The sequence below is a fragment of the Talpa occidentalis genome, unplaced genomic scaffold, assembly GCF_014898055.3.
Source record: "Talpa occidentalis isolate TD23 unplaced genomic scaffold, MPIMG_talOcc4v2.1 talOcc4.8, whole genome shotgun sequence".
NCBI classification, from domain to species: Eukaryota; Metazoa; Chordata; class Mammalia; order Eulipotyphla; family Talpidae; genus Talpa; species Talpa occidentalis.
In genome coordinates, this window is record NW_023605194.1 from 117234584 (window position 1) to 117306672 (window position 72089).

Sequence of the window (72089 nt, forward strand, 5' to 3'; positions counted from 1 at the left end):
TTTTATTACTTGAGAATCTGGGGTGTTCTCAGCGCCTGAGGCTATTGTGTTGGTGTGTGGTTGACTTGGTGGAGCACACTGACTTGCAGTTGCTCCCAGGACGCTGTGTTGCTTTGATCTGCTCTGCCCAGTCATACCCCTCTGCCTTCTTGCCTTTGCAGACCCTATTAATGCACCTTACGTTGCTGTTTCATGACTGCATCCATTGTGACTAGTCTATGTCTATTTCAGGTGCAAACCATCACAGCTGATTTGTTCTCCATCAGCGCCAGTGTTTGTGTTTGAAGCACTGTTTGACATTCTCTAGTGAAAATGTAGAAGTCAACATCTTCAAACCTGGTTTACCAACTCTTTTAAAATTTATACTTTCGGTAACATTTGTCCATGATTCACGGATTTGCAGTAGAGTTTTGAGACCTCCGTCCTTCAACCATTGCTTTGATTGTCTATAGAGAAAGATACACCAGAGCATGTCACTCTCACACACACAAGATCTTCCATATCCGTCTGCTTCTTAGATGTCTGCTTTAACCTCCCACATTTCGGCTATTTTCATTTTGTTCTGTTCCTCACTGCGTGTACATATCCTATAACTTCATAACAGCAAGTTCTTTGATAGCCAGTAGATCATTGATAGAACACTAATTCTCTTAACTATGTAAATAACACTTTTAAATAATGCTGTATCTTATGTCCCCATGCATGCTCTTGATAATGCTGCTCAAATTTCAGTACAAAAGTGTTCTATGGTTTTGCGCCAGTGCATGAAAGTGTGTGCCATTGCTACAGTTCATTGTATTTGCCACAGGGACAGTAACGCAAGAAGTCTGAGTCACTGAATCTGTCCTCGAAGAACTCCAGTCCATCTCCAAGCCCAGGACATCTCCAGCGCCTTGCCTAGGAGGCCAGCATGCTGTGCGCTCCTCCAGTGGGGAGCTGCTGGGACCTGGGGTGGAGCTGAGCAGCCAGACAACCTGAACCACTTGCTGCTGTAGCTACAGCTTTCACCCTGTGTGCTGGCTAATCACCTCACTCTCTCCTCCCTCTTCTAACTTCCCTTGTAAGGCAACCATATTTTATTTTCTCTGTCATGAGTTCTTAAACCCTCTGGTGAGGACTTACACCCCTTCACTCTACTTCCTCTGGGGTTGCCTGTAACATGCTGACAGGATATTAAACATGGATCTCATTGCATTTATCAAAATGTCAATTTTAGGAATCTACTTCATCATTCCTTAAATTATTACAATCATTTCTTTCCAAAGACATATTTGTATCTGATGACAGCCCAAATGCCCAAAAATAGATGACTGGATCAAGAAGATGTGGTCCATATACACCATGGAATATTACTCAGCATTCAAAAAAGATAAACACATGCCATTTGCAGCAACATGGATGGCGCTGGAAGGGATCATGCTCAGCGAAACAAGCCAGAAGGAAAAAGAAAAATACCGGATGGTCTCACTCATAGCAGGAATCTAGAAAACTTAAATAAGGGACCAGGAAAATGAATAACTATAAGAAAGTGAAAATCAAAATCAACAAAAATCTATGAACCAGAGACACTTTTGGGGGGGTGGGTGGAGGGAGGGGAGGGATTGGGGTCAAAATGGGGGGGTTGAAATTGTATGGGGAATATAAAAATAAAATTTATTATAAAAAAAATAACTGGAAGAGTTTACAGTACTGTAAATTGAAGACACTTGATAAATGTGTATCATCTTACCAAAAATAAAGTGACAGACATCCATCGTTGTTTTACATATATGACAACATGCCTTTTGTAGTCAGACTATTGTTTATTTTGTCACTTGCCAAAATATTTGTGCTTCTCAATATGTAAATTTAACATCTCACCAAAAATAATTAGAATCTGGTATACGGTTGTGCACTAAAAGATAAAAAAACACTTTCAAATGAGTTTTCAAAGGTGATAATTGCAATGTTGAGGGAGGATGATGGAGCATCACACTGTGAGCTCTTAAGGTGCTGTGTGTAAAGACGCCAGTGCCCGAGTTTTCCAGGGCGGGGGCCAAGGTATTCTTTTCCCTTTTAACGTAATCCCTGGACAGAAGCCAGCTGGTATTGACGCTCGGAGGGACACATTCTGTCATTGCTGAAGGCTTTCCTGAGCTCTGTAAATCCTAGTGTTTCACCTGATGTCAGATCTCAGATGCAAAGTGTTTTATTGACCACAGACTGGTTTAAAGAGCAGAAATGATTATTTATTCGTTATGTGTGTAGCCTGGAAAAAAGTACAGACCACAACAACTTTATCATAAATTACCACCGTTGATGCTTTGGATATCCAGAGAAACGAGGAGACTGTTTTTAAGAAATGTGAAGTTTCCAAGTTGCAGGCTTTTTTTCATCCCTAACAATTTCTGTTCACAATTTCTTGTCATCTAAGCTTAAATTTATTATGGTCAAGTTTAAATTCAATTTGTAGAATTAAGATCAAGTGAATATATGGCTGAAGAAATCAAAGACCAGCTGCAGAGAGTTTTATTGCATTGTTAAACTTAAGGATTTTCCTTTCTGTAAAATACTACTTCTTAGTAATTATTTGTATTATTAAATATCTCTCTATACCAACAGATCACAAATGTTTAGGAAACAATAAATATATTTGTCTTGTTTATGGTTTCATGCCTGAAACCCGCCAAATGCCTAATACAGAACAAGACTCAATAGATATTTTTTGCCTGGGCCAGGCCAGCACTGAGTCTTCAATGCATCTCCTTCTAAAATAACTATTCAATTTTTGAATTAACATCAGAACATGTCAATTATACAAAAATACAGAGGACAATTAAAAATGGTGTTAAACTATTTTTAGAAAACCTAAATAAGGGACCAGGAAAAAGAATAACTATAAGAAAGAAAAAATCAAAATCAACAACAACTACGAACCAGAGACACACTATGGGGTGGGGAGCGGAGAAAGGAGGTATTGAGGTCAAAATAAGGGGGTTGCAATTGTATGGGGAATATAAAAATTAAATTAAAAAATAAAAGTACATATATTTAAAAAAATAAAATATATGAGCAAGATAAAATGAGGCATTGAGCAATGGTCAGAGCAGGAAACTTATTTCAAGTATCTCGCTTCCTATAGATTAAATAACTTTGGACCTAATTTCCAGGGAATTTGTCATCTCTCACTAATAACATGTTAAACAAGTGAGAAAATCATTATGGTTCGCAAATCATTTATCAATACCACATATCTATAGTTAAGATTGTTTTTAATTAGCTTTTCAAGGTTTAGTGATCTGTTAGAGGTGGTTCAACATTTTATTTTTATAATATTGTTATTTTCTTGCTGAACAAGTGCTAATCTTGTTTTTGTGTATAGAGTGCCATCTATATTCTTAGATTATTTTCACAGTTGCTTACAGCACAAATAAAAGAAATTGTTCAAAATATCAATTTTTAATAGAATATTTTTGTGTGTCACTTACTGATTTATCAATAATGGCAAAATCTGTTCTGTGGAAATATATCCTAACATTAAATGTATAACTAATATTAAAATATGCCAAAAATATTAGGAAAAATCTCCCAGCATTTTCATTTTAGAATACTTCTGTTATTTTACTAGGGACTACAAATGCACTGCCTCTTATAAATTATGTGTTCCCATAAAATTGTTTCTCAAATATAATTGTTTTGGAAATTTTATTGTTTTTCTTCTCTGTTCATCGCAGGTTTTACTCACTCTATTCAGTTAGTTGGATGTTATTTTATTTTAGTCTCTTAATTGTTAAACAAAATAAAATTTGTCAACAGGTAAATTCACTGACATTGACATTTTTTAAGATCAATTACTTTTAAACATAGAAAGCATCCATTATTTATAAAACTCAGTAAATATTTGTTCAATATTACATAGATTTTATATAGAAATATCTCATTGTTGAGTTTAAAAATGATATTGATTGATGCATTTATTCATTAAAAATTGTGAACCTTTAATATGAAAGATGTTGGACTAAGTTGCACCACCAGGGAGGCCCCAAGTCACGTCTTTTTTATTCACTCACCTTTCATGGACAGGTTGCTTGCAGTTCTTTGCTATTGCAAATAGTGCTGCCATAAACATGGGGGTGCCTATTGCCCTTGAGTGAGTGTTTTTTAAGTAAATATCCTCAAATGGGAGAGCTGGGTCATATGGAATTTCTATTCTTACTTTTTTGAGGATTCTCCATACTGCTTTCCATATGGCTACACCATTTAAATCCCTCCCAAGAGCTCAAAAGTTGCCTTCTCTCCACAGCCTCTGCAACACTTGTTTCTCATCTTTTGGGTAATTCTCGTAGGTGCGAGGTGACAGCTCAACATCGTTTTGATTTGCATTTCCCCAATAGTATGAGGTGGTGAGCACCTTTTCATGGCCTGTTGGCCGTTTGTATGTCTTTGAGAAAGTGTCTATTTAGATCCTCGGTGCATTTTTTCTTGGGTTGTTGAGTTTCATGACTTCTTTCTATATTTTGGATATTAACTTCTATCGGACGTGTGATGCACAGGTTCAATGCCAACCTCGCCACGATGTGCACAGAAAAATGCAAACTAAAGTCAAGTGAGGCTTTCCCAGCAAGAAGTTTTATGCAGCTTTGGCATATCTCATTGGCTATTGTTCTATTTCAGCGAGTTTTCTTTCTCACTTTGTAGGGAAGCTTTTTCTTCCACATGGATTCGGTCCCATGGCATGAACTTAGGAAAAATCAATCGAGCAAAGTTCCTGGAAATCTATCATCTCACAGATATGTCTTTCACAAATATGCAAATTTTATTGATTACCAGATTTATAGCCTTCTGTTAGCTTGTAAGTGAGTCCAGAGGGAAATATTTCAAAGAAATATCTTTTAGAGTTTCTCATTAGTTTTTTTTTTAATCAGGCATTAGACCTTAATTAATTTAATGGTTAATGTGTTCTATACTTAGTGCATCTTTCACTTATTCATATGCACAGACATCCAGGGAAGATGGCAGACTTGTTCTTGTCACATTATTCCACCTGCGTAGACTGATGGGCAGGTAACTCAACTATCTGAAAAAGTACGTGCCACATAAAATGCATTAGGAATATTACATACTCCTAAATATTTAAGGCCATATGCAAGCATATGTATGTGATAAACATTTTGAAATTTACATTCATGCATGTATACATATATTCAACATACTTACATATATCCATATTCATGTTCATTTTAATGTTGATATATCCTTAGAAGTCAGCTTTACTTCCTAAAGCTTTTCCTTACTCACCCTCAGGTGAGGTATATTCTTTGAAATGAAATGCAATAAGCAAATATTGTAAGGTTGCTCGTCTGCGCACCAGCCCTTTGCTTGTTGTTGGTAATTATCACTCAGTCTTGTTCAGGTCCCATGAAGACATGCCTCTTTTTAACTCTACAAATATAAAATAAACAGTACTGGGCAAAATATGTTAATTTCAAAAAGGGTTTATGAATGTTTGTAAAGCATTTCATTAAGCAGGTGAAAACAGTGTGGGCTAGATTCTACACTGGAATCCTAAATCTTCCATGAATCAAATGCTTTGACCTTTGTTACTTTGCACTCAGTTTCCACATTTATAACTAAAAGTATTGAATAGTTTCTAAATCCAGTACATTTCTAATATGCTGGCTTCTTTATGCAGCAGGTTTAAAGCTAACGAGCACTTATACGGGTCTCTACCCACTAACAGAGGCTGGGGGATTTGGTGCGTTATTGTCCTTCAGGTGACCTGGTTCCTAGGAGTTTCAAAAGATTTTCCTGGGTTAAAAAATCTTGCAAGAGGGTTTTAAAAAGATTTACATTTCAAAGGATCAGAGTTTTCCAAGCAAATGTTCTAAGAAAAGGCAGGTCAGGGGCCTGAAGTTCAGAAGAGGCTGGTCTTGAATTTAGTAAAAATAAAGAAACTTTAGATGCTATTGGTCAAAATCCATGAGTTCGGTCAAATGGGCTTAGCAATAAGCTTAAATTTCTGTAACTTTTCTCCAAATTTGCCATGTTTATATGGCAGCTTAATAATATGTTTGTTGATAAAATCATGTTTAACTTAGAACAGGAAAAAAAGTGAGTGGCCAACTCCTTGGTGACACACACTGACTTGTTTTTCTGCCAGGAGAGTAATGAATAGCCTCTTAATGCCTGTTTTGTTACTCAATGACCCCTTGTCATTGCAAAAATATAACGAATCCTGGGGTAGTAGCTATTGAACAGTGATTAAAGTGACATGTTCTTCTAGCATCTTCTGGAATTATCAAGTTCATGGGGACTAATTAATTATATTCAGAACTGTCACCAAGACAAACTGAGTTTAGAAACACTAATCTATTGTGCCTAAAATTCAGAATTCACCCAATGAATTTTAATAAATTGTCTTAATTTATAATTTAGTTATAGAAAATTAGTGGACAGGAAGCTTCCAATTATAACAACTCTTCGAAGTAAACATTATTCATGATCATTTATTATTTTGCTATTTTGAAGCTTTGGAAATTTTAAAAGGTAGATACGTTTTAGGCTAATCATATTGCTTAACATTTTTAAACTTTTAATATGCTGACCTAAGTGTCATCTAACAGCATGTTGTTAAAATATAAATTTATATGCTGTGATCCCTAAACATACCTCGACTGGTATATCGTAATGTGAGTTAAGGTCACTAACTTCATGAATGATCTTATAGTTACTAGAAAAATAATTGACAGGGTCATGAGAGCATTCTCCCTTGGAATCTCTGAGGTGCTCCTCAATAACATCTCAAAATGTGCAGATGCTATAAGGTCAAATCTCAGCATTCCCCTTTATTCATTAATAAATCACAATCATTTCAGGTAAGAGAGACAAAAAATCTTAAAGATTTATTGCCCCAATAAAATATAGATCTGTAGATAGAGGCAGAGATGGGCAGGGAGATAATTTTAAAGAGAAATAAGCTATGGAAGCATCATACTGATATTGAAACATATTAATCCCATGCGCACACATGTAGTGTATTAAAATACATTCTAATTCATGAAGAGTAGTCTTCTTAGCCCTCAAACCTCTTTTATATGAGAACTACTATTCAATCCCTTTTGCCGCAAAACCGTCATTTTTGCATATTTTCGGTTTGGGGGGAGGGAAGGACAGAGTCACAGAGGTGGCAGCTCCCCACGCAGCCAAACACTCCTTCCAACTCAGTCCAGGCAGCCTCGCCCAGATGCTCTCCCCACGCGCATAACATACGTCCATGCACAGGGTTCCCCTCAAGTGTCACCATTGCTTTGTTCATGAGAGGCACCGCGTGAGACACACAGCTTCCAGGTGTCCTCAGCAGTACGTCTGGGTGACAGGATACTCCTCCATTTATCTATTTTTATTTTGCCTTTTCGGAGGTAGCACTGGTTTACAACACTGGATGTGCTTTCTGGGCACAGGTCCACACCTCTTCAGATGTGCGTCATCACAGGGCACCCCCTGCAAGGAACCTGTGGATCTGCTCCCTGCTTTGCTCCAACACCCCCCCCCCCAGGGTCTCAGTCTGCAGTCCGGATTCCAGGGTTATTTTGATTTTGTCTGCCCCTTTGCATCGTTTCTTTATATTGCACAAATGAGTAAAATCATCCTGTGCTTGTCTTTCCCCTTGTGACTGATTCCACTCAGCAGCATCCCCTCCGGTGCCATCCGTGCTGTCACCCGTGTGACATTTCACAGGTTCATTCAAATTGATGCTTTTCATATTCATTGGGTAGATGCTAAAGGATGGGGTCATTGGATCAGTGATGGATCTATTTATTAGCATTTTGAGAACTCTCCATACCGTGCTCCACGGTCTGGACCAGTCTGCAGCCCCAGCAGCAGCGGAAGAGTGTTCCTTCTTCTGCACCTCCTGACAGCCCTGTGCTTTCTGCCCTTTGCTACGGACCCTCTCAAGGTGGACGCTCACTGTCACCTTGCTTAGCATGTCCCTGGTAATAGTGATGATGGCACTTGTCTCATGAGCCTGTTGGCCATCTCTCTCTATGTCTTTCTGACACGTGTCCATTCTGATTGTGTCCATTTTTTGATTGGCTTGTTAGTTTTGTGTTGTTGAGTTGGGGGAGTTTTTTGTACACCTTGGATGTCAATCTCTTGTCAGATCTAGGAGGTGTAAATATTTTCTCCCGCTCAGTAGGATGCCTTTTTATTTGAATGCCACCTGCACTGTGCAGAAGTCTCGGAGATTGATGTGGCTCCACTCATTCATTTCCACTCCTGTTTCTCTTGCTTTTAGAGTTGAGTCCCAAAGACACCCCTGAGACCATGCCGTGTACGTTGAAGAGACTTGAGAATTTCTAAAATATATAAATATCTCACGATACATATGGCAAAGAAAATGCAGATTTCAGACTATTTTTTATTTTACTTTTAAACCTATCAACAAGGGTGTTTTTATATAGATCTCAACAGCTGCTTCATCATTCCTTTCCAAACTACTTGTGTACACTAGAATCCATTTTGATGTAATGACACACATTTTCTAATAATATTGTCTCCTTGGAAAAGATGGAGTAGTGGCAGAATGTTTTACATAATTACCTTGTTGTTTACTCCTTTGAATGTCAATGATTTGTTTTCACAAGGAAGATATTTCTTTGCCAATGTGAACTTCACGAAGCAATGTAAAATCACATTGACACTTTTTTCTATGAAGAAAGAGCACTCATGTGAACAACTCAGTCATCTCACCTCAAATCTAAAATGGGTTTTACGACATACATACTAAATAATTTCAGTTTTGTCCTTCAATGACATGTTAATTAGAATGGGATCAATTTGACAGTATCAGTATATTTCTTAATTTTCAAATTGAAAGTCAGAGAAACATCTCCCCATGAACATTCTAATCTCTTCTTCAATCATCAAAATTAATGAAGTTACCACATTCATACTACCTAATATGTCTTATATATAACAGTACTGAAAATATTTTAGAAGTGCTTTTTTTTCAATTTATTTATAAGAATGCTTGATCATCTAATGCTATTTATTTGTTTAAAAACCCATGGGAATTTTTGATGGACTATTAACTATTTTATTAGAAGAATGGCTACCCCTGTATTTAGCCCTGTCCCTGCAGTAGCACATATTCATCAAATAAATGTTGCATTCCAAGATGAATGAGTGGGATATTGAGTTATAGGCTGGTGTACAATTAAGCAAGATTTAATTGAAAAAATGACTTTCCATACTTAACAAAGTTCCAAGGTTTCCTCTTCCTTCCTAGTTCACTTTCAATTTTACCTAAAGATCTTTCCTATCTTTTCCCTTTTTCCTTGGTATTTATAACAGCAAAAATACATATTTATCCACTATAATTTCTTCTCTGTAGATGAATTATTCCAGTAGGAACCAAACAACCCTGCGCACTGAGGAGGGACGATGGGCTGCAGTGTGAGAGTCAGGACTTGCGGCTGCGGGAGGCGAGGGGTGGGGGTGAGGTGCCAGCATTTACACGCTAAGGCGGGGGCCTGGGGCTTCTAGAAGCTTGGAGAGGACGTGAGTCCTTTGGATGCTGCTACTCTTGTAGTTGATGTTTTCTTTTTTCTTTTTTTTTCAGAGAGAAACTTTTGGAATTTACACAGAGTCTATGAAACTGTGACAAGGTAAACAATCGTGGTTACTCCAAACTTCTTATAATTGTGACTTACAGTTTTCTAGCGTGTTAAGTAAGGAAGGCATTAAAAAAATCAACTAAAGTGAAAGCTGACTGAAGTTATGGTGGCAGACTCTGATGAGAGGGAGCCCAGAAACCGCCCGCTTCTCCTGTACAGCTGGTATTTTATGATGTGGACTTACATTTGCTTGAAGGTTGTGTGTCGCTTAAAATTCACTATGAGCGTATGGGCCATGCATTCTGAACTGTTATTAAATAAATCTCAGATGTCCTACATCTGGAGAAAATCTCTCCAGAATATTTAGATCCAACCTATTTGCACAAAGAACTTCCTACATCCTGAGTGTTTTATGGTCACATCACACTCAGCTACAGTATTAGACTCCATGGCAAGCAGGTGTCTACTTGACTTTGGATTGTTTCCTTGTAAATCGACTGTTCCTGGCATGGTTTCACAGCACAGAGCACATAGTACATGCACAATAAACACTTCTAAAGACTAAGCCTCTCTGTCTATGTGTCAGCGCTCTAACGTGGCCTGTGCCCAATGTTTTTTCTAAAAGCCAGCGTGGAGCCCACAGAGATCAGTGCTCACCTGCATGAGCACATGCGGCATGGGTGCAGATGCCTGCTCACCTGCATGAGCACATGTGGCGTGGGCGCAGATGCCCGCTCACCTGCATGAGCACATGTGGAGGGGACGAGGGCGCGAGGGGCAGGTGAGAAGGACATTCTTCCTCGGCTGAGGAACAATTGACTCTTTGCACCTGCCCTTGGGGGATTTTCCCTTTTTCTTTTGCCATTTGTTGGAACTAAACAAAAGCCCTATTTTGGACCAAACCATTTGTCCCAAAACTCGAGTCTTATAGTTTGAGAGGTGTTAATAGGAATTGTGCAAAAATTTAAAAATAAACTGGGGTTTGTGTGCCCACATGATGACGAGATCGGGAAGCGCTGGGTGGCTGACCAGTCGAGCTCCTGGCTGGGGTGTCCTGTGATGTGCGAGGACTGAAGCTGCTGGGGCGGGGGCGAGGGGCAGCCTGAGCTGAGCCCTGACCACTACCCACCGCCCAAGGGAGGGATGAGGCCCGGGTCTGCTCACCCCCCCAGCCAGCCGGGGTTGGGCGGGGGCAGGTTGAAGGAGAAAATGAAGAGCAAGTCATAGACCGTGCAAAGCAACCAGCTCTAAGGCACTAGGTTTTGTGCTACTTTGTTGTACTTAACAGATAACTGAAAGTTTGATTCACTTACTGAACCTCAAAACAGCCCTAGAGAGTAGGATTGTGTTTATCGCCAGTTACTCTTGAGAGTAAAAAGGCTTGATGAAGTTGCAACTTGCCACAGATCCTAAAAATATTAAGTGGTGAAACCTGGATTCAAATCCACTAAGTCTTTCTCTGTAGCCCTCTCTAAACCCCTGTTTTAATGTGAGAAATTATTTTACTTATGTTTTGTAACTCTCATTCGAAAATCCTATTAATTATAATCAGTATCACTGGCAAAAATCAGATGGCATTGCTAATGAATATTCAAAAATTTGTTTCTGTTCCCTCAAACTCATCAAATTTAAACTTGGTTGCATTCTTAAATATAAATTCATTATAATTACAGATGGATAGTCTCCCAAAAAGTTAACAGGTACTTTTGATTGTGTAATAATGGAAAAACACATCTCAATGGACAGATGAAAATTTGGTGAAATTTTTTTACATTATTCAGTAACCAAGCCAGGCCTACATTAATACGAAAACATCTGGGACATGGATCAATAACCTTGGGCAGATCAATAACCATTTGGGGCATCAGGGCAATAACCAGGACCAGAAATTACTGGCATACCTATCCTCCAAGTCTTCTCTGAACATTTCAAATGGCGTAACACTCCATTTACCCCTGAGAAGACTCAGTTCACTTTCTTTTCATTCGTTCAGCTCATGTGTACTCATCACGTAATCATGCGACAATAGGAAGTTCAGCTTTTTCTTTTATCTGTACTGAAATGGAGACACACACTATAAACATTCAGCAGTTGCTTTAATCTGCTTTGTGTTATGACCATTTTTTAGTATGTTTTGGCAACGGGGCTGTAAAGACATTTGTGCAAGGATGGAGTCTTCCGGGTCTATTACTGCACAAACGCCAAGTCTGCATGTGACCCACACGACAGGCCTGTGTGAAGTGACAGTGCGCTGCCATGGGGCGGGGCTCATGGAAAGAACGGAAGCCCTTCCTGATGAACTTGTCCACAGATGAGTCTCAACCCAAGCTGGGAGGGCAGGGATGTATTGTATTATATCCAATGGTCACATTCATTGTTTATTTAAATCTGTCTTAAAGGTGATTTAGTTTTACTAAAAACAAATCCTCCCGATATGTTTCTGAGCATGTTGAGCTTTAACGATGCTAAGACCAGCCGTGCAGTTAACAGCTATACAACAGGACTCTGCTTTCCAGTGCTGTAAACAGAAGCTGAGTCCAGATTGCTGGTTAAGGTACGCACGGCAGTAGCATGCAGCAGCGGAAGCCATCCCCCAGCACACACGTAATGAGGTAAAGACATCTGCAACATCATTCTAGGGCTCTGAATGTGAAGATGTAAAGTCTTTGTAATGATGCAGATGGAGTGAGCACCATCCCCATGGACGCCAGGACTGGAATAGATCAGCCCCAGTCATTCTAGACCACTGAGAGATAAATTGTGTTTGCTTAAACAACAACCAAAAATAACATCCACAAGGTTAATGGCAAATCTTAATGGCAAATGAATATCACAATCTCAAAATGAAACAAATATTTCTTATAGCGTGGATGATAGAGTGATCATTGAGGGACATCAAAATAATTTAAAATACTATTTTGATGGAGAACTTTGTAAAAATAGGAATTGCAAGAGAAACATCCCAGCCCCCGTGTTGTGGGTGTTCAGTGTGTGTGGCAGATGAGTAGGAGTGTTCCCCAAGCTTCCCCAGCTCGCAAGAATGGGGTCATTTCAATGCAACATACCAACTTTCGCAATAAATGTCCACTCCTAAGAATTACAAGATCGTTTACCAATTGGCATGCGTGGCAGGAAAAAAATATGTATGTGTTATAAACAAAAGTGAAAGTTACAAAGTAGATCTAGAATATTCTGACCACAGAAAGGAAATGGTCATTATTTGAGGTGCTGGAGGCGTCAGCTAATGCTATGACGCTTTCCCGATGTATAAATCTATCACACTGATGCGCTGGGCCTCTTAAACTTACACAAATTTAATACCGATTGCATCTCAAGAAAGCTGAAATATAAATATTGCTCTACCTCACCAAAGCATTCTTTACCCCGACGGTTCTAATCAAGGCGTTTCTGCGCTGGGGGCATCATAGCAGTAGAGAGTGCGTGGCCACAGCGGGCCTGGTGTCTGCCTCGGGGCTGAAGGGTTGACTCTGGATGGCAGTTAAAAGTTTTCTATGTTGCAGCTCTGTTCAGGGGCCAGGAGGGTGAGGAAAAATGTCTGAAGGCCCACAAACGGATGAGTCCAGCTTTGCAGGGAGGAGGGCAAGCTGAGAGGCAGTGGTCTAAGAGCAGCTCCTTACAAGGAGCTCCTGGGGTCACAGGTGCTCCGTGCAGCCATGATGGAGCCAGTATCCTGTGCGGGGTCCCCCTGGCTTGAAGGGGACCTTTTTGTGCCAGTTCCCATCAGGTTATCAGATGCAGGACACAGAGGAAGAGTGAAGTGGAGACTTGAGTGTTGTGCAGCGCAGACATTTCGTAACAGTATGCAGAAAGCCCATGGCAAGAATGTTATCTATTTAATTATTTCTAATAGATTCATGAAGAGGATTAGTCTGTGGTCTTAAGTTGGAAATAATTGAGTCAAACATAAAAGCTTGCAAAGGTGCTGGTCATGTTTCATTTCTTACCAAGGGCTTGGAGTGCATGGGTGGATGCTTGAGTATTCTTTGTAACTGACAGATGTGTGTTTCATCCATTTCTAAGATGTTCATTTCCACATTCCCTCATCTCTGATATTGCAATATATCTGTCAATCAATACTATGCTGTGCTATGGATCGAGTATTTGTATCCTTTGTAGTGTTTATGTGATTATTGGTATATAAGATAATGATATATCTACAATGTATGGCCTCTTAGATTTGATGAAATATTGCTTGTGTTGTCAAGTTGGATATATGAAATATTTTATATGAAAATAGACTTTAAGAAGAGTCAGCAGTAAGATAGGAAGACAGAAAACTAGGACATTTCCAAGGATATTTGCCATAAAGAGGAATTGAATGGTGGCAAAGTAAAGGAATGTGCCCCCAGCCAAAAACTCTCCAGCCAGTGGGATTCATTCAGCTCTTGTTAAGAAATATAATAGAACTAACTTCCAAATTTCATGTATGTAATAAAATTACAAAATAACATTTGCTTGCACTCCAAATGTTAAACATATGCAGATAGAAATGGATATATTTGACAAAACTATACGTTGTTTCTGATTTTATTATCTTAGAACAATAAAAAATGAGCCTTAAAAATTAAAACACTTAGGTTTGTGGGTATACATCTACAAAGTCAAAAGATGCTCAAAGTGTTAGGTTATGTTCAAATAATTACAAATTTTATTTGAAAAAAGACTAATTCAGTTCACTTTTACTTAAACAAAACAGAAGTATAATCACAGCTTCATGCTGTCAGTGATGCTGAAGCTTATAAAAAAAATTTATTGACATTATATTAGTCACAAGATTTTATCTTATTGTATTCATTGCCACCTCCTTTACTTCTAGCAGGTTTAAGAATAATTTTGTATACTGACTACTCCACTAAAATTTATTTTCTGTGAAATGTTCATTTATATTTTTGCATTTTGATTTATTGTGCTTGTTTTACTTGTCTTGGTCTTATGAATTACTAGCATCTCTGTGCATATTTTTATATCACACTTTGGCAATATTTTCTCCAAGCCTGTCGCATATATTTTGATTTTGTTGATTCTGTGTAGTCTGTTGCATACATTTTTAAACAAAATTCTGCTTTGCAAAGTGAGTTAACTATATTATTGTAACTGATCTCCCCAATACTGTCATACATATATATATATATATATCTCATATATCACATATATGTAATAGATTATACCTTTGTCTCAATCCTCCTATTCCTAACACTTAGCAATAGCATCATGGCTACTGATGTGGTTCGGATGGGAGAACCTCTTCTGAAACCCCAGCTCTCCTGGAGCAACACTGCTCCTCTTGGCTGGAAACTAATCTCTCTGTGCATTGCATAAATTCCTGGTCAACACTAAATATGTTGATCAAAGGAATGTAGTAGAATAATTTGCATACAATAAATTCTTTGTGTCTCTCAGTCACTATGTTATCAAAAATTTATTTATCTTTGGTATTTAATCCTTTTCCCCAATATCAAAAACATAAATTTAAATACTAACTGATAGTATTGCTGGAAAGCAGAGAAAATCATGCTGTATCTCTCTGGGTTCTTCTAGACTGGCAAATAATCAAACCAGCATCAGAGAGATTGAGAAGGGAAAAACGTCAAGGAGAAGTTTAATAATAGCACGTACGCCTCCTGTATACATGGAGACTGGGTCTGGCTGGATAACTCACCTCTGTGGCTTCAGATGCACTTTAAATAGCTTAGTGGAGATACAAAACTTGCAGGGGGTGGAGAAAGGGAAGGATTATTGAGGAGGTTATCAAGGAAGGTAAAATAGATACAGATTAAGGTAGATCTTTTGCTCATGTTAAGTGTTCTTATTACAAAAGACAAAAATCCATAGTAATAAATGAAGAGGTTGAGATTTAGGGAGCGATGAAGGTGTTTGTGGCATAGGCTGTGGTATTGGCTGTATCGATGTGAGATGTTCTCCATAGCCATTAAATTGCATTTCATTGAGCCATTAAATTGTATTAAATTGTATTTAAGCATGCACAGCTCTCTGTATCTCCATCCCGCCCAACCCAGTTGATAGCCCTTCTCTAATATATGAAGACAGGTTTGAAGAGGAATCGTGCTGAGGGATGGGGATATCAGTGAGCGCCTGAACTCACAATTGTGCCTCTTTAAATCAAACCAGAACTGTCACTTTGCCTTTTGTCTGTTTGTCCTTGTGGAAGCCTAGACCCTTGTCTAGCCAATATGTATTTTCTACAAACACAGGACAAAAATTAGCACAAATATCTAGATAGACTTGTCAACTTTTATTCCACATAAGTTAGTTGCAATAGAAGACTTGCTACACTAAATGGTTCTGCTTTTGCTGTTGGGCACATGTGATGTAGCATTAAATGTAGGCAAGACTGGTGCAGAGTAACTTTGTTATACTAGATAGAGTGTTTATTACAGTAATAATGCTGGGTTTTTTTTTTTTACAATAATGCTTTTTTTATTACACACTATATATTCTGATTTATCTTTCACTTCTTGAAGAATAACAACTTATGTTAACAAATAGTTTCACCCCAAATAAATTTTTATTCCATAGCAATGATGACCACTTCTTTATTTCAGTGGAATTTTATTTATAAATGTATTTGAAAGAAAATCATTCATTCCACACTTAAGGTCAGAAAGTCTATCTGTATTAGCAGTGTCTTCAGCACGCATCCTCTTGTTGAACTCAATACTATAAAGACAATGATAAGTTCTATTCATGGTAATGAAAGTTTAAAATAACTAAAACCAGACAGAGGGAACTTTCAGTTTTTAATTCATATGCCAGAGTCTGGGAAGTCATCAGGCTGTCCTCATAAGCAAGAAAACTGAACAAACTGAAAAATAAGCAATTCTTAGATCCAAGAGAGAGCGGGGAGAACAAGGTAAAGTTCTTCTCTCATCTGGAGAGACCGGGGTGGCTGCAGAAGCCCCCTGGGAAACCTCAGTGGAAGCCAGTGTTAGTGATTGAAGACTGGAGCTGGGATTGACAAACTGCCAGAGCTCATCCCCTTAGGAATAGGATGTAGGGTCACGGAGCATTCTGAAATGATCTCAAATGAGATATTGTAAATTCTCTCTGCAAAATGTCTGACAAATTACTCCTCACTAGAATAGCATCAGAGTTCTTTTTCTCTGATATCCTCGCAAACACACAAAATTGTAACACCCTTGAAATATATGCCATCTGACAGGTCTGAGATGGTGTCGTCTTTTAATTTGAATTTTCTTATTACAAGGTTGAACACCTTTTCGTATGCTTTATTTACTGTTGGATTTGTTTTCTAATTGATAATCACACTTCTGAGCATGACCTCCTTTTGTTCTTTCAGTTTATTTCATTAATTCAGAGGTCCTCTATATAGCCCAGGTATCAATCCTATTAAATATGTGTACATTCAAAATGCATTCTTTTATATTTTTATCTTGTGTATTTATGGCATAGGAAAAATTTTACTTTAGTGAAAGCTTATAAGTAATATAAAGAAATATTTGTAATTCCTGCTAGGATGTATACTTTGTCATGTTCTGCTTTAAGACTTAGCCTCAAAATTTCCAAACTAAGCAGTGTTGCTTCTTTCTTTTTCAACCCCTATCCCACTCTCTTGAAGAATAAAGATTTTCTTTCCTGAAAGTTAAAAAATGACTCATAACCTCTGGATCAAGATAAAGTGGTCAACTCTGAATTACTCTACCTTAAACAGATACACAGAGTGATGGAAATAAGAAAGAAAAGAAAACTAGATTAACCCTCAATACAAGATAGTTATATTTGCGGACTAGAAAAATAATAGAAAAGCAAAATACAGGGCAGAGTGAAAACTGAAGCCTGTTGGGATGCAAGAGTAGGACTGGGCTTTGGAGGTTGGGAGATTGGTCCTCAGAGAAAGACGCGGGTCCACTTCACACCCCAAGCTGAAGCCAACACTGGGGAAAACTCTTCTCTTTTGAGGGTTCTGACCGTGAAATAATTTTTAAAATTCAGATACTGTATGTACCCACTTCTTGAGTTAAGGGTAAAAGAACATAGCAGCCTTCTAAAGTCACCTCCTGGAGGGCTTCTCCATGCCTAAGAGTATTGTTAGCAAGGGCCAGCTGGTGAATGGTTCTGTGAATGGAGTGTTGTCTCCTGGGCTCCTGGGACATCTGATCAGCGCACAGCCCTGGAATATTCATTACTAAAGCTCCGCCTGGTTTCCTGGTCCTCAGAGGATGCTCTTCAAAAAATCCCCATCCCCATGTTTGACGGCCATTTTGAGGCTTTGAGACATTCTCCGTTCCCGCCGAGGGGCTGATTTCTTTGTCCTTCCCGGGCCTCCTTGGGACCGGCTTGCTGAAGGCCCTGCTCCAGTCACATAATGGTCCTTGTTTTTGAACAGTTCACAATTCTCCATTTATTTTTTAACTAAATGTGGCCGATTACACATATAGAAATAGTAACCTATTTTAAGGTAGACATCAGAATTGTGTATCAGAAACTTGACATATTCCCCTTCTGGGATAACCATTGAGGGTTCGATTTCGAACATGGGGGGACCATTAAGAGGAATATGCAAAGAATGTACAAATCATGTCAGCCCTTTCTTAAGAATTTTAAAGAAATCACAATTTGTGTGACATGTTTCAAAAGTAGATAAAAAGTTAAAATATAATTTTAACATCTTTATAAATGCCATTCAGTTGAATTATATAGTGATATGGTTCTCTAAAATGTAATAACTCCTAAGTCGAATACATTATTAAATTTGAATATATGCAGAACCTAAAGTATTTAAACCTTCTATTGTGAGTAATTTATTTATTTTGCTTTTCTATTTTGATGTTTCTTTCCTCCTTCCTGTTCTAAAGAAGCTCTGAAGATAAATTTGATTCATAACAGGTTATTGGAGTAAACAGAAATATCATTTACACATTTCAGCAGCCAAGCATTAAAAGCGCACAATACCATAATAATAAATTGCTTGTATTAAATTGCCTTTAAAAACTCAAATACATATTACAAGAAAGTATCTTTTCAGAGTTGTAATAATTCCGTGTTCATTGGAAGATAGGCCTGTCATTACTTTCTACTATTTCTGTATCGTTTTAAATATTTCAGCCTTTTATTCACGGCACTCCAAGGAACGTGAAAACAGAAAACCCAAGTGCTGCCATAAATCATACAATAAAAATTTAGAAAAATGACGAAGAATAAGTAAACTCCTTTACTTGCATTCAAGTTTCCATGTCCAGGCTACTCCTTCTGAGATGATCTCTTCCTTAAATCCATTTTGATAAAAATTTTTTTTTTCTGAAGATGTAGCTAGGAACGCGAGCGCGTCTCCTCTCACGATGGGCGAGAATTGGCGGCCGAGGAGCCCCGGCTCCTGCGCTTGGTCCCCCCCCCGCGGGCTCCTGGGTGGAGACGCCCGCACCTGTCCCCCCCCCGCGGGCTCCTGGGGTGGAGACACCCGCACCTGTCCCCCCCCCGCGGGCTCCTGGGGTGGAGACACCCGCACCTGTCCCCCCCGCGGGCTCCTGGGGTGGAGACGCCCGCACCTGTCCCCCCCCCCGCGGGCTCCTGGGGTGGAGACGCCCGCACCTGTCCCCCCCCCGCGGCTCCTGGGTGGAGACGCCCGCACCTGTCCCCCCCCCGCGGCTCCTGGGTGGAGACGCCCGCACCTGTCCCCCCCCCGCGGGCTCCTGGGGTGGAGACGCCCGCACCTGTCCCCCCCCCGCGGCTCCTGGGTGGAGACGCCCGCACCTGTCCCCCCCCCCCGCGGCTCCTGGGGTGGAGACGCCCGCACCTGTCCCCCCCGCGGGCTCCTGGGGTGGAGACGCCCGCACCTGTCCCCCCCCGCGGCTCCTGGGTGGAGACGCCCGCACCTGTCCCCCCCCCCGCGGGCTCCTGGGGTGGAGACGCCCGCACCTGTCCTCCCCCCCCGCGGGCTCCTGGGGTGGAGACGCCCGCACCTGTCCCCCCCCCGCGGCTCCTGGGTGGAGACGCCCGCACCTGTCCCCCCCCCGCGGGCTCCTGGGGTGGAGACGCCCGCACCTGTCCTCCCCCCCCGCGGGCTCCTGGGGTGGAGACGCCCGCACCTGTCCCCCCCCCGCGGCTCCTGGGTGGAGACGCCCGCACCTGTCCCCCCCGCGGGCTCCTGGGGTGGAGACGCCCGCACCTGTCCCCCCCCCCCCGCGGCTCCTGGGTGGAGACGCCCGCACCTGTCCCCCCCCCGCGGCTCCTGGGTGGAGACGCCCGCACCTGTCCCCCCCCCGCGGGCTCCTGGGTGGAGACGCCCGCACCTGTCCCCCCCCCCCGCGGCTCCTGGGTGGAGACGCCCGCACCTGTCCCCCCCCCCGCGGCTCCTGGGTGGAGACGCCCGCACCTGTCCCCCCCCCGCGGGCTCCTGGGTGGAGACGCCCGCACATGGCCGCCCGGTCCTCCCCGCGCACCCCCGCAGGCGGCTCCGGGGCCCTGGGCTGCGCCCGGGCTGGCGGCGCAGGGGGGCGCTGGGTGGCGGCCGCGGGAACACCGTCTGCTCGTCTCTGTGCCCCCAGCCCTGGCCCCGGGGTGCGGGCGCGCCCCCCAGCGCCGAGCGCCCTGAACGAACGCGGGGCTCCTGGGCCCTCGCGGCGCCCAGACCCGCCGGCCTTGCCTCCCCGAGACGCGCTGGCCGGGCGGCCTCGGGCCCGTCCCGTCTTCCGGCCCATCGGGCAGCAGCGTGGGGCGCCCTGGGGTGGCCCCTGCGCGGGCTGGGGCGAGGACTCAGCCCCAGCCCCCGGGGGCCCGAGCCGGCGAGGCGGGCTACTGCGTGCGCGTCCGTCCGTCCGTCCGTCCGTCTGTCGTGCCCGCTGGGCGCTCGGACTGGTCCCTCAGGTGAGTCGCCGCCGCCGCTTGTGCAAGGACTCGGGGCCACGTGCCTTGGCTGCTGCGCTGTCCAGGGTGACCCCCTGCTGGCCTTACTGACCCCCATGATGAGCAAGGGAGCCCTTCGCAGCCTCCGCCTCACCTGGGCCAGGTGAGCGCCGCCGCCCCGCGGGCCCGTGGCCTCAGCAGAAGCGACGCGGCGGGACGGGGCGCGCGTCCCTGCGGGCCGGCCGGGGCCGCGGGGTCCTCGGAGCAGGAGCCCGCGGGGTGTCGGGCCCTGGGCACCCGCAGAGGACACGCAGGACAGACGCGGGGCGAGGGCGCAAGACCAGGGCTGGGGCGCGGCCAGCCCCCTCAGCTGCGGTGTCGGGGGGGAGGCTCTTTATTGGGAGTTCGATGAGGCCGTTGCACAGGCGTGTGTCTGTCTGTCCTGGCCCTCTGCGGCGTCCGTCTCTGCAGGAGAACCGAAGCCGGGGTCACCGCCAGACACCCCGGCCGCGCTCACGCCGCTGACACGGATGGAAACGCTCCTGCAGCGTCGTCATCCCACCAGTGAACCCGCGCATTTATGGGGCCGCGACCAGCAGAGACGCTCACGGGGCCGCCACGCCGGGCCACGACGGGCCTGGGGAGGGCCCGCGGCTGCAGAGGGCCCGAGGCCGTGAGCGGCGGCCCCCGGGGCCCGGCCAGCCCGGCGGCTTCTGCACCTTCGCCTTCAGCTTCGAGTCAGACCTGGATTTTCTTGTTCCTCGGCGGCCCCCGTTTCCCCACGGGCTGCCGGGACCCTGTGCAGAGCGGCGGGGGCGCCTCCTTTTCCTTGCAGAATCCCCGGGGCTGGCTCGGGCGGAGCCTCGGAGCCCCAGGAACGACAGCCTGGCTGGACTGTCCCCTCGAGGCCAGCGCCCCTGACACTCTGGGCAGCAGCCAGCCCCCGGGGCGCCCCTGCAGGAGCTGGGGTTCTGCAGGGGGTGCCCGGCCCACAGGTAGACTCAGGACCCCACCGGCCCCCAGGACAACCCGTCTGCCCTCTGCGGAGACCTGGGCCTGGCCACGACATCTCCCCCTTGGCCCCCTGGCCCCAAGCCTGTGAAACCCGATCCCCTTCCTTGTCAGGAGCATTTTGGTTGTCAACCTGGCGTGTGCAGGCCAGGCCGGGCCCCTGCACCCACTTCTCTGCCCCCAGCACTGCTGCTTCCCTTGCTCTTCGCGGCTCTGGCCCTGCCCTGCCCGGGCCCTGGCCCGCCAGGGGGGCGACAAGGGGCTGGTGCCTCGTGCGGGGCGGGCTCACGGGCACTGCTGTGCATCCTCGGCCTGCCAGCCGCCCCTGGTTCCCATCGCCACCTCGGAGGCCCCCGGTTTAGTGAGGGGGACAGCGCGGTCCCCTCCGAGTGGCCCGGTTCTTCCCATTCCAGCTCCTCCGCTTCCCAGACGGGCGTCTTCAACACCCCAACCTCGCCTCGTTTCTCCTTCCTCGTTTCCCTCTCCCCGCGCCCCACTTCACAACCCCCCCCTCTTCCTTCTCTGCGGTGGGGAAGCTTCTCTTGTGGAGGGGACATGGCGTGGCAACGCTGCAGCAGCGCCAGGAGCCGCCCAGAGGATGGCCCTGGCTCCGGGGCTTGGATGGGAGCATGTGCCTGGGGCGCCGGCCGGGGCCTGAAGTCACAGGTGAAAGCAGACGGTGTCTGACCCTCAGCCGAGCAGCGCCCACACCAGGGAGTCCGGCTGGGCGCTGGGGTCCCCTGGGGGCTCTCTGGCCGCGCCCCTGTGCTCCCGGGGACCAGCCACTCGCATTTGCTCTGACACACCGTGGCCGGCTCTGCACACCAGTGCTTCGCCGGATGCCAAGCAGAGTCCCGTTCCGCTCCTGCTCTTTCCAGAGTGAATACTCACCCACCCTTCCAGCCTTAACTCAATGTCAAACTCCCCCGTGGATCCTTCCCTAACTCCAAACCCGGGAGATGTCTGTCCGTGTGGCCCCCAGCGCGTCAGATGTCAGCCCCGCGCTGGGCTGTGTGGGCCGGTGCCCGCCGCATCTGCTGTCCTGACCCTGGGCGCAGCTCCCACCCACAGCCCCTCAGAGGCCCCCGTCCGACGCTGGCAGCGCAGAGAGGATGGGTTAGCTGCTTCTCATCAATTCTGTGGATGGGAAGGCCCCTGCCGGGTATAAGGACCATGAGTTCAGACCAGGACATGCCGTGAGGATGGAGATTGTTTCCCACCCCACAATCATGTACCCTGATGGGTGAAAGTGCGCCCAAAGGACCCTCGGCTTCCTCGAGCCACGGGAAACAAAGGCACTGCCACGAGGGAGGATTTCCCGTGCTCTCGAGTCCTACCAAGGCAGGAGCCATCCGAGATCACCAAAGGGGAGATCACCTGCTGGGCTGTGGCCTGAACTGCGAGGCCAGCTGGCGCTGTGCTCGCCGACCCTGAGCCGCTGTTTCCTGGGGTAACAAGCTCGTGCTCTGTGACCGGGCATCACACAATTCAGAAACATTAGCATTAATCCCAGGGCCTCCCTGGTGGCTCAGAGATTAAGTCTCAGTGCTATCAAGCTGTCGGCAGCCTCTGCAGCACGAGTTCAATCCCCGGCCAGGGAGCTACCTACATGGCGCAGCAGACCTCTCCTGTCTCCCCGCTGCTCCCCTCAGCAGTGGATTTCAGTCAATCTGCCTGTCCTGCTCCCCACTCTGTCTCTGAGGAATCCTCTCACCCCCTGCACCACCAGGGAGGTCCATGATAATCTCATGGAACACACATGCAAAATGTTCCTCATTGAAGGTCCGACTTCCACGATATCATTATATGTTGTTCCTGGTGATGCTGGCAGGGGATATTTGGAATTCATTGGAATGAAAGAGGCATCAGTTTCTCCACTGTAAGGTTATTATTCTTCACTTTGTAATTAGTATTTTATGGGAAAATAATTTGAGTGGCTTTAAGGTTCCTCTTTCTCATGATGTACCTACCCACTTGTTTTGTAGTCCTGTCTACAGCAATTGTTTTGAAGCTGTGTCCAATAATTCGCTTTTCAGGAATGCTTTTTAGTGTGATTTACTCTTTTTCTGGTTTTCTGTCATTTATTCCTCTACCCTAGGATGTCTGGAGTCTTGTGATTGGTTGCCAATAAGAAAAATGTAATGTCTCTAAATGACATTAATTTTGCTCAGAGAAAATGTATTTTGTCTCTGAAATAGTAAGAATATATGCAGATGTCCTTGACCCCACTAGACGGTCAAATGACTCAAGACGAAATTTTCAGTTCTTGTGAGACGGGACCCATTTCCTACATTCTCCCTCCTCCTAGATGATGACCTTCATGTGTCCCCTGGGGAGGCAGGGTTATTTACCAGTCCCCTTCAGGTTATACCCTAATGTCCAATTTTTGCCAACACCCTAACTTGCAGACTTCCAACGTGTCCTCTCTCCTTAGCCTTTGGCCTCCGAGCAAATGCTTGGTGCTTAAATTTTCCACCTCTCACCCCATACATCTGGAACTTAGGAATCAGCAAATTCCTTCACAGAAAATTGTGGCGAGACAATTGTACTTGGTCCTATACAGCTCTGCTTTCTCTGACAGGAATCCTTTATTTGCTGATGACTTCATAGCTCGGAAAACAAAAATTGTTGTCTTTCCTGGCTGACCAGGGAGCTGGTTGCAAATTCTGCTCCGCAACTCTCCTGTCAACCCTGTAATCTGAATTGTAGGATTCATAGGCAACCATTTTCCTTTGCTCCAAGAAGCTAATCCCACGTGCCCTAGCTCTGCTTGTTGCCGTCCAAGTCCTTTGAACAGATGTGCTGCTTCTTTTCTCCAGCTTTCACAGTTGTTCCCAGCTGGCGATTTAGCCTGGTCTGATCTGCTCTGTCATCGCCAGGCCCAGAACCCTAAGCCTGCGTGTGAGTTAGCATTAGACTCCTGATTAGATGTTTGAGAATTTAACTATTTTTATTCTTACAATTATTGATCTTTATCACTGTTTCAATCTATCCATGGATTTAAAATGCAGAGTAAAATGAATGTTGTATTAGACAAAATTTTTTCTCTGTTTTTTTGGTTAGTACCTTCCTAGTCTGTGCTCTGTTCATTCTCCTGAGAGCAATAAAGTCATTTTGCAAACGTGGATGCTGCAGGTCCTGGTGCACATGAGTTACCATCAACATAAACCAAGTATTGACTTTAGTATTGATAGCTGAACCCACTTCCTCTTGGCTTGGATTTTGCCTTCACTTTGACCTTGATTCTTGCATCCTTGGAAAGTGTCCTAGTTTATAACTCACCTAATTAGTTACTATAAACAGAAAGAATTTTACTGCCATTTGCCGTCATGTGGATGCATTTTGAGGGCTTTATACTACGTGAAACAAATCAGAGAAAGGCAGACACTGTATGAGGCCATTTATGTGTGGAGGCTAAAAAAAGCTGAACTAGAAGCAGAGAAGAAAGAAGCTCTCCTGGGGGCGCAACAAGAAGGGGGTGGGTATAGGGGGATGTGGCTCAAGTGTACAATCCTCGAGCTAGAGGATGCGTGAGCTCTGTGGATCTAATGTGCTGATATTCCATGATCCATGTTGATTGTAGTTAGAAATACTCTACTACGTACTTGAGAGTTTGTGTCTGAGTAGTTCTCAGATGTTCTCACCTGAAATAGAAAAGGTAATTACCACGGGAGGTACGGCTGTGTTAACTCACACTGCTTGGTATAAATTGTGCAGTAAGTAAATGCACGTTTATTTTTAATGCTTTGACATTTGCTGTTTCATTTTTAAAATAGCCCTGACGAGCCCCCAGGAGAGCATCGTAAACCAATTCAAACAGAGACTGATGACCCCAGCCGTCCAGTGAGCTCTCTGCTCGTCCCTTCCCAGTCCTTGGTGTCTCCCTCAGCACCTCATTATGCTGAGCTTGGGGGCAAATATTTTCTATTAGTGAAGAGCCACTGTGTGTACAGTTGCAAGTCAATAAAATCACCAGAGTCCTTCTTATACTTTTGCACTGACTTCTTTGGGATGTTTGTCTGAAGCTTATAGCAGATTCCTCAATGGATACCCAATCTCTGCGCCAGGACGACACTCCTTTCCTCACCAATGGAAACTCAGCTGTGACGTGCAGGCTGAACTCAGTGCCAGTCAGGGGAGGGTGTTATTTAATTAAGAAATTTAACTTTCTTACACTGATGTCTTATTTGGTGCCCCTATATTCGTGCTCCAAGTGAAACCATCCTATGTATTTTTTTTTTCCTTCTGGCTTATTTCACTGAGCGTCATTCCTTCTAGCTCCATCCATATTGCTGCGAATGGCATAAAAAATAACAGTACAAAACACAACAAAGCAAAAACAGACAATTATAAATCAGAGACATCCTGCAGAGCCTGGAGAGGGATCAGAGGGAGGGAGGGAGGGAGGAGCACAGGGGACTGAGGTGATGGTGCACGGGTGCCTTGGGGAAGGAAACTCTATGGGGGCTACACCTGAGGGCGTGGGGGGAAGCAAATATTGTTTAAAATGAACAATGATGTAAAAAAATAAAAAATTAATACAAAAAGAAATTTAATTTTCAAGATGAAATCTCGATGGCTCCTCCATTTCTGTGAGTCTTCGATTTCACCTTTCAATGAGATGGAGAATAAAGGAATATGTTAAAATATTTGGATGACATTTCCTCTTGTTTATTTGAAAGGGTTGCTTTGAAGCATGTGCCAGATTTTTAGTAGATCTTAAGCAAGATGTTGAAACCAAGGAAAGAGTCAAGAAATAATACAATGATTTTGATTAGGTATTTCCCTTTTTAATATGTCCAATCCCTGTTACGTGAACACACTCATAAAACTCATTATGCTTTACCTCAAGAGCAGACAAGAAATACATGACAAGAAATAGGTTGCACCAATATATTTTAGTCTCTTTTGTAACAAGGTGGCTGTTACTATGAAGATTGCTCCATGGGTTTTTAAAAGTAAGCCTTTGATGCACTAGCCCATCACTAATCTTGTATATGTCAGAGCAGAAAATCAACAAAAAACAAGTGTCATTCCAACAAGAATTATGGTGGGCTTGCCAAGCAGAAGCAATTATCACCTGATTGTGGAGATATTGGAAAATGCTGCCTGCCTTACGATGATGATAGGGATGAGGTTAAAAAACAAAAGCATCAACCAATCACTTACTTTGTAGAGAACCCAGACTCCCACCTGGCCTTATTGATGACTCAGCGGTATTTGCCTCACGGTGACTTTGGCCGTCAACGGATCTTCATATTCTCAGTGGGTCATGTTCAGTGTGAGTGGACTGACTTTGGCTTTGTCTCAGGGACATTTTCAAGGTCAGTCGCTTCAATCTTGATTTGACTAGTTGGGAGAATAGGCTATCATGCTCAAAATGTTTTCTAAAATAGCAATATATAAAGCATTACCTCTAGTCCACCACTAGAATAGAAAAGATTCAACTATATCATAATATTTTCACTGTTGTTTTTATAATGACCTCAAATATTAGACATAATTTTTGAGATTTTGGTAAACAAAAGATTTTGATTTATACAGACATCAAAAATAAGCATGAGCTACATGAGCGATGAGTTCTCTATTTTATATTGTGTATTTTTATAGTTCATTGATGATCCAGAAATTATAGAAAATAGAAAAAGGCAAAATTGCATAATTTTAGGAATATACTGATACCAGTTTACACCACTTGATTAGAGTTTAGCCAATAATGATAGTCCTACCTGGAGGCCAATTAAAATTCAGTGTCTTTAATTTTCCTCCTGCAAGTCTCCACTTAGTCTGTTTCCGACCTGGTTGGAAATCCATTGCCAAAGACAATCTAACCTTTAACTTGTCGCCTGGAGAATTCACTGAGCATGTTTATGTAAAATTCAAATGCAACCGGAGAGGAGTCTAAATTATCCGAGGTGGGCTTGGAGGTAAACAGCTGTCAGTGAACTTGAATCGTCTCAAAGGCAATCCGCGTGATTCATTTTTAAAGGGAAAATTGTTTTGCATGTTGAAAGGAATCACTCGAGAACCCTGCACGCACTCTTAATTTGCTCTCTAACACATCACCTCCTCGGGGAGCGAACGTGATGGACTTTTTCATTTGTTTATTTATCTATTTATTTAATAAGTTAGGTTGTTTTTTTTTTTTTCTTTTCTAGACACTGAAATGACTGTGGAGAAAAAAACTGCACTGTCCTTCTCCACCAAGAGGTAGTAAAACTTCAAACCCCGCCCTGTCCTGTCCTGAATTCTGCTCAGCTTTGTGTTGTGGGCTTGTTTTGTCTTTCAAGGTGAAATCCTGAGAAGCCGGCCCTGGGTGATGCATTGTTTGATATTTACAAATAACTCGGAGATGCCTTGTTAGTGTTGCCACCCATCGGGCTCGGCTGCCTGGGTTCTTTGACCAAGTGTCTAAGATGCGCTCGATCCATCCGTCGAAAAGGTCACAATGGAGATTTTTTCTAGCCTCATGGTTTATGCTTTAAAACACAATTTACTTAAACTGAAGCGGTGGGCGGAATGTAGCCTGGCCCTGCGACAGAACAAGACCCTGATCAAGCACCAGGAGTCAGCAAGGAGTCAGGCTCGCTCAGCGGCGGTTCCCCCCGTGGGCTTGTTGTCAATGTTTTAAAATCCTCCAAGTTCGATGGATGCACAATCTAACATGATGACACTGACGCATGTCCGGGGGGACCTAAATTTTCTCAGAATTCACTGTGAAAGATGCAGCTTTAAAGACTGAAGAGTTAGGTAATAGGCAAACCTGTGGAAAGAGGTTAATTGGGGAAGTCATTTGTGAACGTGCCGTGTGAACGTTGTACTGAAACACAGGGTGGAGTTTGATAATGTCAAGAGCAACATGCTTTGATGATGCGGAACTTACTAACACCCCGCGCCGTCTCTTGCAGTCCACCTGTTCCCTTCTCCCCCCTCCCTGCCTCGGCTCTCCTGCCTCTGCTGTCTCTGGGCTGCGCCCCAGGGATTCCTTCTCAGTCCACGTGGCGCTCCTGTCCTCAGTGCTTCCCCTTCTGCTGATGTCCTTGGCCGTTTATCTCATATTTCTTAAAGTGCAGCAATCGACCAAGAACATATTACATAGTCATGCACACGTGTTACACGCAAAATGTGTGACATAAAGGGAACGGCAGCTTTCGCGTGAGCTCTGCATCTTGCTGTGAGAATCGCTGCCCTGTTCCTTGGGGAACGAACAAGATGGACGTTTGGTCCTCAGGCGCAGCCACAGCACAGGGGCACTTCATTTCAAATGTCAGCGGCCTCCCCAGTCTGGTAGATGTGTGGGAGGGACCCCCGCCAGGAGGAAGCAGGGCAAAGTGGGCCAGGGAGGGCTCCCCGCAGCCCACAGACCTCAGGAGCAGAGACCGCGGCCCTCAGGGACAGGAGAAGCAGCAGGAGCCTGGAGGTGAATTCGCTTCCATGAATGGCTGGGACACTGGCTTTGGCTCACGTTGAAGCAGCATGAGCGCAGGTGGGACCACTCGCCACTGAGAGGCTGAAGGGACAGTCACTCTGGGGCCCGGTCTCCAGCCCCGACTCCGGAGGACCTTGCCGGAGCCTGGGGTAGAGGGTTCGTTTCTCTGCGATGCAAACAGGCTATTAACCCGAGACAAGTGGTCCTCTGCACCTGCTGTTAGCTTCCAGGGCGAAGATCCAGATTCTTGTGGCAAGCTGGGGCTAGGGACTATTTCATGGAGAGTAAAATAATTATTATTTCTCCCTTTGTATCTGTGTTTTCTTATGTGGCAGGAGGGCAGCTGCCGCAGAATGTTCTGGGATATGTCGCAGGGTGTTGTTTTAAAATTTTCAAATATAGGGCCACCCTGGTGGCGCAGCGGTTGAGCACTGGGCTGCCAAGGGTCCCACATGGCGCGCAGACCTCTCCTGCTGTGCCCGCTGCTCCCCTCAGCAGTGTACTTCGTCAGTCTGCCTGTTCTGTACCCTGCTCTGGCTCTGGTGAATTCTCTCACCCTCCCGCACTTCTGACTGTACACAGTGCTTGTATAAAAAAATAAATCTTTAAAAAATTTTTCAAATATAAAGTTTCAGCATAAAAATAAATGTTTAAGGTATTTGCTTCTGAAATTGTTTTTGTGTCTAAGTGATAACGCCAAGTTTGGGGACATTTTGGTTTCAACAGAAGAAGTTCTGTCAAGGATTTATTGGAAAACTGAAGTTCCCAGACACTTGACGACTTCGAGAGCAAAAACTGGTTGTCCTTCCAAGTGTGAACACGAACAGTTGACTCCAGTAGTTCAGAGAGCGATGAAATCCTTGATTGAATTTTCTTAATATTATCATGAAATCACTTTATAAATGACACGAGGGAAATTGTAATAAAAATCCGCAGAGTGAACGTTGGCACTTTTCCCAAATTAATTCCACCTTCCGCGGGTGCAGGTCCATCACCCTCGGGGGGCACCGGGGAACTGGGGGTGGCTAGTCCCGCTGTGTCTCGCCTTCCCTTGTGGGCACTGGGCACGGCCCTCAGAGACATCACAGGTGACAGCCACACGTGGGGAGGTCTCGGTGTGGTTTGACATGTGGAATCAAGGTGAACTCACAAGGACACACACCCCCGTGTGCATACTCCCACGTGCACACACTCACAGGTGCACACTCACTGTGCACAAACACAGGTACACACACTCACACAATCACTGAGTGTGGGATTGTTCATCATCGCCACTAGAGACGGAATTGATCCCTGGGATATCTGATGAGGCTAGTTCACAGTTGTTTGATTTGCAGGTTTTCTCCTTTTGAAATCCCTTCTCGTGTATTGCTAAGACACTGGCAAGCGTTGGTGATAGGCTCCGTGTGCGTTAGTTTTGATTTGGCAATGTTTCTCAAGCCGATGAGCAAAAGCTCTTTGTGATTAAGAAATCTGAATCTCTGTGACAAAGACAGTCTTGTCACTTATTTCCAAGGCTGTCGCCTGGTTATGATTTTTCCTTTGGCATTTCCTTGTATCTTGTTTTGTCAAGCGTTTGTTTTGTTTTTTCCCCGCATGTCTTCTTTATTTCATCTATTAGAAGGACTTTGATTAGAATTCTAGACACTGAAGTTCAGTGTCTCTACATCAAATTAAGACACACGATTATTGTTGTAAAAATTAAATAGACCAATCCTACAAGCACGTGGGTATAAGAAATGTTTATGTTTAGTTTCCACTAAACATCAATGGAACCTGTATTTTATCAAAAATTCCTTTTATCGGGCCTCCCCTGGTGGCTGGGCTGTGTGGCTGCCCGCAGCCTCTGCAGCGCCGGATAGTTCCCCGGCCACTGGCGAGGGTCCCACAAAAAAAAAATTCCTTTTATCACTTGGTCAAATTTTATATTTCACTCACCCATTTCTCATCCGGCTTATATTATAAACCCCCATAATCCTCTCTTCACTTATTGGGCGCCCATAACGTTTCTCAATACATTTTCTTTTCCTTTGCTTTGAATAAAGCGTGTGAAGGCAAGGTAGGATGCAATAAGGAAACTGGACCTAGAAGAATTTGGGGTCTAGATCGTGAAGGTCAGTTGTATGAATAAATTACAAATTGAAATCAGTGAATTCCTTTGCACAAAGTGAACGCGCTCTCTCAACGTTCTGTGGGTAAATTTTTTTTGCCAAAAACTGCCCGCCTCCTCTGCACGCACGCCTACATTTCAGGCTAAGTTCTGTGTAAGGAATGACTCGGCCCGTGGCTGCCCAGGCAGCGTCCAGCAGGCCCCTCACTTTCAGGCATGCGGGCCTGTTAGCTCCCGACAGACAGCTCTGGCGTGGGGTCTCCACCAGCTGGCAATGGAGGCGTCGGCCCGAGCGGCCATCTCTGAGACTTGAGGTGGTGACAGATCCACTTCCAAGTGGAGGTGGCTGGAGGACCCTGCGCCACACGGCCTGCACCCCCACAGACCTGCCCCCGCAGCCGGGCCAGCAGAGAGCCACAGCAGCCGCGCCCCTGCGCGAGCCCGGGAGGTGACTGGACACTGACCACCCGGGACACAGGTCGGGGAAGGCCCAGGACCTGCTGGGCGGGATTGTCCCTGGAGTCAGCACCTCCACGCTCTGCCCCAGCCTCTCTCTCCAGGGAAGACTGTATTCCTTACTCTCACTCCTGACTCTGTTTTTAGTTTGCTGTGACCAGGGGCAGGGCAAGGGATGCTCTGTCAGCCGGACCAGGCTCAGGAACCTTGGCCCTGGCCCGGCTCCTGGAGACCCACGTGGCCCCAGGCCAGTGTCCAGCCGAGCTCTGCTGGGTCGTCCAGACATGGCGTTGCTCCCAGTGGTCGGAGGGAAACGGTGGACTGGGCGCAGCACGGAGCCCGCACGCCCTCAGTTGGTGAAAATAGCCAAGGTCTGTGCACAGCTGCCTGTCGAGGCCCTGATACCTGCCTGGCCTTCTCCTGACTATTCAATATGCTAAGTTGCTAGACTAACCCGGAGACCAGATTCTGTTCATTTTGGTTGACTTGTGTATTCTTCATATTAGCTTTGCTTTCACTTATTTAGTCATGGGTTCTCCATACCTGAAGGGTTGCGTTCATTATTTATTAATCTCACTGCTGTTCTCTAACATCCACTTAATTTTAGAAGTCACAGTTTCTGTTCTTTATTGGAGAAAGCATAGTTTAAAATGCTATCACTTCCTCTTGTCATCAAATGTCCCCTGACTTATTCTCACTGATCTTAAATATTTCAGAATTATAAATTTCCTATATCTTTCCATATAAATATCTGAATGGAAAGGGTACTCAAGTACATACATTTCCACAAAGAAATTTAATTTTCACATCAAATATCTATTCACAAAAATTTCCACATAAACACTACCAAATTAGTCCGTTCTACAAATCCAGAAGTTGTTTATGCTGACAGCAATTCATATCAACATACCCAGATTTTCATAAAACATCAAGCAAATCTAACTTTCACCATAAGTACTTAATTCATATATAATGTATGCCTCTTAAAAAATTGTGGCCAGTGGGTAAAGCACACTAATGAAAATTATTGGACTCAGTGTGATTCTCTAAACTAGGAATTAGCTTTGTGTTTGGAACGATTTACTGGCAAGTCTATATGTTGAACACGCACTCAGGAGTGGGATGGCCCCTATTCCGCTAATGCCCTGTTGGGCAGGGTCACCGGGTTTGACTGAATGGGGCATCCTTCTCCTCACACAAGTGCAATTCTTCAGCAATGATACACCGGCATGAAAAGATTTTTAATAGAATGAGCCATGCAACTTCATTTAACTGACATAAAATGAAGTCTAAGTCAAATCCCAGAGTTATTTGAAATGATATTAATTTACATTTTAATTTTTCTTGGCATAAAATGCATTTCCTTCAAGACCCATTGATACTAATCCACTCTCTGTAGTCTCAGGAATAAAACTCATGCCAAGCCCTAGTTCTCCCAGGAAAGAATTTTATCGAATTCTCAGCATCTTAGTGTCAAGACAGTGTTGATGAAATATTTATTAATTTGTTACACATGTCAGTAAAAATTTAGAAATTAGTTAACTTTTGTACAAAATGAAATTGGATCATTAACAGTGAGCACTCATGTTTGTATCCTGAGAGATGTAAGTACTACAAAGATATATCTGTATTTTTTGTGAGAGGGCAAGTGAATTTTATGAGATGATAAAAATTCTGAGGAATTTTGAGAATGAATAAGTTATTATTATTAACCTAGACAGACTATTCAAAAATATGAACCCGTGAGATGTATTTTTCCTGAAATGACAGCGCTCGATCATTCTGTTAACTAGACGATCATCCGCGGTCAATTACTAGGTTTCCTTTCACTGTGTCCATGATGTTAAATGTCACTCTAGTTGGGAGGAAAGAATGGCAGCAGGAGGCTTGAGGTCCTTAACTTAATTTTTCAATCTGTGCCCAGGTAATCTATTGTTATTTATTAATGTCTTTGTCATCCGTCATCCCTCTTCATGTAAAGTTTTTATACTGGAAACACCTTTCATGTCTGATTCTGATAAAGGAAGAAGTTTAGGAGACCAAATTAAAGAATTATTAAATCTGCTATAATACCAAAAATTTGTTCTATTTGTCACACTTGATCAGAATAAAGGTTTTATTCATAAGGACATTATTTAAACATTCTGGTGCTTGCCACATTGAAATAGTTGAATTTCCTTAATATATTTATGATCCATAAATAATTCTTCCAGCTTCATGTGAAAGCTTGGAGACATTCTGAAGACAATCTGAAGTGGTGAGTGAGGAGCGTTGCAATGGTCTGTACTTATTTCGAAAAGTCCTCAAGTCCAGAGACAGTCAATCTCCTTCTTTATGGCAACTTAGCAATACTCCGATCCTTTTAAACCTATTTTTTCTACGATATTATAAATTTCAGTTTCATTAATGAAGCTAAAACAAAGATTAACTCTAGCCCCATTTCTACATTAATATCCATTCCTAAAGGATTTTGACACTTGAGGTTATTTGATCTAAGTAATGACTACATGAAGAGAAATGCTATTTTTAAAAAAATATTTATTTGTTTATTTATGCATACAAGAACTGGGGTACAGGCAAGAGGTGCCAGGGGTGAGAGGACTCACCAGAGACAGAGTGGGGAGCAGAACAGGCGGATCCACTGAAATCCACTGCTGAGGGGAGCAGCGGGTGAGACAGGACAGGTCTGCTGCGCCTTGTGGGTCAGCCCCCTGGCTGGGGATCTAACTTGTACTGTGCAGAGGCTGCGGTTTAACCCCTTGTGCCACCAAGGAGGTGCAGAAATGCTAATTATTATTCCCATTTCACGGCTGAGAGTACTAAGCCATTTTTATCAAACAGATGACATGTCGAAAATACCTTTCCTAGCTCCAAGACAGACTCTGCTTGGAATAAACTAGATTCTGATCCTCTGGCTAGTCTGTCCTTAATGGTGGTGAAGTCCTGCTGCCGGGAAGCTTTGCCAGGCTGTCTGGTAACTATAGAAACCTACTCCGACCTGAATCTCTTCTCCACCTCTGTGGAGGATCCTGCCGTAAAACTTGGTTTTCAAACTGGAATTGGAGTTTGCTCAGTACGTGGCACATAGATTTACATTGTGATCTTTAGAAACCAGCAGTTATTGGCAATGGATGGTGAAACCACGTCAATGCACTGCTCCCGGCAGGTGCTCAATACAGCGGAGTGTCTTGCTCTTAGCAGATACCCAATTTTTTTTTTTATTTGATTGCTTTCTGAAAATCTTAGCTGACCACATAATGTGTTAAGGATTTAATAGCTCTTATGGTCTTAACAAAGCCAAGTTTAATGGCTCTGAGAATGAAATAAGATTTTATTCTATGATAAACTTGGCAATCACGTTACCCCTGCCAGTTGATTTGGGAATCCAGAGCAAGTCAAACATCTCACAACTGTTTGTAGATTTTAAAAGGGGGTAATACTAACCTAAACTGGCACAATTCTAACGATGGGGATGACTGTCCTTCCAGATTGTGAAAGAAGGAATGTGTCACTGGACCAGAGCAAAGGTGCAGTTGTAAAGCACCCTTTATACACATGATAAGAGAAGTGGATGAAGAAATACGTCAGGGGGATAGAATTAAGTGACAGTATTTAAAAAGTCAGTCAACTAAAGTGAACACTGATATGTCATAAAATTTATTTATTATTACATAAAATTATAGATTTATTAATACATAAAATTATAGATTACTTCATTTGTTTTAGCTAATCTTTCGTTACTTCAACTAAAAGCAATAGTGCTGAAATTTACAAGTGCTGACCCAAAATCACTTGAAAATCTATTTTAAAACCATATAGATACACACTATGTAAACTTGGTGATGTTTATATAATTCCTCTCAGTTCTTTCCCTTGATGTACAAAATGATAATAAGAGTAATTATTCCAGTGTGATTCTGAAGATGAAATAAGACAACACATATACCATGTTTCCTTGTCCTCCATAATTAAAGTGTTTCCACACTCCCTCTCTCAACATTTTTGCAAGAAACATTCATGTGTTACCACAGTTGAAACTCAAGTCTTGTGTTAATGTCACACTCTACTTCTATTAAAAAAAATAAATGCAATTCTTGAATATTCTAATTACAGTCTGTAAACATATAATGATATATTAAAAATAACTAAGATCCAAATTTTAGACATTTGTGGAAACTTTAATTTGTAATACAAAATTTAGATTTTAAACAAACATCTCTTTTGAGTCACCATATCTAAGGATTTCATGTATTATAAATACTGAAAAGGCACATGCATACCCAGAGGAGTAAGGCATGCAACTCTGTTCTCAAAAAAACCGAAAACATTGTGCAGAAGAAAGACTTGATGTCAGATTTGGATATTGCAGTTTATCAGGATTGTTATATTATTCTGTGTTAATGAATTCTAAGGGCTCAGTGGCTTAAAATTCAAATATTTATTTTTTTGTTCATGTGTCAGGTCTGTCTTATAGGGGGCTTTCTTATGAAACTGAAACTCAGCCCCAGATTAGCCATGCATTCATTTTGCCATGCATTGCTCAGTTATTAATGGATTCTAACCACTTTATGTTTTCTAGCCTGGCTAGTGAAATTAGGTAACCCTTGAGGCCCTAAGACCTCTTTGTTATAATAATAGAAGCTGATTTTCCCCAAGCAAGTCTGCTTTCCCAGAGAAAGAGCCCCAGATGTCCCGCCGCAGCCCTTTGTCATGGAGTGTTCACACCTGAAAGGAAATGACCACCAATCCATATAGAACAGCCACCATGACAATAATCTCAGCCAACCCGCATCCGTCTGTCCCCTGTCCAATTCCCCAGTGATCTGCTGCCAAACATACATTCCTGGGCCCCTTCCACTCCCCGGCAAAGGAAATTCAACTCTTTGCTTGCCAAGCTGCACTACCCAAAAAGTGATTCGCGGTCATTCCCACAACCTTTGAAGGATGTGGATCTGTGTCTGGGGAGTCTTGCTTTCTGCGTAACTGGTTCTGCATCAAATTCCTTTATTTTTCCAAACCCTGGTGGCATCTCTTTGGCATTTATGCACATTGGGTAGAAGAGTCCTTGATTTTTCAGCAACAGTTGCAGTAACTGGACAGACCTCACCTGATGGACGACCCACTCTGTGCAACGGCTCCATCTGAACCGACACTTCCAGAGGTTTCGGATGGTGACAGCAGGGGTAGCCCCAGGGATGAGCAGCTGGGTGGAAGGGTCCTGGGGAATCAGAGCTCATTCTGGGGAGAGACGCTTTTCCACGTAGCTGTCATATCCCCACTGATGTTCTCCCTGGGAAGGCCAACCGCCAGAAGTCAGCTTCTCATGCCAACTGCCCTGTGATGGAAGCCCGAATCCATGCAGGAGCAGCTCAGGATTTCCCATTTGGATCTTCTTTTTTAAAAATATGAAATGTTGGGGAAAATGGTGGGAGCTTACATCCATGGTTACAAAGGCTCTGTTTCATTAAAAACCATCCTCTGCTGGCTAAGGTATTGGGACTTCTCTGTAGACTAAGGCAGCAAACCCCACCCAGTCTGGACAGGCTCAGGAAGGAGGGTGCCAGCATTGCATCTAGGAAGCCTGCGATTTGAAAACAAAAATATTTCTACTGAATCAATGGAAAAAATGAATTAGAAGACAATGCATTGTTGTTATTAACATATCAAAAGAAAATATGCCAATTATATTAAAGTACAGACAAAATATTTCAATATAATAAAATTTTAAAATGAAAGAATGGCTTTCCTATTGCAGGTAAGACAATTATTCACACTCTACCCAGTTTCTGTTACTGAACACAGCTGAAGGTCTGGGCAATATGCATCAAGCATCTGCCTGGAGTCTCTGAAATATAAAGGGTAGGAAATGGATTTGGGGAACATGAAGAATTATAGGCTGGGAGAAATAGATATCTCTGATTTGATGAAGAACTTGAATCCAGCGTATATAAATAATGATCAAAACAAGAAGGCAAAGAACCTAATAAAAATTGGGTGACATATTTGAAAAGATGCCACATAAAAAAACACATACAGATGACAAATAAGCACATTACCAAGGTGCCTGAGTCATTAGTCATTAGGAAAAAAAATTAGTCACAATGGGCTCTAAATGACAATGACAATGATGTATTAACAGTAAAATTAGTAACACCCGTGACTATCCCAAGCAATAGCAAGGAGGTAAAGCAACTGGAACGCTCACCCTTGATCCGCAGAACACAAGATGGTACAGCAGTTCTGGACGACAAGGCTGGCCTTGCCTCACAAAATCAAGGACACACTTAGAATATGATCCAGTCATCCCACGTCTAAGTATTTACCACACAAAGAGGAAAATAATATTTGGACAAAGATACTGCCCCTAAATACATACAGCAGTTTAACCTATCATTCCAAATTGGAAACCAGCCAAAGCTCTTCAATAAATGAATAGATACACCAATTATAGCTGGTCACAGTGGAATTCTACCCAATGATATAAGGAATAAATACTTCGGCAAACAACTTAGAGACTGCGAAAGATGTTAGGCTGAATGAGAGAAATCAATGTCAAAAGACTGTATATTCTATAACTTCATATATGTGATTCTGGAAGGGACAAAACTATCGCAGTAGAGAATGGAGAGATGGGTTAGTGGGGTGAGTGTTCACTATGAAGACACAGAATGAGGGGACTTGGGGAAATTTTGGAACTGCGCTGTATCCTGAAGATTAAACACGTGAACAGAGACCCTAACTCATAATGCTATATAATTCATATCAATCTATTATATTGACTTACATATTATATAGAACATAGTATATATTAAATAGCTAGAATTGTACACTGTGGTACTAGTTCCATGGGTGTATACATCTGTCCAATACTAGTGAACACCAAATATCTGAATTCCATTGCGGGCAAGTTATACCTTCATGAAGTTGATTAAAACACCACAGTCTTCCCCACAAAAGCAAATCAATATGAAAAACACAATTTTAGATCAGTGGAATTGGGAGAATGTATCATCTGACCTACATTAAATTCATCATAGAGGAATAATTATGCAGAAGCCTGGCCTAGAACTGTAGCAAACCAGTTCAATAGATAAATGTATGCCTCAGACACTGAGGGTTTAACCTATTATACACTCGTATGTATTAAACATATTTAGCATGAGTAAAAAAAGGATTTTGGAGAAAACATCAAAACAAGATTGCTATTTAAAAGACAGTTTGCAAGCTGCAACTATATTTTCTTTTTCATCTGAAAGAAAGTGGGTCCTATTTTAAAAGTACAGCTTTATAAAAAAATTAAAAGCTGTTCATAGTTCAAATTCTTCCATTTTTGAAGAGACTGAATTTTGATATGGAATTAAATATTTTGATTAACATCAAAGTGTGTAGAGTTAGTTTTCAGTGATAAATTAAAATTGTGAAAAGGAAAATAGATCTGAGTAATCAGTGGGCAACAGCAGGTTAGTATTTAAATGCTATGAGTTCCCTAAATTCCCTATTTAAAAAAAAAAAAAATTCTTTCCTTGATGTCAAGGCAATTCTCTTCCATACAGGACAGCCTTAGAAATGTGTTTCTCTGGAGACCATGCTATAAAATACACTAACCAATTACACATAGGAAATATTATCAGTGGTATTAATTGCCAAAATGAAAACAAAAAAATGTTTAATACTACGGGTCAATACCCAAGATATACAATAGCAGATCGGACCCACATAGTGGTTTAACTATGACCATTTCTCAGCAGATGACCGACTGAATAAATTATGAGAATCTTACTAGTTTGAAAATGCTTAAAATTCTACCCCCATGTTCTTTAAACATTGATTTTTAAAAACACTTTCCCTAAATTATCAAGTGTTGAAAACCTTTTTTTCATATGTCATCAGCATTAATTTTGTCTAGAAGATATAATTCTTGTGTATCACAGGAATAGAAAAAATGGTTGAAAAGATGCTAATTTGTAAAGGAGAAAATAAAAGATACTTAGGAGAAATAAAAGTGAATGATTTATCAACACATTAAGAACTACATTGTTCTTTTTCTCTGAGTACTTGTGAGTCTAAGACATTGTAATCAAACACGGTCTCCTCTTAGGCACATCACTTGTGATGCTGATTGGGCTGTTGCTAATGAGAATTATAAGCCTTTGTTGATTAGGTCATTGAATTAATTCTCACCAGCATCCTTGCAACGCATTTACTGTATGGAAGGCAATAAAAAAATGGGGATTTTCATCCTCCCATTTCTGCAGAAGTAAAATTTCTACTTGAAGATGAAGATATATCTATTTTAAACACTTTTATTCAATTTTCTGCTGTGACAGCCTTCAGTGGCTAAAAGCTACCCAATTGAAGAAAACAAATTCTGCAAAAATATGTACTGAGATGTAACAAAATCCCAAAGAGGGTGATCGAGGGCCTGGGCCAGCGACTGTAACTTCAGAGGAACAGCTTGAGAGCGCAGGCCCAGGACGTGAATTCAAGAGAAGCAAAGCGCCACATCCCCAGGTGTGGACAGTCAGAGCTGAGCAGTCCGTGGGTGGGTGGGGGCGGATTCGCTGTTAGAGGCTCGTTAGGAAGCCCTAGCTAGAGGCACGAGGGTCGAGTGGCTACCACCCTGGACTCAGAGCCTCAAGTCAAGCTGAAGGGCCTGACACGGCGGCCGGGGAGGGACACGGGCGCCCTGGCCTGGCCAGCTCTCCATCCTTTCGGGAGATTGTCACCAACGGCCCAGGTAACACTTTATTATAAAAACAGAGGGCGACTCAGGGTCTGCAGAGAGAGCACCACAGGCAGAAGCACAGGAAGTGAAACAAGTATTGTGCGAACAAGCTCAATAGGTTTGTGCCACAGGTAGAACAGACACAATTTCGTCAGAGGATGTGTTGGGTGCCTGTGGAGAACGAGGGCTTGGTAAGTTTCCCCTCAGCACAAGGGCTGAGAGACTTGGAAGGGGCAGGAGAGCAAAAGGACGGTGGGCATCTTTGGTGCTTGAGCTGGAGCTGGAGCACCTGATCCTCCGACCTGCTCAGGTGTGCCTCTGCGTCCTGGTGCGTCACAAGCTCCGACCTGGCCGCTCAGCTCCTCCCCAGCAGAGGTCTCAGTGTGAGGGCGAGGCTGCGGGAATTCCAGGTCACAGAGGAAGGAGCTAAGCAGCTCTGGGTTCTCCGTGGCCCCAGGGGTTACTCAAACCACATAGGGATGGTTGGAAGCTGGTTATCAAAATGAATTGCTTTGGTTAGACATGTTCCATCAATCACATGGGGAGCTGGGAAGTGGGGGTGACTTAGAGATAGTATCATGCTTGAGGAAACAAGATGGGGACTGAGCAGCCCTAAAAGAGTTGATTTAACATGAACTATTTACAGCCTATTGCTGTCAACGTGGCGTCCTAACAGGTCAAACTGGTCCCACTCTGAGTTCCTAGTGGATAGTCTCAGCTCTGCTAGGTGACCCTGCTATTTTCTGCCTTCACCATTTGTTTCCTGATCCTCCAAGGTCCTAATTTGACAATAAATTGTGAACCTGTGTTTCAAATAGGAAAAGCCACACATAGGATGAAATTAATTTGCTATGCTCCGGAATTGAAAATTATACCTCTTTGAATTAAAATGCGTGTTTGATTTTCTGACAATACATATGCTTTCCTCAATTATTGTGCCTGTGTTCAAAAAGACTACGCATTTGAGTAATCTCCAGATCGCACCCTTAACTTCTTACTCTTTTTTCTTAACTTTTAAATAAAGTAAGCATTCCTGCCTTGACCTCCGATCAAAAACTTGAATAGGTTGTTTAATGGCGTGCGACTTCAAACATACAATCATCCACCTCCCGTGAGAGTGACCACTGTACACTAGAAACCTATGCTCTGCCTTTTCTGAATTACTAAATACTCTGATAAATGCTTTCATAAAACTGGGACATACACTATTTAATGTCCTATGAACAATGTGTGACATACCTTCAGCAGGTGTGACAGACTTATGGAGCAGTGAATAAGCCCCGCAGCTTTGGTCACTGTCTTAGGCAGTGATAGGTAGGAAACACACCAACTTTAAAGGGGAATTGCATTGCTAGGAGTGAGGCTCCATTGTGCAACATGTGACGGTAACAGTAACATACCTGCAAAGGCAATACTCCCTCACTATGTGTTAATGTCCTTTCATTTCAGTTTGAAGAACAATCTTTTGCATTTTCCCATGAACATTCTTTAAGAGTCGGGTGTGCTGGATTTGTTGATAAGCTCCTCCCAGGGAGAAGCTGGAGGCTGGGTTTTGCTCTTGGTGTAAGGGGAAGAGGCTATAGGGGACAAGCCCTCCAATTTGAGCTGGCTCCTGGGAAGATGCCAGTCAACTCCGATATGCAGAGACTGGCAGCTCTGGGGCAACTGCAAGAGCTGGGTTGTCCTATGTGCAATAAAACCCTTCACTCCTCAGGAGAAGCTACAATTTGGGGGGTCCCTCCCATTGTAAAGATCTGCATCTTGGCAGGATTGATGAAGAATCTGTCTCATCCCCTTTGACAAGAGTATTTTCGTCCCCTTTTGTGTAGCAGCCACTTTGGCTTCTGTATCTCCCTTGGAGGGAGCTGAGGTGGGTTTGCTGTGTGGTCAGTAGTGTCTCCACTGGAGGAGAGAGATCAGGATCCTCCTTTGCTGCCATCTTGGTGCCTTCCTGAAGGCCCCAGATTTGAAGTTGAAAAGTCAGTGGAAATAGCCATCTCTCTGACCTCCATGGCGGTGGTCTTCACTAGAAGGTGTAAAACAAAATCATATCTTTGAGCTAGAATGAGTATTAAATGAAGGTTTGAATATAGAAAATATATCTATGATTTATTAGAGGTACATTTTCTTTTCATTTTCAGTGGGAAGTTCCAGACCAGAAAGGCCGGTATCTCTACTATTCAGAGACATTGAAGGTAAGTTCTGCTGTTGTTTTTTTCTCCTCAGAGTCGAAACCAGAACATAACGCCTATGAAGGGATGATATATTTGGGTTTCTTTCACTTAATGTTTTCTTACAAGGTTAGTGAAATAATTCATAAGGGCAGTAAAATATGGTAGCGTACAATGATAAATATGATGGGATTATAGCCTGGGTATTTAATGAGTCTTGCCTAAATAATTTTATAAATATTTTAAACCCAACAGCCTTTGAACACAATGTCTTCATTGGCTTCAATGAGCCAATAACAATATGAATGTGTCTCCCTTCAAGGGGACCACTGTTTCCCCTTTTTATTGAAATCTATAAAATTACAAGCACAGAAATATGTTCAAGTTTCTTAAATCTGGGTATCTACTGGAAAATGATTTTTGAACACTATTATAGAAAGGTTATTTAATAAAAACATTATTTCTAAGCAAATTCCTTCCATAAGTTATCTATGGATTTTTCAAAGGGTAACACATAATAACCACACTTTGTATTGTGTAATTCTCATTAGTAGCATTAAAAATTTATAATTATTATTTGCTTAGTGTTTCTCAAGTGCTAGGAGCAAATGAGGAATTTGGACACAAACTACTACTTATTCTGCAGCAGCTACAGCTGTGGGATTGCAGTGCAAAGTCAGCTCCACATGCTGGAGGGAGAAGAGTCTCCAGAAGTCCTTTTTCTTTTTCTTGCCCTATTACCTAGACCATATTTTCAGTGGTTAAAATGATTTTGAACAGAATGTAAATCACCAATCCCACTGAAGGGCTGGGATTTCACATTTACAGACTCTTAAAACAAATACCAAAGATCGGATTCACAGCCTAAGAAATTCTTGTTTTCTCTCGGGTCATTTTCCTCATCACTGAATACTTCTCTGCTGGGTAAGCCATCCCTACTGTTCCATTACACGCAGAAGAAGGCTGCCTTCTTTCCATCATGCCTATGTTTCTAGATGAAATATTACTGTTATGACTCTTCTTCTTTAATCCTTTTTCTCTCACATATAAATTGTATATAAACATCTGATGACACATATACAAGTAGTTATCATTTATATTTATCCCACATACTTTTTTTTAGATTTATTTATTTATGCATACAGGAACTGGGGTACAGGCCAGAGGTGTGGAGGGGTGAGAGGATTCATCATAGACAGAGTGGGGAGCAGAACAGGCAGATCCACTGAAATCCACTGCTGAGGGGAGCAGCGGGGAGACAGGAGAGGTCTGCTGCACCATGTGGGTAGCTCCCTGGCCGGGGATCCAACTCGTGCTGTAGTGGCTGCTGATAGCTTCATAGTGCTGCATCTTAACCCCTTACACCACCAGGGGGGCCCCTGCATCCAACATAATTTTAAAAACACATGAATTTTTACAAAGTGAAAGGATGGGATAACTTGGGCAATTGATTCTTGAGAGAATAGTGGACATTTCCTGCAAAAGCCATCTGTTTTTTGCTAACAAAACTAAGAACTGGTTTCTCCATGTGGAAAAACAACTCTGAGAAGATAGAGAGGAGGGACAATGCTAAAAACACATTATCTGTGGATTTATATGCGCTGCCAAGAAACTAGTCTCCTTTCTTCCCAGTCTGCTCATCGCTGCCTCCGTTGGCATCTCCAGGGACTTTCCGGCCCTGCAGTCAGCCTCACCGCCATCTGCAACCTTTCTAGATAGTGACTTAAGGACAGAGACTTGGTATGAAAGTAGCCACTTTGATCTGTGAACATTGTTTAGAGAAAACATTTTTAGTAAATTTATGAGCTATAGTTTTTCCCCACAGAGCTGTCCATCAAAATGACCCAGAGGTAACATGATAAAGAAGTTTCCTTTCTCAAGGCACCGCACATGCATTTATGACACTCTGAAAAGATCATCTGTGTCCACAATTTATGTGACCTCCCTTCCTCGGTTGACTCCCTGGACAAAGGCTCCTAGGCATGACTGGTGATGCTAACTATAATTTTTAATATAATATATAAAGTGAAGAAAAAAGGGAGGGATAGTAAGTAAAGCATTCCTATGTGCAAAGAGAATGCCTGGTTGACTACTACAGGAAAAATACTTAGGTGCATTAAAAACTAAAGCTTCTTTACGGCAAACCCTATAATTAAAATTCCTGAGTTTTATGAGAATTTCTCACCTTCAAAAACAGAGATGTTCTGACTACTTTTAAAATTCTTTTTTACTTCCTTGAATCATTTATAACTATTTTTTTCTGCTCAATATTATACCATTCTGATAGAATGTGGCTGGTGGTGATTTATTTTCAGCAAACAATTAAAGTTGACCTTTCAAGGCATCAGGTCTTTTTCAACCTTTCCCATTAATATTTTCAGATTCCAAGCTATCATTTTATATTCCCTTGAAAATTTTTCTCACAAGGATTTTGAGCCCGACAAAAAAAAAAATAATAATGAAAGGAAAAAAGAAGAGAAGGGTTGGAGACGAGAGCTGGAGAGAGCATATTAAGAAGAATGAACAATGAGAAGATAATTAGAATCCATAATGCCTTTGAGATCCAAGAATCCTGGAGCCCATAAGCCCAGCTCCTTTGATACTCTTCCTATAGAGCTCTAATTACAGTTTTGCCTCCAGTTGAAGATTATCCAAAATCTCAGGTATTAGTTTTCTATAAAAATAGCATATTGCATTTTGGGCAAAGAAATAAAATATAGGTACATTTCAAGGAACAACAAATGCAGTGATGATTTTTTGAGAAGCATTTTTAGGACATGTAGGCAATGAGGCAATTTGTATGCGATTGTTAAATATGCCCTCATCTCCTGGTCTTTCCTTTATAATTGGTAATTACATTTCTTTCAATGAAATCCCTGAGGAGATGCATTCTTAACATTCAATCAAAGAGTTAAGTAAATTAATTCCATTTCGTGCTGCATCTTTTCTTTATTCATTTATACTCCTCCTCATCATGAGTTCCATGTGCATTAATATTAAAATATATAATAAAATAATAAATTAACCTAATTTTCTAGCAAGTGTTTCTATCTTTAATTAAGAAAAAAATAAAATCTAATCAAGAGACATCATTTATCTTTTAAATTTAGCATACATTTGTGTTTACCAACCTCAGGCCAGGTTCTCTGTCTTGCTCATCCAAGGCCCGACAGAACAGCCCCCATCCTCAAAGTTCCGGTAGCCCTAGTAGAAGGAGGGACATATTTTGGATTCATAGCGGATGTGTGAAGTGTTTCATTAAGGGAAAGTGGACATATGCAGAAGACGAGTAACTATAGACCTTAATAGTCCTTTCTGTTAAGGGCATCACTTAGGATTTCACTGACGAGATGAAAATAGCTCTGTTCTCAAGGATGAAACAGTGCTAACGCCACAGAGTTGGCGTGAAAGATTGTAGATGTAGTTCAGGAAGAAGGAACGTATAAATGTAAACTCCAAAAGTGTGAAATAGCTTACCATTTTCCAAAAATATTTTGCAATTTTGCCAATTTAGAGAATAGGATTTTTCAGGGAGGATTCAGGAAGGCGTGACTAGTGAGACCCCCGGACAGATCGTCAGGACAGAGATCAAGTTTAAGGAATGTTGGCACACATTTTAGGATATTTACTTCATGTTATAGGTGATGAGAAAATCAATGCTGGATAATCTGCAAGGAGATTACATGACCATAATTTTTTACCATAATAATATTTGGCAAGCTAGTGATGTGTTTTGGATTCACAGGGATTTACTTTTATCTGTAGGGCTTTGTCTTCATTTGTCTGTAGGGCCTGATCTTTAAAATGAGAACTTGACTCTAAGTCTTAGTGTCCCTGCTAAGGAAGACATGTAGTAATCATAGGAAATGAAGAAACCAAGCAAGAAAATAGATTATTTTAAAAAATCAAAAGAAACACATGCTTTAAAGTCAAAGTTTTGCATTAAAAGATCCAGACTCTTTGAAAGAGGAATTTTTTTTTTTTTTTTGAAATCTAAAGTATTAATAGGCAGAAGTGCTCTGGCATGGTCCTCAGAGCACATGCAGTAGTAGGTGAAATGCAGAAAAAATTAAGAGGTGTTTAATGTTTCTCCTGCTACTTGGAGGGGTGATAATTCAGAAAGACATGAGGAGAAATGTGTTTCTCTTTTTATTGTATATATTTTATCAAGGTAACATTTGTTTACAATTCTGAGTCAGTTGCAGGGCTACAGCTCACACCTCTTCAGGTGTATGTCATCACACTCTGCCCACCACCAGAGCCCGGGATCCAGAATGGACCGTTGAACAATGGAGAAAATGCGGGGTGATGAGTCGGGCGTTAAAAAAGGATGGACAGAATAATAATGTCTATTATTATTCTGCCAGAGAACATTGAGGTTTTTAGGCCACTGTTAGTATTCAGTTATTCTTCTGACTCTTCCACTATTTTCATAAATTTTTAGTTACAACCACTTTTAGCAGCCACCTACTTTATAATTCCCAATCTGTTGTCTACTAAAATTTCAGTTGAAATGTGAGAGTTTGAAGGTAAAATGAGATGAGCAAGCTTATTAAAAGCATTTTAATTTAAACACAAAAAAAAAAAAAAAAAAAGGATGGACAGAAGTTTCAAGTTAGTTTGGGGTGAACTCAGACAACTAGAACCTGTGTGACTCACTTACCATGTAGTTGGGGAACATTTCAATCATCGCAGAGAAGTTATGTGTCCACCGAGGTAGCTGAGATATGAAGTAGCAATGATTTAAGGAGACCCCAGACAATCTTACAAGTCCCCATGTAGTAGAATGTGGGGAAAGTAATCAGGAGTTTCTGAAATTGATTATCATAATAAGAATATATATGAAATACACAGGAAATATATCTAGTTTAAGAATATAACTGAATGTAAAAAATAGCAAAAAATATACAAGACTAGAATATTACCAGTAAAAATCCTTATTTGTCATATTTAGGACATTTTACCAAACAGGAGCTCTGACAATCTTTTCCAACACACTTGGGATATTCAGAAAAAATAAATGAATGAGCAAACCCATACGTCAATTCTAAGTGATTTTCAATGTCTGTATCATAAAGATGAAATCTATGGAACTCTGGGTGAGCTCAACCTATGGGGAGAGAAGAATCAGTTTAATTATGTGTGTGGTCAAGGATTCAATCCAATGGTCTATTCAGTAAAACCCTCATAAATACTCCAGAGGATGAGGCTCAGTGGGGCTTCCTGGTTGGTGAAGACACTTCGGTGCTGGGATGTGACACCCTCGTCTTCCAAGGTCACAGGACTTGGGAGCTCTGCACCCCAACCCCTTGCATCTTGCTAGCGCTCTCTTCATTGATCTATTCTGGCCCTGACCTATAGTCTTCATAATAAAATTATAATCATAAGTATTGTTTTCTGCTAGTTCTATGATTCATTCTACCAAACTCAAGCCAGAGGGGATTATGGGAGGCTCCAAATGTAAAGTGAGTTTTTTGGAAGTCCAAGTCTTGTGAGAGGATTCATCCTTAGCCTTTAGGGTCTGTACTTTATACAGTTATTGTCAGAATTGAATTGAGCTGTAGAATATTTATTTGGTGTAAGAGAATTTATACCAAAATAGTCCTACCAACATTTATGGACAAACATCCATCACATAAAGCAAACTCCTTCAGAAAATTAATTTGAAAAATCCATACCCCAAATTTCTTCATGGTTCTTTCATGCATTCTAAATTTTAAGAGAATTGTTTTAAATTGAATTCTTAGTAAGTAGGGGCTGGTGTTAAGATTAACTTCTAAGTTCCAGTCCAACACTTTTCTGCTACCATCTGCTAACAACAACAAAGTATGAATCAGGAAAATATAAAATGTATAATATATCAGTAAATTTGACTTCTTTAACAATGACATCTTAAGACTGAATTATGTAATGAACATTGGTCCTCTTGACTTTCACTTAAAGTATTCATATCACATCCACGTGTGAGCAGATAACTACCAGATTGTTCCAGTCATGAATTCAGTATAATATATAATTAGGTAATCTAAGGAGTCATCTTTGAGGTAATGGAAAATAAAACAAAATTTCAGTAATATTCTATTTATCCTTTGGGAAGAGAGATGAATTAGAATTTCGGTTTCTGAGATTCTGTAATAGAGGGCAAAACTAAAATGATATTATCTGAGAGAGGTTGCATCAAACATTTTCTTTCATAATTGGTTGGGGAAAGAGGCAATAACTTATGACCATATTGTGCTGAGGTGAGGGTAAACACTGCGTAGGAGGCTGATTGCAGTACCGCTCCAATGTGCTGGCACAAATGTGTATTTTGATCATTTTTTATTTTTAACCTTAACTTTTTTGAACTTTTAAAAACAGATTTATCAGTGTCCTTAATAATTAAGCAATAGTCTGCTTTCTAGCTCTGTCTTTGTGCCTTATTATAAAGGAGAGGATAAATGGAGTGGGATTCAAACATAAAAGATCAGTCTATAACCTACTTTTTAACATAAAGCTTTTGATTTGTCTTGAATATCATTGATAATTTAATATCATGATATTGGAATAAAATGAAATGGAGTGAAGGGAAAATGCACATGCTAATCATAATGGAAAAATAAATAACAGGTTGCATGAATTATGGCTGCTGTTGTGATGAGATGTAGCATTCATTTTGTAATGGAGCACACAGATAATAGGACGGTGCATTTAAATGGAAGCTTTTTGCTAAAAATTGAGATGACATAATTACAGTTTCAGTAAAAAAGACTGACCTTGATTCCTGGATGTGTTTATCTGAAATATTATGGGCAGTAATTTAGTAAAAGAAAGATAATTTAGGTCTTTAGAGTAATATATGTCAGAAAACAATTTATGAAAAAGAAATGCCTAAATTAAATAAATTTAGTCATATATTTAGTTGTGTTCTTGGTCAATTATCCTATTCTCCCTTGTAAATAAGTAAAATTATTATTGAATGTTTTAGGTATCAATTATACACATATATCACATATGATGAATGTTATGTAAGCTATATATTTACATACATATAATGTGGGCATATATGTGTGCATGTATATGCAGAGAGAGAGGAAAGAGGCTTTGAAAGAGGCTGTGAGACGTTTACTGTAAACTCTCACTTTTTTAATTGGCAAAGCCAGCTCTGGCTCTGGAGGCCTCACAGCAGAGGGCGTCTGCTCAAGGAGGGCTCACTCCTATGGGACTAGATGACAAGCCAGGTCAGCTCGCATCCCTCACCCCGCACTGGGTGCCTGTGATGAGCAGGCTCTGGCTGCTTTGGATAACAGGACTTTTGAGACTGCATTGTATCTCACCTGTTCCTCTTTCTCTGGACTCTCTTCCCCTGCTTGAAATTCTCCATCTAATGGTGTGAATCCATCAATAGAGAGCAAAGAGCAAGCCCCTGAAACCCCAGGCCCCAGCCTCAGTTCAGGTAACCGTGGGAACACAGGCCAGTCTCTCTTTCCCCAGTGACCTCACTGCAGCCCAGGTGTGCTGTGTAATTTCAGATCTTGAAGGTAATAAAACTGCTTTTTATCAAAGTTTCCTGATGTTTACTGTTGAAGGGAGTCTTGCAATCATAATAAGAATGCTAAGGGCTGGTTCAGTTGTATTGACCTAGAAGGGGGAAAGCCAATGGGAAACTCACCTGGGCTCAGGTGAGGGCCTCCAAACATTCCAACTATTGATATTATTACTTACAATGATACAAAACAAGAGGCTATTCTATTTACCTTTGTGAGGATGTGAACCAAGATACTAAAACTGAAAAAGCAATAACTGGCCAAGGATTATAAAGAAACACAAAGAGAACATTAGCATGCTGTATCACTGGGTCTGGGTGCAAATTAAAAATCATTGTAATGAAACTCTTTGATAATGGCACAAATGTAGGGAATCCAGAACTGAAGTCCACCCACCTATGCACACCTGTTTTATGACAAAGATGGCACCGTGGAGAAGTGAAGACCGTCCTTTCAGAGCGATGCTGGGGCTTTGTGCCTCAACTGGAAGGAAAAAGGAAAAGTATCCCTTAGCCTTGCCTATAGTAAGTCTAAATAGTCCATAGAATATCAAAATAATAAGCCTTCTAGAAGGTGACTTGCAAGGGTATTTTATTGTCCTTGAGGGAAGAAAGTGTTTCTCAAAAGTGAGACAGAAGCAGGCATTAAATAAAAATGATGCATTGCCCTACACTAAAATGAAGAATTTCCATTCATTAATAAACATCGACGTGAGGATGAGAAAGCAAGCCATGAGGGAGGGAGAAAGCCTAAGTGGAACACACCTCCCCAACAAAGGGCTTTGTCTTTAACACAGAGGGAACTATTAAATGATAAGGAGAAGATACGATCCAAGGAGAAGTGACAGACGTGAAATGGTGTCTCCGAAGTGATAGCCCACACAACAGACGCCGTGAAGAGTAGCAAAATGACATTAGTCATCCAGGGAAATGTAAATTAAAAGTGACATGAGATATTAATACCAGCACCCTGAGAATTGCTGGTATTAATGAAATTGTGACGCCAAGGTGATGTAGAGCAGTAACTGCCACCGTACACTTATGGGAGCGACAATAAAAGCCGCCTTGGGAGACCAGTTGGGCTTTCCTATGAAAGGTGCTAGGATGGGCCAGTTCACTACCAACCAGGAATCCCAGAAGTGCATGTGCCTTTGCACCCCAGATAATGTGCAAGACTGTACGCGGCAAAATTACTTGTGGGTATTGGCGCATGGTGCTTAGTGGAGCAGTGACTGGAACATGAACACGTATGGAAGAGTGAAAACATGGCCCCCAAGATTAAAATTAAAAAACTGTATTTTATATATATATATATATATATGAATTACAAAGACTTAATATTTAGTAGGAGGGAACAAAGGAAAACATACTTTACTTTTCCATTTATATAAAAATAAAAAGGCAACACTAAGGTTCACTTTAGAGGTCAATTTGGTGGTTCCTTGGAAGCCTGGCCCAGGGCTTCTTAGTGATGCTCTTACTGGAAATGGGGACTTGGCGAATCTTCCATGGGAATGGGTGAGCGCTGACTTTAGGGACCTGGTCGATTTATTTTTCTTTATTGTACAGTGGTTTACTCTTCACCATATTTTTAGCTGAACACTAACAAATTTTGCATGTCAAATTTATTTTAACAGATTTTATAATTTTAAGAGAATATATATATATATATATATATATATATACTGTTGTATATGATTATGTGATATCCTATATGTAGGAACACACAACCACACACATAAACAATCTGACACACATTATACTCCCCGCAGTCATTCCTTTATAAAATTTAAATTGAGTGTTAAAAAGTCTGAATTTTAACTCAACTAAATATAAGTTTTACCATCAAATAAAGTACAAGGGAATCTAATGTGTTCATTTTATGAGAAGTGATTTGTTCAGGAAAGCTGCTAATTTATTATCTCCCAAAAGATAGAATTTATTATGAGTAATTAGAACAGAGCATAACAAAAAGGGCAATCCATGAGAGAGTTTGTTTTTCCCATCAGTCTTGTATTAGATAAAAAGCATTAAAGTTTCCTGTAAAATGGTCATGGCAATTATTACAGAAACCACTACTAGAAGAGAAAATTAGCTAGAAACTAGAAATGGAGTGAAAATGTAAAATAATTAACTGGGTAAGTCATAATAACTCTTGAAAAAATACTTTGATGACTCATAGCCACTAACTGGCAGTAATAGACATCATTCTGACTCGCTTAATCTCGTTTCATCCTGAAGATGGCTGAGCGAGGCTAAGAGAAAGAGATAGTCTCAAGCTCGGAGCATCTCATGTACATCATGGTGACTACTGTTATTCATACTGTCATATATTTGAAATTGACTGATTTTAAGGTTGTCACCACCAAAAGGTAACTACTGGAGGTGAGGGGCTAGTGATCACTTCACAGCATATACATGTATCAAATCATCACATTGTCCACGTAAAATATATTACAATTTTGTCAACTATCCCCTACTAAATTTTGGGGGAAACGATCCTGTAAACAAAACATCACAGTAGCTAAAGATGGCATGCAAGGTGATTCTGTAAATGGTCTGGTTGGAGAGTTCTCCTGAGCAGAATTCCTCAAATGAGACATAGAAGATCTCCCTCAGACCAAACAAGGGGATTAACTAAATAAGAGAAAAACAAACTCCCAGATGACAACATCAGTTAGTGGTTATCAGAATATGAAGGGGGGGAAAGTTTGGGTGTATCTGGTTGAAGGGGTCAGTTGTATGGTGGAGAATGGAATCAGACGTTTAATGGTGAAATTAACACAATAGATACACATGCTATTTTTAACACTACACACCTGAAAATTCTATAATGTTGTCACGTGAAATTAGTTCAGTTAAAAACAATAACATATCCCGTCTAATGCTGGATAGTGCGGGTCATACCATTATCCATGAGAATCAGTGATAGTGATTCTTTACCATCTCAAAGTGCCCCTATGTCCTCTGAAACTTTGTAGTTATTAAAAGACAACTAATTATCTGCTGATCTCTGTGTTTATCAAGTTATTGGTGATAACCACTTTTTAATACTCAAGAAGCCAAGCATCAATTTAATCTGAGTACCAACTCGTAAGAATACAACCAAGTAGGATTCTTTTGACTTCTACTCTTACCAGCAGTACCTGGGGTTGACAGCAGTAAGAATATCAGATGATGTTCTGAATATAATAATGGTGATTTTTAAATTCATTTTCTATTCATACAATATTCAGAAATTATGCACATTAACTAATCATATTGGATCTGAAGTTACAGCAAATTATTTACCACTTTGTTTTATTCAGAAAAGGGATACACACACATTTTGATATTTGTTAGAACTCTTCAAACCCAAATTAATGCTTTTGAATTCGTATTTTATTAGCAGGCAGTTTATCTCTGTAGGTCCTGGATCTTATTTTTCAGTTTGTCCTATGAAAGTAACAGGCATGTCATAATAAATTCCCCATCCAGTATATAGCTAGATAAATGCAAGTCTGTGAATTTGTAATTTGCCAAATGGTTTGGAACAAATATTAATTTTAATCCCTAATGTAGATATTGTAATTTGCAAAGACATCTTAGAATACAATTTAAAAAGTAATTATTTTCTCATTTACAGAAAGATCATAAAATATTTTAATGTATGTATAATTGAATATCTAATTATAGTTTTATATCAGAGAGATAAACTTTTGTTGCTTTGTATTTTAGCTATAATTTTTCAGTAATTTAAATATTTGATATTAATTTTATTATAATGAAAATATTTTATGTGGACATGTTAAATTTTTAATTTTAATGTGTAATATATATTGAGAATATAAAACTTTATTATTTAGTTATATTCTATTGCATGCCTCTGTCCATTTTTCCCAGCATTGCTTATGGGAAAAATTTGCTTCACATTTGCTTATTCATCTTTCCTCTGTGGGAATTTAAGGGAACGCAATAAGCAACACAAACCTAACACACTCATGCAAACACACACACACACACACACCTGCAACATTTCTCAATACTGCAGTTTATCATGTGTGTTCTGAGTTACACCTACTCACACTTGTAGGACGTTATTCATCAGATTTTACATAGTTCCATCACCCCCCACTAACTGACAAGCTGCAACTTTTTTCTACCAGCAAACTTCAGTTATTTTTTTAAATGTGTATATATTTCTTAATCATTTAGCACATGTAAAACTATTTATATTAAATTTCTGTTGTTTTAAACTTTGTTACTACATTTCTTAGTGCTTCAACTTTAACTACATTTCTCCCATAAGTCCTCTGATTTTATTGCACAATTTTAAATAATAGCACATCTTCCATGCTATAAGAGAACTGACTGTACTGTGTCTTCATAGATATTAGATGAGGGGAGGTGAAGGACAGAAAGATTCCGAACATTTTAACAGCTCAATTCAAGCAGGTGATAATATCAATGAGATGAATTGCAAAATCAAAGTCTTTCTTTACTACATACACTCCATGAAAAATCATACTTTTGTATATGAATGGTGTGTGATATATATGTATATTCACAATTAAGATAGTTAAACCTTACTTCATACTCAGGAAAATAGAGATAAATACCAACATTCCTCTTTTCTGTTAACTGCTAAAAACTCTTAAAATACTTATGCACTTCAGAAGGTACACACACTAACACGGTGATATCAGGACCTTACGTTAGAAGTTACGAAAGGTTCACAAGTGTCGACCATGCAATGATTAAGATTTTCTTAAATAGGGCAAAATTTTCAAAGTCAGCATTTTATAAAACACTCTCTGTTACTTAAAATACATTTCAAATATAGCGGCCCCAGTGACAAAAATGAAAACATTTATAGCTAACAGCAGATATTAGAGATTGGTTTATTGGCCAGTGAGGAAATATTTTCCATATTAGGAGTTAGATATAGTCTGTCTTAACTACTCAACTCTGCCATTAGAGGCAGAAGGCTGCCATGACAGTGTGTGAGCAAATGGGCGGGGCAGCGTTTCAATAAAACTTTATTGCTAAAAAAAAATGGGTAGGCAGACTGGACTGGAGTTCACTAGCACTTAATTCATACTGTAATTATTTATATCATCACAATCCTGACCATTACTAATACCTGGATAGATCTTTGAAATTATTGGGCACTTTTGTGTACAGTTTCTAATTTAATCCTTACCAAATTCTCAGCAGGTATTATCGATAAATTTGAGATGAGGAAATTATGTTTTTATGAGACTAAATTTAAGTATTGCAAAATGAATTGCTCTGATTGAAAAAACAGATTTTTTAAAACTCACACAGAGCTTCCAGTTTGCTTGGGAAAATGAAGATTTATATCAGTTCTTAGAGGGATTATAGGTTTCTTTTATTTGCTTTCTTAATATAACATTTCTTCTGTCCTATGCTTTCTTCAAACTTTGTGTCCCAAGTTTCATTAGTTAGTCAAACACATGCATAAGGTATTGATTATGCAATACCGCCAGAGTTGCTGAATGAATCACTAACTGGAGCAATTCTTCACAATTTTTTTCATACCTTTACGGAAAATAATTTCCTTAGAGAATTTTTAAGCAGTTCCAGGAAGCCCGGTAACCATATATCTGTTGTGCAAATATTTTATAACACTGTATTTTTTTAACCTTTTACTATTCTTTTACTTTTTTTTCTTAAACAAATCTTAAATATTTATTTTTATTTATTTATGTATATGAGAACTGGGGTGTAGCCCAGAGATGCAGTGTGGCAGATGTGAGAGTATTCACCAGAGACAGAGTGGGAAGCAAAACAGTCAGAACTACTGAGATACACTGCTAAGGGGAGCAGCAGGGAGACAGGAGAGGTCCGCTGTGCCATGTGGGTCAGCTACTTAGCCAGGGATTGAACTCAGGCTGCAGTGGCTGTTACTTGATAGCAGCGAGACTTAACCCCTGCGCTGCCAGCATAAATAAATAAAATTCTAGTTTTCTTCAAGTGAGTGGGTGAACGATTTTATTGGCTGCAAACCACTTTCTTATTTATCGAATGTTATGTTATTGAAGTCTGGATGCTATTATGTGTTATAACTAGTGAGGATTTGTTCTGAAATGTCTACCTAAATTATCCCATTTAAGGGTATCAGTGATGCTAATAGTAATAGCAAGCGTCTGAAAGGCAATATCTGACCCTCTCATTATTATAAGAGCCTTACGTATATTAAGCATTGTGAAGTCATCTAAAAGCATTTTTAATTTAAAAAGTGTAACTATGTTAAAGGGCAAAATGTAAGCACACAAACCATATGATTTAGGCTGATTATACTTTATATTATTAAATCATTAGTCGTAATATGAAAAATTATTTTTTGTAAACCTCAAAGTCGAATTCTGAAAGAGTATTTGTCTTATCTTTAATGTATATTTTTTCATCCACCACAGCTGTACAAATGCTTGGCACATAGAAATTAATAAAAAACAAATATATGTCTTGTTGCATAGTTGAGTATAAGAGGAACGCACTCAATTATAAAACATTTAATTAAAATATATATCTTTTGCACAAGACAATATTTTAAACCAAATCGTATTGCTTAAAAAGTTATTCAACAATAGTTGAAATATTATGCTATTGAAATGCATAATATCAAGACTATTTCTATTAAGCTTCTAGTGGGTAATTTGTAGAGCATTGCGTCTAAGGCTATAAATTCAGGAACCCCCAGAAACAATGGATTTCAAAGGATACTTAAGGAGGAGAGATAACAACTCATAGGAACAAAGTGTCAAGTCAAATCCCTAAGTGTGCAAACGAGATGCAAAACAGAAGCGTGAGCTCGAACTTGACTAAAGCAGCGCCAAGGAAAAGGGGGGCACTTGGACTGGACATCAGGGCCTCCCGACGCCTGAGGGGGTCTTCTGAGGAGGACGTCCTGCTGGTGAAAGCTCTGGAAACACTTCAGAAACTTGAAGCCATGAAATCTCCTCAAAATTCAACACCCACACATCAACGTGTCTCGATTTCCATTTTAAACAGTATGTTATTATTCTTACTCTTTTCTCATGGATATCCTAAGGGGCAGTTCTTAATCTGTGAAGAGCTCTATTAAGTTTTCACAGGAATTTGAGAACATTGAAGTCCACAATCCCAATGCTGTAGATTTTAATTAGAAAATGAAGTAGAGGGCCTCCCTGGTGGCGCAAGGGGTTAAGACACAGCCTATGAAGCTGTCCACAGCCGCTGCTGCATGAGTGCGATCCCCGGCCAGCCGGGGAGCTACCCACATGGCACAGCAGACCTCTCCTGACTCACCTGCTGCTCCACTCAGCAGTGCATTTCAGTCAGTCTGCCTGTTCTGCTCTCCACTGTGTCTCTGGTGGATCCTCTCACCCCCTACACTTCTGGTCTGTACCCCACTCTTGTATGCATAAATAAATAAATCTTTAAAAAAATGGAGTAGAAAGTACCCCTCTGTGAGTTGTGGTCACTGTTCATTGCAGCAATCGAAGGCCTCAGAGAGAACTGAGCACAAGTCCCGACGCCCTGGCCACTGCAGCCAAGCTTCCTCGTGCCTCAGGTCTCCTTGGGTCGGCTACCTCAATTATTGTTTCTATGATCACAGGCTGAACACACTTGCCAATGAATGTGTCCGTGTAACATGTGGAAATGTTCTTAAGTGAGGAAGCCTTCGTCTTATAAAGCAAAAGTGCATAATCACAAAGATGGTGGATAGAACTTCTGAGAAAGACAATAAAGTTTACTAAGTCTATTGGCTTCAGCTGTTATGAGCTGGTGTCAAAATGATAGCACTTGGAGACAGGAAGGCTAGTCAGTGCTGAGCCCACACCCGAGGCCTCCCTCTCCAGCCCTCAATAATCTCTGGAACTAAGTGGAGGCCGTTTGCATCCTCATTAGGGAGAAAATCCCCACCACTATTGTTGAGCATTATTTCATCATAAGATTTGTTTTTCTCGGGCCTCCCTTGTGGAGCAGCAGGTTGAGCGCAGCACTGCGAAGCTGTCCACAGTCTCTGCAGTGCCAGTTCAATTCCCAGCCGGCCAGGGAGCTACCCACATGGCACGGCAGACCTCTCCTGTCTCCCCGCCACTCCCCTCAGCAGTGGATTTCAGTCCTTCTGCCTGTTCTGTTCCCTGCTCTGTCTCTGGTGAATCCTCTCACCCCCCACACCTCTGGTTTGTACCCCAGTGCTTGTATAAATAATCCTAAAAAAAAAAAGATTTGTTTTTCTCTTTCTCTTCCCTATTTTCCTCCCTTCAAATTTCTATGAACTGAACTGATTTTACCCTAGTTGCAAGTTTATTTGGAAAGCAGTGAAAGGAACGCTAGCTTGGTAAATAGGCCTCTCACTGCTGTAACCCTGATGGGTGTTTTGAAAGGGATTACCAAATAATTATTTCTTTTCTATTTAAATACAAAGGTTTGACTATTTTCAGATGTCTTTGAACTATTGAGCTATTTATGCACACATATTTAGTATTTTCACAAGGATTTAATCTTTGAGGAAAAACAGCTACTTCACAAAATCAGACTAATGGCTCCAAAATGGTACGCTTTAAAAATAACAGCTTTAAATGTGGAAATTGGTATTTTTGCAATAATTATACAAGTCCATTCTTTAGGCTCAAATTCTCCAATCAATATACAGTCTATAATCTTTGGTCTGCAGGGTAAATCAATATTGATTCATTCAGCACATGTTGAGTGTCCAAAGTATGTCAGGCACCATATTAACATGCAACTGGGTAACTCAGTGTCTACCAAAATGTAATGCATGGAGAGTTCTTTTTCATGACTAGGAAAGCCAGTTTATAGTTTGCTATTGCATTCTTACCTGCAAATATTATAGTTAATTTTTAATTAATTTCTCTACTATAGAAAGAATTGGAGTATTAAATAGAGCTACTTCCTCATGAAATTAATCTTTGTTGTTTCTTTTTTTTGGGGGGGTTCAGTGTATAATTTATTTTTAGCAGCGTGTATACCCCACAGGGATGTTGCAGTGACCCCTAGAAATGCTTCCCGGATAGAAAAAGGGACAGATGATAGCATGGGGGCGGGGGCTTTGCAGCATGTATTTGTAGACACTTGATCTGAAATGACAAATGATGCCAACAATGAAATGTTGACTTTTTCACATGTGGCCGGGCTCTGGGGCCTCAGTGGATCTGCCTGTCAGGAGACACGGATCACGTGGCCTGGATCACCCCAGCAGCAGAACGTGTAGCAAAAGCCCCTCCCAGCCTATCATGTTCGTCTACTCTGCATGTAAGTAATATGCTTTCTCACACGTGTTTCCTAGCCCAACTATACAACGCTTTCTCCAGTTTCTTAATCTAATTAATTGGACACATTTCAATGTAATATTGCCCTTGTTGCTTATCACAAGACTCTGCAAAAAGTCCCCCAATGAGAAAAAAACATGACCAGTGAATCACTGGCTTCATTATGGTATTATAATGCGAGTGCAGAAGTCAACAAAGACGAATTGTTTTTAAATAAATCCGCTTCCTGGATCACAATTTTATTATAGATTACACGCCTTTATCACAGCAATTATTCAAAATTTTTGAGTTACTGGAATGTTTTCTTTTGGATGGGATATTCCTTCTACTTTTCATGTACATCAGGGGTTCTTTGCTGCCAAAAAAAAAACATGAGTCCTGTCTGAGAATATTGCATGACCATGAAAAAGAAAATTAGCCCACACTTTCCACTGTAAGCTGTGAGTTCATAATAAATATCTACTTGTAGCTACGAAGATGAATGATTGCACATTGAACAATTGAGTAATAATGGCCGTGCAAATATAAGTTATCAATTAATGTAAGTATATTCTGCTGGATGGTCTCATAATTTTATGGGTGGAGTCCTGATCTATGTGGCTATCTATCACTTTAGAAGTTGGTCTGAAAAAGTTGGTTTAAAAACTAAGTTTCCAAACCTTCTTGGTTCTGATGCCCTCAGCACAGCTGGCCTTAGGACAAAAGTTATTTGCAACAGTTCCACTACTAAATAATGAGGCCCAAACGACTCAGTAAGTTCCAAGAGCAACATGAGAAGCCATAGCAGGGAGAGTGGTTAATAAAGTCTGTTAACCAGTGATGATGTATTAATTGAAACACGAGTGTAAAGAATATTAAATTTCTGGCTAAGACTCCTGTGTGGAGTGCCCAGCGCCTCAATGCCATGCCAATATGGATCTAAAGGAGGGCAACACCTCTGTCTGATCACGAAGTGGAATACAGATAGCTTTTCATGCTATTCTTCAACAAATTAAATATGATTGTTACCAGAAAGCCTTGGGAGCTAGAAAGATCTCATAGCAAAATAAAGGCCGTGCCCATACACTGGCTTCCACCCACATCACTCTGGAAGGAGGGGAGATTGGCCCCCACCCTTGCGTTGCCCTGTAAACAAAATTCCAGTTACATGGGTTTAGTATAAGACTCAAGACCACCATAGCTGTTTTGTGTATTTTAGGAGACCCGATGTGTTAGCAGCTGCCGCTGACTATCATTTAATCACTAACAGTCCGTGAAGTGCGCCTCGTGTGACTCGGTGAGGGGGTTCATTTCTCTCATTTTGCCGGAAGGTATTTTGACAACATTTGATGTGTTGGGCTTTTAATATGCATCTGTGTTAATTTCTTCCTATGTATGCACAGAAAGCAATTTATGGTGAAATATTTTGCCATAAGTGCGTGCTGGTGCCTAGTAACACATAATGAGCTGCGCCAAAAATCCTGTGAGCTGTTGATTAGTCCATGGGTGAGGATTGAGGGCAAAAGATTTTTCTTGGCTTACAGAAGGCAAGGAGACGGCCATTTTCTCCCATTGATAAGTCTCCTTGGAAACACCAAAGGTCTCAGTCGTTTTTAGATGTGCAAGCAAAATCTCTGCAGGTCCAGATGGGCCCGCTGTACAGATGTGTCCACCCGCAGGTGCAGAGAACCCTCCACGTTCTCCCTCTCCCGTCTCCACTCCTTATGCGAGTTTACTCTCCTATTGCCCTAACTCCTCAGGACTTAAATTAAACACCTAAGGGACCTAGTGTGGGCTGCCACCACCAGGCTTTCTCAGGGAGGCAACTTATATTATCCTTCCAGTCAAAGCAAACAACTAGACAAGTTACCACAGACATAGACACATGCAGAGTTCCAGGAATTTGCAGGAGCGCTGAGAAATCAGTGGAAGTTTCTTTCTCCACCGTATAGGATTAAACATACAATAATCCTTTAATCAAGCACTGCTAGGGAAGCACACCATAAATGCACTTACAAGTGTCCTCAACATGTGTAAGTATGACATCTCGCCATTGATGACAACAACAACACTAGAATTACAACGTCCAAAATATGGAAGGGCTAAATACATTCTTCTCTACTTGATAGCTACGTAGGTAAACACTTCTTCCAGGGCGACACTGATTTCATTATCGTCTCAGGGAATTCAGCACAATCTTCAGGCCCCTTAGATACCCACTCTCCCCCCTCACAAGGACCATTCATCTTCCGAAACCCCGACTCTGCATCACCTCGGCTGCTGTTATTTTCAAAGCATGCTCATCAGGCATGGGTTGATCTAACCTTCCTCTTGATTTCTGATATCGAGGTGCTTCCTTTTTTCGGCCAGAGACACACCTTTCATGTGCAAACATTCCGTCTTGAATTTTAAAATATAGCTAATGGGAGAAAGGCTCTGTTTCGACACCGTGTCTCTTTAATCTCGTCCCACAACATGTTCACCTTTCTACCCACGCTCCTGTTTCCTGCGGTCGCCTCAAAACACAAATTGGTAACGGAAACTTTGATGTCAGCTTTCTTTTAACAGAAGGTCACTGAGCGGGATTTTGCCTGAGTACTTCCCGCTGCTGGTGAAACACCTTTGCATTTGCATTTTATTGTTACGTGGCCTTGAGCACTGTCCCTGCTCGCCAGCCCACAGCGGCCTTTGTCTTTTCCTGGGCCCGGCTCTGTATTCTGTTACTATTAATTTGTAGTCCAGGGATTGCAATTTGGTTCCTTCCTCTTCCCTATTTCTCTGCTGAGATTTGGGGTCCTTGACTGGGATCTGCACACACACAAACCTCGTCTCGCTGAGGAAGTCACCCCAGGCTGTCATGCACATCCTCTGCCTCAGGTCAATTAGCATCCTCTGCCCTGGGAGCGCAGCTCCTGCTTTGTGACATTTGATGGCATCCTGGATGCTAAGAAGGCTAAGCGTGGGTTTCTGTTGCTTCCCTCAGTCTGTGTCTGTCCCCCATGAAGTTAGCAGGAACTGCCTGGCTGGGCTGGTCTGAACCTATTTCCAGCTTGGAAATCTCCTCTCCTGCACCTTCCCCGGCAGCCCTGGAGACTCTTCCATGCTCATAGTTACAACGGCTTCTGTCTGGGCTCCCAGGCCAGAAAGATGGCTGCTTTGTGTGGCGCCGGGTGGCCCTGGACCGGCAGTAGGATGGTCCCTGCCCCGCCTCACAGTCCAGCACACCTCAGGGCACCTCTGCAGCCTCCGGTCTTCTGCCTCTGTAAGGTTAGCTGCACCTGCCTGTGCACAGTAGGTGGCACACCAGGTGGTGTTCAGTCCATTGGCTTTGGAATCAGGGTCGTTCCCTGTTTCAGGGAGCCCCAAAGTGTGTAGCTGGATTGGATGGGTAGATGGCAAACAGACAGGTGATGGAGAGAGTGAGCACAATTCACTTAGAAAATACTTTTATATATTTTTTTTAAGTTTCTGAATTGTTCTGTTACTCTCAAAATGATAGGTGATGATTGCTGGCTACTAAGAAGGCTATTATAACACATTTTTAACTCGGTTGAAACACTATTTTCTGCCCTAAAATACCATGTAGTGAATAGTCAAAATTCTATACTTTATGAGGAAGCACAGATCTTAGTCTAATATTAGATTAACCTCAGCCATATTGGAAGGATAATCAATACTTTACATATTCATTTTCTTCAACTACAAAGCAGCAGTATATTTTTCTATTTCATAGATTCCTATTAAGTGAGAGAGCATATCCAAGTCACAAGATGTTTCTGGAGAGTAGGCTTATTTATTTTATAAATAGACATAAACAGTCCTTATTCTAGTAAATGACATTCAATTCCAGGAAACACAGCACTTTTAAAAATATATAAATATAGGTTTAGTCAATAACTACTAACTTGAGAGGTGTTGAAAAGTATTCTGCAGCTAATGTCTGTATCACAGAACAAGACAAAGCAAGACTTGTGGGATTTGTCAGCCTATATGTGGGATATAATATATACATATATATATATATACACATAATTAAGTGATTAATATAATATGTGTGAGTTTCACATGCCCACTGCGTATCTAGCATCCATAGCAGGACATGTCAAGAATTGAAATATCAATTGGACGTAACAGGTGGAGAGTGAGCCGACCTAGATAGGGGAGAGTCATCTAGTTCTTCTCCTCTGACGCACTGATACTGGATGTAATGGTTTGGGTTATTTGGGGGTAAGAGGTGGGCAGTTGAGCTAGAAATAGAATTAGTAGAAAAGGACTCGAAGGGTGTATACAGTTTGGGGCTGGCATATTGGCATGGCCTTCCTCTCTGACCCGTAAGGACTAAAGCTTTGCTCTTGGTAGCTGTCTATGGCAGGAAGAGAGCAGAGGCGCTGTCCTCCAAGAAAATTATTTTATAAAAGCAAAGAAAAACACAAACATGTACTTTTCAGCCTGCCACAAAAGCAAACATTCACTCTAGGTATTGCAGATTTTATAGCGATTGATTTGAAGAGTGACAATGAGGAAATATTTACACAGGAGGATGATGACTACCCGACAAACCAGTGGCCACGCGCAGACCCAGTGACACACTCGTCTAGACGCGGGGGGAATGGTCGCTCTTGCCAGAAGCCCCAGGCGTCGTAAGGGGGCTTTCCTGATGATAAAATCCAGTATTTCAGCTGGATGCTTTCAAGGGACCCTCTGAATGCCTAAGTCTGGTGTTCTCTCTGCCCTAAGTAGAAGCCACATTGCCACCAGCGTCAGCCACCACGTCCCACACGTAGTCTAGTCGCTGCTCTATCAGCACTGCCTGAAACGACCAAATACATACACCTGCGCTTCCCCAGTAGGGTGCAATGAAGGTGAGAAAAAATTATGTGAAGGTCTCATTCAAAAATCATTTAAATAAAGTCGAATTAAACTTGGTCAGGATGAGCTACCGGAAGTGGAGAAAGCAGAAAATATGAAAATTGAAACTTGGAAAATAATGTAGGCTCTCCTCCAGTTCAGTGGTCTCGACGGCAGTTCATTTTAATAGATATTTCCATGTGTCCTGTCTGCTTCGAGCTCCGATAACACCCTAATTCCCCACAACCCTGAGGCCCAGGAGCCAGCAGAGCTCTCTCGGTTCTTTGCTTCTCCCTGACCCCCACACACTAGGGGGCCAGTGAGGGCGAGACTGAGGTCAGGGGAGCCTGATGAAGCTAATTGCTGCTGAATTTGACAGGCTCTGTGGTGTTCTCAGATTCACCAGCCAACAATCGCTCTCCTGCCCGCCATTCAAGCAGACACGGCCTTGTGTGCCCCGAAATACTCCATTATTAGAGACTTGTGGGATAAAAGAAGCCAGGAACTTTTTTTAACAGGACGGTGGGTGAAGGATTAGTGACAGCTCTCCTTCCGAGGAAACGCTCACTCCGTATCATTTGCTTACACATTTCTCACATGAATGGTTTCGCCAAATGAATAGTTTTTGCATTAATATATTGGGTTTATATTTGCAACCTGCCCTTTAAAAAAATGCATTAACAGCAGGGCTTAAAATGAGTCGAGCTGGAGGCTGCAATATTCCCTCCCTATTTTCTTCTAAGTCCTTTCATCAGAGCAAAGATGAAATGTGGTCAGCCATTAGCAGTCATTTGTGGAAAGTTCAGAGCGTTGAGTGATGGTGGAGGGAAGCAGGTAAAACGGGGTAAACCCCAAAGAGTCACTTTTTTTTTAATCTACAATTCAGTATCAGTGACAATTTCTGCACAATTGGGGGAAAAGGAAAATTAAAATGATTTTGTGGTGATAAGAAAGCACCGCTGCACGAGCCCTGCAGCTGTGTGGCAGCGTCCTTAGGCTGAGTTGAGTTTCACGGATCAAACTCGGGGCTCATTGGCTTGTTTCTTTGTTGGTTTTTATTTAAAGTGCTAAGAAACCTGGAGAGGGCGAGCTGTTCAATTCAGGCGGAAGAAGGAAGATAGTTGTTCCGGGGCCAGCGTGGGATAGAGAGTAGCAAATTCAGGACCTCTTCGCTGGGGACACAGGAACCTTCCCGGGGTGTAGGGTAGGACATGGGGTCGTTGGGGACACGGGTGATGGTCGTGGGCCCCCCAGACAAAATGCTTTCGTCTATATTAGCAAGCGGCACTGCCTGAAGTGCACTCTGCATCGAGAGGTACGATCTGGGTTGGAGCCGGGACTCTGTTCCCTGTGTAATTTTAATCATGTGTTTTTTTGCAAAAGGAGACCATGGCATTCGTCCAAATGCCATTTATTTTGTAGAAAAAGTAACATGTTGCATTGCCAGGCTTTGTGGATTCAGATTTGCTATAGGTGTCTGTGTGTCTGTGTGTCTGCACAGACAGGGATAAACAAGACGGATGATGAGTGTCCCTCTGTGTATGCATGTGTGCATGCATGTATGTATGAATGTGTGTGTTCGTGTGTGTATGTGTGTGCATGTGCGCATGTGCCTGCATGCATGTGCACAAACACGGGTGAGCGCGTTGGAATGATGAGTGTTTCCACATGCTCCCCAACACCTCAAATATAGGGTTTTTTCATTCCAAGGATAATGCAGGAAACAAAAAATAAAATGAGATGAAATGTATGGAGATGTGTGTCAAAGCACCAGACTGAACATTTCCTTAGATTAAATGACATGTGTCCTTGAAGAAGGACAGCAACGTAATAAGAGATTCTGTTAATACTCCATAAATCTCTCTATTAACCTATAAAGTGACTCCCAGTCTGAACAATGAGAAGTGATATGGGTCTATTATTATTTTTAGCAAACATCACCAACATCAGTTCTTCATACACAAAAAATTGAGGGAAGTTAACTGTGACTTAGAACAGGGTGGATCAAGACTAGACTGAATTAGGCCAGTGATTCATAATCATATAGATTGAGAGATTATTGAGGTTTATTTTTGATAACATTATAGTCCCATAATCTGTTTTTCTCACGGCCTGAGAAATTGTCTCCTTTAGATAAAGGAGTGAAAGAAATATAAACCTAAGCTGAAATATAAACCACATGAGTTATATGTTCACATAGGTATACATGCTTTTTACATAGGTGTATATAGTGTGCATGCATATATTTGTATAGCAGGCCATCGGATACTCTTCTCAGAAAATAGACTACATATATCAGTCCTCATATAAAATTTAACTTTATAAATAACTCATTCATTTAATGATTGTGTCTCAAAAGTACATTACTAATTAAAATAATCTGCTTTGAGCACAGATAGTTGTGGGCAGCCTAGCACAAGCACATCACACACTGATCACCTCTCCCCAATGTCTGGCGCTGCCTCTACCGTGCTGACCTCAGAGCTGGCCCTGAGCGTGGCGCCCAGCAGGTGCATGTCCTCAGATCTCAGAACCTGAGCCGGGTCCCCCAGTCCACACGCTCCCGGATGCTCCTCCCTGGCTGGGCCGGCTCCAGCAGCAGCAATGCACCCACACGTACTGTAGCCCTTCCAGGACCCGCCACGCTCACCATGTCCATCAGCAAGCACCTGCTGCCCCCCAAGGCCCTTCACCTCAAGTCCCCCTCATCTCAAGTCAAAATCAGACAAAGTCATCCAGGAGCTCCCCGCCCCTCCACAAGCCATAACACCATGAAGAAAACCAACAGTTTAAAGACTAATTATAATAAAGAAAAAATCAAGATCAACAAGCAACTATAAACCAGAAATACTGTGGAGCGGGGGAGGAAAGGCGTGATTAGCGTCAAAATAAGGGGGTGGAATTGTATGGGGAATATAACCAGAATGAAAATGCATACATTGTGCAAAAATGAAAAACGATGTAAGAGTTATATAAAATAAAATATATTAAACATAAAAAAGCACACCCCGCCCCCTGGGCTCTCTGAGGGGCACAAACCCAAGAGCGGGACTGATACCTTTGAGGAGATGAAATGCAAAATACATTCAAGGAGGCTAAAGTTCAGGCCACTAATTAGATGAGAGTAATTACGGGACTCCAGGAAAAAGAAAAAAAAAAGGCTGTTGGTAAAGCCTGTCTTGAATCAATGTAAAACTCCTTCAAAAATTGAATCCCCGTGGTAACTTTCTAAAATGTCAGATTCGTGAAATGGGCTACAAGCAAGAGCAAAATTCAAAGAGTTTGGAATTTGAGATTTGGGAAAAATACATTTTTCACTGATTCATGCTTTCAGGTGAGAAATATTAGATTTGAGTTTCCGTGGGAATTTTACAAAACTGCTACCCTTGATTCCAGCCCTAAAGCTATGTTCTATGTTTGTCAAGAGTATTCTAACCAGATTGTAAACTCCTTAAAGCTAGGGTTCTTTTATTTCTTCTTCATTATTTAAAATGATGATAATAAATCTCACGTGTTTATTAACATCTCACAGCGATGCGTGGAGAAGGCAGCTCAGAAAGGCCTTTAAAGCTGTTCTGGAAATGGTTTTTCTTAGCAATTTAGAAACCAAACCTAATGGAGTTTACAGAAAATAATTCTAAAACTACAAGAAATCCATGTTACAATATTTAAATACAAGACTAGATATAAAGTGTCTCAGCAAATAAACACTATCTTAGACATTACAAAGTTGCTGCAGTGTTGACCATAGAATGAAAAAGGTATTTTCTCAATCTGAATTACACAAAATAACAAAAACCCTACACATTTTCCCTTTAACAGTGATGACTTTGTAATAATAAATGATGTATCATTATTGATTCATGATCTTAGGCTCTTGCTTTACCCTACCTTATAATCTCTTTGTCAAAGATTTGTTTTCTATTTTGCTTATTACTATATTTCTATTGTTAAACACAATTTCTGAAGCTGCATCCTCTCAATAAATTTTGTTAAAGATCTGTTCAAAATAATTTTTTGTTGCTATTAAACATAGACATTACACAATTTATTTTGAGTAATAGCTACTTCATTACATGAGGCTAGCATATGTGACATTCTGCAAGAGTCTTTAAAATAGAAATTATAAAGGTTTAATTTTCATTGCAATTATGAAAACAAAAATGTATGTAAAGGTGAAAATTATTTAATTGACTTTATAAAGCAAAAACACTAAATCAAATTGAAGCAACTCTGTTTCCTTTGGATCAACTTTTTTTTTTTTTACTCTGCTAAACACTTGTTAGAAGCTCCTATTATTAGTGAAATATTTAAGATGTTTCCTTCCTCATGAAACCACAGAACACTAATTGATTTGAGGGGTGGATTGATAAGATCATTTCCTCCCAATGAGTTGTGTTCATTCTAATTGAGATTGATATTTAAGGTTTATCAATACTGGGCACTGTAATATTTAAGGTAGGTACAGTTTATTGTATATTATTACACCTCCCTGTCTATGCTGTTTTCTTTTAAGCTCTAATCTTGTTTTCTTTTCTTTTAATCTCATCACAATCCCAGAGTCCATCCACGGCTCTATGTGAGTCACTCAGGGCTCCCAATCAGGGCTAAAACCTGGAGGAGCCACCTGGTCTAGGGAAGTGAAACTTCTTTTGACCTCAATTAAAACTCTCATTTTCTCCAAAACCATCCAATTTTCAGGGAAATCATAATAGAACTAAAAGTATGTTATTTTTACATGGATGTGTGATTTCTGACCCCAAAACTAAAGCTTAAGGAAAGCAAAACAAGCTCAAATACAGCCAAAAAGAGACAATTACCAAAAAGAAACTAACTTGTCTGGTCCAAATCTATGTAGTCAGGCTCTTCTAAGATCCAGGGCGGTGGCTTATGCACTCAGCACACGCATCCTCCCTGGCAATGCTCAGATTCACGTGGCAAATGACTGACCAGAATTTCAAAGTTCACAATACAGACCAATTTCTTCTCTCATAGAATGTTCTCCTCCAAGTCAGAGGAATCATTTTTTTCTCTTTTCCTCTAAGACTGGGGGAGAGGAGGTAGTTTAGATAGCCCCAAGGTACAGTATTGTTATTTATGTTTTAGTCAAACTTACTTAAGAATGTCATGGTTAGTGATCATTTAAAACACTGGAGAACATGCTAATTTAACACACTGAAAGCGTTTTGTGGAGAGGTCAGTATGTTTATTTTTAAGAGCAGAGATGGAAATACTCTATTATTTAGCAATTATGAAATCAGTAAACCGATCAATCACAAATATTTCCGCAAATAAAGCAAACTAAAATTGCATTACATTTATCAATATATTTTAATATTCAGAATTATTCTGCAAATTTGCTGAAACTAATAAGTGGGAAAACAGTTGCATATTTGAACAACTGACAAGTGATTTTGATGTTTCTTTGACATTCCTTATACACAAATCGATCTTCACTAGAAAAATATTGAGTTTCCATTATACCTTGGTTTTTTATACATACCTTTTCACATGAAATACCTTGATTGTTTTTATTATTTTATTTTTCAAACACTACTTTTATTACCAAGTATGCAAATTTCACATATTTAAAACTCTTAAAATATGGATGTGAGCAATTCCGCACCATTCACATTTCAATATGCATTGTGTGTTGCAGTCACTACAACCTAAAACTAAAATTAGAAATTACAGGGCCTCCCCTGGTAATGCAGTGGTTGAGCACAGGGCTGTGAAGCTGCCTGCAGCCTCTGCAGCACCAGTTGGATCCCCCGCCACCGGCAACGGTCCCACATGTCGCGCAGACCTCTCCTGCTGCACCTGCTGCTCCCCTCAGCAGTGTATTTCGTCACTCTGCCTGTTCTATTCCCCACTCTGGCTCTGGTGAATTCTCTCACCCTCCCATGCTTCTGACTGTACCCAGTGCTTGTATAAATAAATAAATAAATAAATCTGTAAAAAAATAATAAGATAAAATAAAATTAGAAATTACAGATTATCACTGACAGATGAAATATTCAAGAAGTCGTAAAACTAAGTAAAGGCTCAAAGATATTAATCCCATGTGTACACTGAATGACTGATGAACTTCCCATAAAGGCAAATGACTTCATGTACACAGAGAAAATAAGAATAAAAATCAATTAAGAACATTTAATAGCTTTCAACCATCAGATCAACACAGTGATAATATGTCGTAGTTAGACTATATTGCAAATGACTATTGTTCTCCAGAGAACATAATTAGGAAAAAAGGTATAAATTAACTATCTCTTGAAATTGTGAAAACCTTTTACATACTTTCCAGTGAAACTTGGAAGTTTATGAGGCTTTGATTCTGTATGCGAATGAAGTGTATTTCATAATCCCACAATTTTTATTTTGAGTGACTGGAATATATTATCATAAAGGAAAGCAAAGAACGCAGAAAGCAAATCATAGTGTAAGAATTTCCTTTGAATTGATGTGAGCTTTTTTTTAAAAAAAAATACACAAAATTGCAAGGAGTAGTGGGAAAATATAATGAGAGAAAATTTGAAGACTCAGCTAGGTGGAAATCAAAATATTACTGCTTTACTGATAAACCTTTTTGGAGATGGTGTGTATTTGACTAGATATGCTGCAAATATGTTACCCAGAAATGAGACCTACTTGCTCACCCTTTAGCGAATCAGCTTCGAGCAGTAGAGCTGTGACCCAGATCCATCCTGGTTACTAAGGAAATAGCCGTTCTAGCCCTTGTCACTGGATAAGCCGGTAAATGGACGAAAGAGCAAGCAGAATCCAGATCTCCCTCTACTCAAAAAATCAAAAAATTTAAAATATATCTTAATGCATGTGTATTACACACACACATATAAACTTATCAAAGAAAAAGGTCGGGAAACCTCTTGCATAAAACACTGACAACTTCTTTGTTGTGTTAAAATGTGTTTCTCTTAAAGCTAAGCTGAAGCCAGTGTTTCCAGAAGTTCCATGATGTTTTCCTTTAAGTTTTTCTAAAGTAGTGTGAGAACAGATGATTTTTACAATACTATCAATTTGTCTAAAAATAGGAAATGTTTCTCAGCAGTTGCAGGCTTTTCTATTATTTTCAACTAAAAAATTAATGAGTATAATAAAAGCAAAACTTAAGAATTCTACTCCATGTGGATATTTTGAATGTAGATATTTGCCCACATAAAAAATGATTTTCTCCAATATCTTTGAAACATTAATTTTGGTTCAATATTGTTTTTCTTTGCTCCATGTAAACATATAATATTCATTATGAGGCCGAATGGGAAGAAAAGTGAAAATTTAAGTTCTCTTTGAGTTTGCTGACAGGTGAGTTAATGTTTTCTGTACAAATAAAATTGACGTTATTTGGGAAATGCTTTTAAAATAGATGCGTGAATCTCATTGTATTGTTATTCATAGAAAATATGAAAATAATCAGTTGTTTTTAATATTGCAAAAGACACTCGTGCTCATTGGGAAGGAGCCCAGAGGTGGCTGAAATATGAGGGATGTTGCACAAAGGCCTGAGCACCAATTACTGGGCAAAAGAAACATGAACATTTACTATATATTCTTTGATGTTTTGCAACAGAATCACTCACATACACGTGTACACAAATACACTCATGCACTGACGTGATCGTGTAATATACTCCGTGCATGTTCACGCTGAGAGTGGCTTTGGGGATGTCCACTGGTGTGTGCTGTGAACACTCTAGGTCAGGAAATGGACTGTCCTACCTGTGCCCATGGATACTGGGGTCTCATCCTTCCTTCTTCCCAGGGCCAGCTCTGGTATCCAACACCTGCCTGTTTTCCATCTTACTAACCTATCCAGCTGTGCATGTCCACACATACGCTTTATAAAATATTATATATACATATCAATTACAATATGAGATGTATGTCTCTTTCTCTGTATGTATCTTTCTCTATATCTGTCCTAAGATAGCTGAGTCTATTCTGCACCTACAGATCAGGCCCAGCATCCAGGCTACACTCTAGCTTCTAGCTTCTCCTCTGTCAAAACTTCAAGTCTCTTCTCTGACATTGAGAAAATTGGTTCTAATTATTCACAACATATTTACTTATACATTCAGTCCCAGAAAACAACTGA